Source organism: Melospiza melodia, chromosome W (assembly GCF_035770615.1).
Source record: "Melospiza melodia melodia isolate bMelMel2 chromosome W, bMelMel2.pri, whole genome shotgun sequence".
NCBI lineage: Eukaryota > Metazoa > Chordata > Aves > Passeriformes > Passerellidae > Melospiza > Melospiza melodia.
In genome coordinates, this window is record NC_086225.1 from 14,612,820 (window position 1) to 14,684,908 (window position 72,089).

The 72,089-nt window shown below is 43.9% G+C and overlaps 1 protein-coding gene across 2 annotated transcripts; it reads right to left on the minus strand.

Annotated features, from left to right (window-relative positions):
* Positions 1–2,253: 2,253 nt before the first annotated feature.
* Positions 2,254–31,951, minus strand: LOC134431517 (zinc finger protein 131-like). Of its 2 annotated transcripts, XM_063179515.1 has the most exons (7): positions 31,825–31,948; positions 27,287–27,388; positions 25,495–25,639; positions 21,482–21,839; positions 21,157–21,379; positions 5,684–5,814; positions 2,254–2,916 (listed from the first exon to the last, which is right to left on the minus strand). In XM_063179515.1, the coding sequence occupies exons 1-7, from the start codon at positions 31,946–31,948 to the stop codon at positions 2,254–2,256; spliced, it is 1,746 nt and encodes a 581-aa protein (XP_063035585.1). The 2 variants fall into 2 exon arrangements, with proteins under 2 accessions (XP_063035585.1, XP_063035587.1); XM_063179517.1 differs by having other exon boundaries at positions 21,157–21,839; positions 31,825–31,951.
* Between the last annotated feature and the right edge of the window lie 40,138 nt (positions 31,952–72,089).

The window sequence follows — 72,089 nt, forward strand, 5'->3', positions numbered from 1 at the left end:
TCATCCCATATTTGCATCTCAGAATATACAAAACTGTTGCCGTTCATTTCGGGGGAGGCTCCCTGAGGAGTCCCTGGGGGGCCCCCTAAGCTGTATGTTCACTGGTAGCAGCAGGCAGGCAAGGAGACTCCACACGGCTTCTGAGGGTGCTAATTAGATGAGGGTTTATTGGGGGTCCCACCCCTGGGAGCAGCATAGTTTCTGAGGGAGAAGGGGGGAGGGAGGAGGAGGGGGAGAGAGGGAGCCTAGGGAGAGAAGGGCTAAGAGAGAGCAAAGGGTCAAGAGAGCATTTAGTCTCCCTCTCACAGCTTAACAGGGAGATTCAAAGTGGGCACGGAATAAGACTTGGGCCAATGGGATTACAGATACATGATACTTCAGGGGAGGATCACAGGCTTGGAATAAACCGTACATTTTCGAGGGGTGAGACAGAGCATACAATTTAACTAAAATGTAACACCACACAAAACTATCATGGCATAAGATGGACTGTATGCCTCATAAGAGGAGGAGGGATTTGGCCACAGAGAGCCAGTCCATGATATGAACGCAAGCAGGTAGCTATTGGTCAATAGCTGGCTTGTAACCAGAGTCGAACTTGGAGTCTTTTGAATAGCCTATAAAAAGGGCTGTGTACACCAATAAAGCCTCTCTGATGCATGAAACCCCAATGTCGTGTCATCTCTCAGTCTCCCAACACACCATGACACAAAACATCATAAAAAAAGAATGCAAATTACATTAATTAAATTGTTTGAAATTTTAATTGAGATTCATGTTTGTTTTGCAACAGTTTCTCCAAGGCTATTTACGATGAAACACAAGAATAATTTTGAACGATACTAAATAAAAGCAAAAATCTCAAGAAATAATTTTGCATTTGGAGAAGACTGAATAGAAAAGCCTGATTTTAAGCAAGATCTACAGGAATACCAAGAGCATTAGGGAAAATCCTTGCAAAAATTCCTCCCTTTACTTAGGGCTTTGAAAACAAAGTTTTTCAGAAATAGGGAGGCACTTCTAATCTCAAGGCAATAATTGAGAATTGGAAGTCTTTATCATCCTTAAACATAGAGCCAGACAATATTTTCTGAACCAACTTAAGATTAATAGGTCATTACTGTAAAGTTATTAAAATTATATTGATTCTTGCCACTGGGATCTGGCACTGTAATTGACAGTCACTCAGTTGTTCCTAATTTATTGGATTACAAAAATAATGCAATATTTCATAGATGCTATTGTTTTGTTGTCTAATACTGATTAAATATTTGCACTCCTACTTTTCAATTAACATTTTAGCATTCATACCTATGGCTTTTACTTTTAGTACAATGTCTTTGTGTCACATGTCAGAATTTCATTAAAAGAAGTTAGGAACCTGATACCGTATAGACAAGCCTTCTCTATATGTTTAAAAATATTCCTTTTCAAAAACGACAATTTATAAAAGAAGTGTCTGCTGGTAGCTTTCTTCCAGCTCACGTTTACCACAGATTCTACTGAGCTTTTTCTAATTTAAAGTGTCCCTTTTAGAGTGTCCTGCTGCCTCCACATGGAATGTTTCCTCCCTCATCTCCTCCTAAATTTAATGAAAAAACCTTAAATCAGCAGCTGACAATTTTAAGCAAAAATATAAAGCGCAATATAACATTATCCGCATTGCCTTTTATTGAACTAGGTTGAACACTCTCTCTAGGAGCTTTGTGGAAATTTCACTCCTGTTGAAAAGGCACAGTATTTTTGTGCTCTGAGACATCCAGGAACAATGGTTTTTCCCCAGCCTGAAAGTTAGGGACTGCTGTTAGGAAACAGCAAACAAACAGTCTGCCCAGAAAATTCACAGGTACCTGATTATCCACTTACATTAGAACCCACCAGATGTTACTGATTCTTCTGCCAAAGACACCCTGCAAATCCATAACAAGAGTTTGCTTCTATAGCAAGAAGAGGCAAAGTTACTCTTACATATACCTAGGGATGATGTAAATGATACAAGCTGTTCATTATTAAAATCCTAACAAAGCTGTGGTGTTTTCTGTTCCATGGCACTACATGAATGGTAAAGTTATTTTTCACATAGGAGAGGTTTAGTTCTACATGAAGAAAACTAACTTTGGTCCACTTGTCCAGCTTCCTAAGGACAGGATATTGGAAAGGTGACCACAGACCATTGGTTCAAAAACCAATGTAAAAGCTAGCAAAAATAATTGGGTACTTAATTCCTAAAGCTGCACAGTGTGGTCATTTGTCCTAGTTATCCACCTTTTCATTCTGTGTGTCCACTAATTGTTGAGTTTTTAAGTCTTCAGCTTGTTCATGATCTTCCATATCTGCATCATCTACTTGACTGGTTTCATTTTCTTCTGCTTCTCCTTGATCAACACTTTCATATTCTACTTGTTCAAGGTCTGTTCCATCTATAAGTTCTGCCTGTACTTCTTCCACCTGTATTCGACTTACACGCCCAACGTGTAATTGCTCCACATGCACTTCAGCACCTTGTTCAGTCTGAATGTGTTCAACTTCTAAATAACTAATTTGCACCTGTTCTTGCAGTTCCTCCATCTGTGTGCCTTTCACTTGATTTTCCTGTATGAGATCCTGGTGCATCTGTTCCACAGTTACCTGTGCAGGATCCACTTGTACCTGAATTACTGGTAGGACATGGACTTGCTCCACTTGTTCTATTATAGTCATTGATGTTACTGGTTCAGCTTCCATAGCTTCCACTGGAAGAATCTCTTCTGTCACTATTTGTTCTGAAATATTGTGCATGTCTTTGAGATGCCTTCTTAGCTCACTGCCTTGCATAAACCACAAATCACATAAGGTACAGTGGTTAGGTTTGACACCTGTATGTATTACCAAATGATTTTTAAATTGATCCCAGCTGTTAAACACACTGTTACAAACCTGAAACAAAAGATACAGTGTGTTAAACAGTGCCAACAGAAATATAACAAAGTATAGTGCCTATTTCAGATCATGGCTTCACATAGCATAGCTTCTTGCTACTTGGATTAAAAAACTCCACCATGTATGTTAGAGGTAAAAGCAGAGAAATCAGCTTCAAATGAACAGAAGACCTGGTATTTATTTATTTTTAAGATACAGTGTGCTGTTTTGAGTTGTGCATACAGAGGATACCTACAAAATTAATCAGCCAGTACAGCATGTAAAAGCTTTCCTATTTTAACTTTATGTGAAATTCACATACAGATTCACACCCCAATAAATGTCTGATGCTAGAATTTTGAGTGGAAATCTATTTATGTAATATCATATGATCAAAGTGCAATTCAAACTGTCCTTTTACTGAAGTTCTAGATGCAGTACTAATAGCCTACTTTTATTTATCAGCTTTCATTTGTTCATGGCATTGTAAGATTTAGCTGGATAGTCTAAACTCTCACATTTTGCCATTTCAAAAAACAATATTTGAGTGATTTTAGCAGATAAAAATCTCTTAAAACTCCATCTTTTTAAGTTTCTTCCAGCTAAAAGTACTGCTTTGACTGCAGACATACTATTTTCATAAAGCACATGAGCACACTTCCCTTCAGCTGGCAGTGAGGTAAGTAGCTTGAAAAAAATACACAAAGACTGCAGAAATGAATGAGGTGCCAGGGTAGAAGAGAGAAGAGTGGGGTAGAATTAGGCTTGGAGTAAAGAAACGGGGTCAGGAGTTTCTGTCCATACAAGTGCTCTTGGCTTCAGAAAGAAGCAAAGAACATGCATTTCACTGTTGGAACCCCTTCACTGTTGGCAAATAATTTGGAAACAGAATGTTCCATCTCCTCAATGTACAGCAACAGCACAAAAGAATGATGGAGTATCTGACAGGGATTAACTCAAGGAACGGGTCTGTGTAATGGAGCTGAATATCTCCATTTTGCTGTTGAAATCTTAAAATCACATTTGTGATGCTAGCAACATGCTTTTTGCATATGTGTGTCACCATGACTCATGCTTTAGAAAGAAGTTGCACACACAGACTTCTTAAAATACTACCCTTATAGATAAGTACTCAAAATTAATTAGTCATACATAAAGGTAATGATTATCAGTAATGCCCAAGCACATAATTACTGTTCTTGCCATGTGGCGCCTAATTCAGTTCTCACGGCATTCACTGAAGAGCATCCAAAGTGCTCATCAAGCAAGTGCAATTTTGTTTTTTCCTTCTTGTTCAGTGAGCCAAGATTTTATTTATTGAACACCATTCAAATTCAGTTTTAAACAGAAAAATAAATCAAGAATTTATGCAAGAATTCTTGTAGTTGCTGAGGGCTGAAATAGCACTAACCCACATTCACAGTTATCTGTAAGAGAAAGCTACAAGGTGAAGTAATTAAACCAAAGGCTCACCAAGACAAAATAGTATCTTCAGTGAAGCTACTAGGTACAAATTTGCATTATATACTAGTTCTCATGTTCAAAACAAACTTATCTTTTAAGATAAAGGCATGCTCCCAAGAATTAACTTTAGTCAAGTATAACAACTAAGCAATGCCACAGCATCAGTGAAACTTGGATTAAATGAGGAATTTATTCACCTCCTGCAGTATTTGCTGCTTTCTTTGAATAACATCACTCTTTTTTTTTTCAAAATAAAGCAAATATCCAACAATTTTCTTTACTATATGACGCAATTTAACCTCAAACCACAGCAATTCTGTGAGCTGAATGAGGTGAGAGCCTTATTTGAGACTGTCACAGCAGTGGGGCAGCAAAATGGCAAATAAAAATGCTACAACCAACCTCAGCTCTCATATTTTCTAGCTTTTCAGAATCAACTTTTAAAAGCTAAGTAATAGTCTTCTGAACAGCTTTTCACATGTCAGTTGCATAGTAACCAAGTACCCTAGCTATCCATCTACAGCATTTATATTTGCTTAAAAGACATTACGGATTGTCATCATAAGTTGAAATGACTTTCTAGCCAGTCAGTATATTAGTATTAAACAGAAAAAAAATTAGGAAATTGTCACCATTGAGTCAGAGATGACACACAGTTCAATCAGAAGGCAAAGTAGCAAACACCTTGTTTATTTCATCCTCTCTTCTTTTATAGCTTAGTTCGCTATGGGTGGACCTGATTGGTCATTTAATCAATACATTTCACCTGTTTGGCTAATTAACACGACACCCCCATTTGTAAACAATCTTATGAGAAAAACACCACCTGCAGGTTGTTTTAATATTTTGCTATCAATGTTTATCTCCAGCTCCCTAAAGCTTCTCAGGCTGATTCTAGGAAAACTTAGCTATAGCTTTCTCTCTCTCTGACTACAGAGCTACCATCACAGGAAATAAAATAGTACTTTGTATTTTGGATTTTAGTGAAGCATGCTCACAAGCAGGAAAGGCCTAGGTCTGTGCATCAAGAAGCAGAAAGATTAGTAAGATGCAGATGAACACTTACCTACTCACAAGAATCTAACTGATTAACTATTATGAAGCTCCATATCAGTAATTTCATATTTTAAATGGAACTACTTAGATATAAGAATTTACCTTCATGTCATGGTTGAATGCAGCCTTTATAATTTATTTTGCTAAAAATAGTTCTTGGATACAAAAGTCCGCTCTCTATGCCTTTCCTGCTCAGTACTCTCACACTCCCTCCCTCAGCACAGGAAGGTGTCTAGCCTCAAACTCTGCTACTTCTATTACCCACCTGACATTCGTAAAGCTTCTTTCTTCCCTTTTTAGCTCCAGCTCCAGACTGACAGGCTGTCAGATGACATTTGAGTGTACTATTCCTAGCAAAATGCTCATGGCAGTTTGGACATTCAAATGGTTTTTCACCTGTTAAGACAAACACGGGGATTTGTAAGTGTATAAAACCAGCCAGTTTTTGGTCAGCTCTTCCTTTTGTGTAGGTTGATAAATATGCTGTAAAGATGTGGCCAACTGGACTATTCTACAGAAGAAAAAGACATTCTATGTAAACTTTATGTAAATAAAATTGCAAAAACCTAATGTGGAGTCATAACTCTCATTTATAAAAACAAAACAAACTGGACAAAACAAAATAAAACCCACAGACATGATAAAGTAACACAATTCCCAGTGTCATTTAAGGTATATGCAGGTTTTTATGAAAGTTAGGCTATTATTCTGATGAAATATCTTAAAGAAATAGGAGCTTTTTCTCTCTTTTCACCTGATAATAACAGTTAAAGACTCAACATTGGTATATACAAAGTGACACATTAAAGAAGGAGGTATTTAAATAATACAAAGTTTTATTTTCAAGAACAATGACAACTTATGCTTGAGAGCTGAAACTAAGCTCCAGAAAAAGAAGTTGGCACAGAATGACCATGAAGTAAAAATGCATTGGTATTAAAACAAACCAAGCCCAGAAATTTTAATTCATAGTATACTGTTATTACCATTTCAAATAGTAACAAAGAGCAGCTGCTGTCTCTGTTTACTAATTTCATCATGCAGAAATACAATGAAATTCAAGGAAATTAAAGTACAAAAAATTAGTATCAGTGTGTTTCTTCTAAGTCTGATAATTAATCTGTGGAGGTACTGATACCAACATCACTAATGAAACAAACTATTTAATGAACTCCAAAAGATGCTGAGACATTTCACTGAGTAACATAAGAATCTATTCTAGCTCAATTCAGTTTAAAAGCCTTCATTTTCAGGGATATAGTAATTATTGACAACTGAGACGGAAAGCAAATAAACCTGTATTTTGAGAAATAAAGATATTCAGCACCATCTAACTTTTCAAAGGAAATCCATAAGTCACCTATAATTCTCACTTATACACTCAAAGACCACAAAAAAAACATTAAATGGAGGGAACATTCCCCTTAATGCTTAAAAGAGGCTACACTTCTGGAAACTTTCATACAGGTAATGCAGAGTATGCTGAACTACCATCTGTCTCGCAGATCAAAAATCACAGACATTGCACGAGCAACCAAATACATTGGTGAGCCTAAAGAATGACCCAGGAGGTGATCTCCAGGAGTAAAAAACAGGACAAGGAAGGCAAGAGACTGGCATGGCTGAGTGGGGAACTGCTGGTCAAACTAAAGGGAAAGAAGGAAATGCACAGGTAGTGGGAACAAGGACAGCTATCCTGAGAAAAGTATAGAGATGGAGTTTGGTTGTGGTAGAGATGAGATGAGGAAGGCCAAGGTGAAACTTGAACTGAACCTGGCAAGGGACACAAAGAATAACAGGAAGGGCTTCTACAGGTCTGTCAGCCAGAAAAGGAAGTTCAAATAAAGTATTACCCCCTGATAAACAGGGCTGGAAAACTGGTAACAATAGACAAAGAGAAGGTTGAGGTACTCAACTATTTTGACTCAATCTTCAATGCCAACCTCTCTTCCCACACCTGTCGAATGGATGGACAGCAGGATGGGGACTGGGGGAGCGAAGTCCTTCCCATTCTAAGATCAGGCTCATGACCACCTGAGGAACCTGAATGCACATAAGTCCACGGGACCTGATAAAATGCATCCCAGAGTCCTGAGAGAATTGGCTGATGTAGTTGCCAAGCAACTCTCCACGATATTTGAAAAGCCATGGCAGTCAGGTGAAGTCTCAGGTGACTGGAAAAAGAGAAACATTGTCCCCATCTTTAAAAAGGGTAGAATTCACAGAATTCACCGAATGACTAGGTTGGAAATGACCTTCAAGATCATTGAGTCCAACCCATGCCCTAACACCTCAACTAAACAATGGCACCAAGTGCCACATCCACTCTTTTTTAAAACACATTCATGGATAGTGACTCCACCACCTCTCCGGGCAGACCATTCCAGAACTTTATCACCCTTTCTGTAAAAAAATTTTTCCTAATATCCAACCTATATTTCCCTTGACGCAGCTTGAGATTGTGTCCTCTGGTTCTGTCAGTTGCTGCCTGGTGAAAGAGACCAACCCCCACCTGACTACAACCACCTTTCAGGAAGTTGTAGAGAGTGATAAGGTCACCTCTGAGTCTCCTTTTATCCAGGCTAAACGACCCCAGCTCCCTCAGTCGTTCCTCATAGGGCTTGTGTTCCAAGCCCCTCACCAACCTCGTTGCCCTCCTCTGGATGTGCTCAAGCATCTCAACATCCTTCCTAAACAGAGGGGCCCAGAACTGGACACAGTACTCAAGGTGTGACCTCACCAGTGCCAAATATAGGGGAAGGATGACCTCCCTGGTCCTGCTGGCCACACTATTCCTGATACAGGCCAGGATGCCATTGGCCTTCTTGGCAGCCAGGACACACTGCTGGCTCTTGTTCAGCCAGCTGTCGACCAGTGCCCCCAGGTCCTTTTCCGCCTGAGCACTGTCCAGCCACACTGTCCCCAGCCTATAGTGTTGCAGGGGGTTATTGTGGCCAAAATGCAGGACTCAGCACTTGGATTTATTAAACTTCATCCTGTTAGACTCTGCCCATCCATTCAACCATTTCAAGTCTCTCTGCAGAGCCCTCCTACCCTCCAACAGATTGAGACATGATCCCAGCTTAGTGTCACTCGCAAACTTACTAATGAAAGACTCAATCCCTTCATCCATGTAATCAATGAAGATATTAAACAGAATTGGGCCCAACACAGACTCCTGAAGGACACCACTGGTGACTGGCTGCCAGCTGGATGCAGCACCGTTCACCAGCACTCTCTGGGCCTGGCCACCCAGCCAGTTCCTAACTGTGGGAACTCAGCACATCATTCCTGATGTGCAGAGTCACCGAGACAACCCTTGGGGGGGCTCGGAAGTCCTGGAACGTTGCCAGAAGTGTTTGGTGGCTAGACTTTGATCCTGCACAGGACGCAACACCTGTATGAGGATGGGAGGATCACACAGGGATAAGTGGTGAAGGGATAGATTAATTATAGAGTGAAAACACAGGTTTTAGAATCTTGGTACAGAGGGTTCTAGGAGACAAGATGGAGGAATTAGGGCGTGTCCAGTCCTTCTTCTTCTTCTTCTTGTCATCCATCTTCAATGGTGATGGTGGCTCTTACTGAATGTGCACTTGTCAATAAGGGTGAAAGGTATTGGAGAGAAAAGGTAAATATCTTACACGTAGTTTTTGGTATAAAAATAGGCGGCCGCCCCGGGGGAGGTCAGTGCGCTCATGGCTGGCTTGCTGTGCGGACCTCTGTCGGGCCGGGAGAAAATATTGTAGATAAGAACTAATAAACAACACTGAAGAATCAAAAAACCTTAAGACTCCTTCCGTCCTTTGGAGCGCGGGCTGCCTCAAGGCCATCCAGAGCCTTACCAGGCCATTAGAACAGCCAAGACGGGACACCTAACCCATTGAAGAGTGCTCCTGTCCTAGCCGTGGGCTGCCAGCTTCTCCAGGAGTATGCTGTTGGAGACAGTATCAAAGGCCTTGCTGAAGTCCAGGTACACAAAATCAACAGCCTTTCCTGCATCCACCAGGCGGGTCACTTGTTCATAAAAGGAGATCAGGTTGGTCTAACATGACCTACCCCTCCGAAACCCATGCTGACTGGGTCTGATACCCTGGCCATCCTGTAAGTTCTGTGTGATGACACAATATAAACCATTCCATAGCGTTACCTGGTATAGAGGTCAGGCTAACTGGCCTATAATTGCCAGGATCCTCCTTCCCACCCTTTTTATGAATGGGCGTCACATTGGCCAGCTTCCAGTCATCTGGAACCTCACCAGTGAGCCAGAACTGCTGGTAAATGATGGAGAGTGGCTTCGCAAGCTCATCTGCCAGCTCCCTCATCACCCTGGGATGGATCCCATCTGGCCCCAAGGATTTATGAATGTCCAAGCAGCTCAGCAGTTCTCTGGCTGCCTCCTCTTGGATAATGGGGGGACCATTCTGCTCCCTGATGTCTTCGAACAACCCAAGAGGACAGTTATCCTGTAAAGGCAAGTCTTCTCACTAAAAACTGAGTTAAAGAAGGCGTTAAGCACCTCTGCCTTCTCCTCATCTGCAGTTACAAAGTTCCCTTCTGTATCTAATAAAGAACAAAGGTAAGTATTTCTCTTCCTTTTACCATTAATATATTTATAAAAACATTTTTTTATTATCCTTTACAAAAGTCAACATTTTAAGTTGAAACTGAGGTTTAGCCTCCCTAATTTTTTTTACATACTCTAGCAACTCTCTGAAATACTACCTGAGAGACCTGACCCTCCTTCCAAAGATAATAGGGTTTTTTATTCCTGAGTTCCTCCAAAATCTCCTTGCCTACCCAGGCTGGACATTTGCCTTGTTGACTCATCTTTTGGCACACAGGGACAGTCTGTTCCTGTACCCTCAAGAGCTCCATTTTGAAGCATGCCCACCCTTCCTGAACTCCTTTGTTTTTAAGGACTACTTCCCAAGGAACTCTCTGAATAAGTCTCCTGAACAGGCCAAAGTCTGTCCTCCAAAAGTCCAATGTAAAAGTCTTAATAATGTTCCTCTTGACTTCATCAAATATTGAGAATTTTATAATTTCATGGTCACTATGCCCCTAGCAGCCTCAACCATCACATTTCCCACCAACCCATCTCTATTTGCAAATAGCAGATCTAACATAGTCCCTCCCCTGGTGGGCTCACCCACCAGCTGCAACAAAAAGTTGTCCTCCGCAAACTCCAAAAATTTCCTGGACTGCCTTTTTTCAGCTATATTGAGTTCCCAGCAAATGTCTGGCAGGTTGAAATTGCCAAGAAGAACAAGGGCTGATGATCCAGAAACATTCTCTAGCTGCTTATAGAATGAATTGTCCACCACGTCTTCCTGGTTGGGTGGATGATAACAGACTCCCAGTAGGATGTCAGCCTTATTGGCCTTCCCCCTAATTCTTACCCATAGGCATTCAACTTCATCATTATTAGTTTCAATACCTATGGCATCCACAGCCTCCCTAATATAAAGGGCCACCCCTCCACCTCTTCTCCCTTTCCTATCTCTTCTGAAGAGCTTGTAGCCATCCAGTGCATCACTCCAGCCATGCAAGTCACTCCACCACGTTTCCATGAGGGCAATTACATCATAGCTCTGCTGTTGCACCATGGCCTCCAGCTCTTCTTGTTTGTTACCCATGCTGTGTGCATTAGTATACATACACCTCAGCTGGGCTGCTGATTTCACTATCTCAGGCTTACCATCCTTGGGCCTGCTTCCAGACAGCCCAACAGCATCCCCTTCCTCCTTCAAACCTATTTTAAAGCCCTCTACACAAGTTCTGCCAGTTCACAAGCTAAAAACCTTCTACCCTTAACAGAGAGATGGAGCCCATCTGGAAAGGACCCTGGGAATCACCGCTCTGTCAGCTTTACCTCTGTGCCTGGGAAAATCATGGAACAGATCCTCCAGGAAAGTTCTGCAAAGGCACATGGAGGGCAGGGAGGTGATCAGGACAACCAGCATGGCTTCACCAAGGGCAAGTTCTGCCTGACCAACCCAGTGGCCTCCTCTGATGGAGTGACTCCATCACTGGACAAGGGAAAGGCTAGAGATGTCCTTTATGTGGACTTCTGTAAAGCATTTGAAATGGAGCCCCCACAACATCTTTCTTTGTAAATTGGAGAGAGAGATTCAATGGGTGGACTCTTAGATGGGTAACAAAGTGGTTGGATGGTTGTGGTTTGACACTGGCCAAACACCAGGTACCCACGAAAGTCATTCACTTACCTTTTCTTGGTACAGTTGGGCAGAGGAGAGGGTAAAAAATTAATGAAGGGTTCATGAGTTGAGATAAGGACTGGGAGAAAAACACTCTAAGGGCAACACAGGTTCAAATTTAAAGGTATGAAGTAAATTTATTATTAACAGTCAGAGGAGGATAATGAGATGTAAAATAAGCCTTTAAAACACTTTTTCCCCCTAGTCCTTCTCTCTTTTCCACCAATAGCGCAGGAAGACAGGGCATGGCGGTCTTGGTCAGTTTGTCATTTGAGATCTTTTTTTTGTTCACTCAGGGAGACGAGTCTTTTCTCTGCTATGCCATGGGGCCCCTCCTGTGGGCAAACTGTCTTCCCAAAACTGTTGTGGTGTGGGTCACTTGTCCATGGGGTGCAGTCTTTTAAGGCTAGGTTGCTCTAGTTTGGAAGCAAGGGTCTTTTTACTCTATCTCTGGAAGCAGGGGCCCTCTCTCTTTATTCAGGTTTCTTACTAGATAACAGCTTTCTCTGGTATCCACCCACTCCAGCGTGAGCACTTTTCTCATGAGCTGCGAGTGGATTCTGCATCTCCCATGGACGACATGCATTACAGGGAGACTGTTTCACCACAGTCCTCACTATGGCTTGTAGAGGAATTTCGGCTCCGATGCTTGGAGCACCTCCTCCCCCTCTTTCTTTTCCATTAACCTTGGTGCTGCCATGTTTCTTCCTCATATGTCCTCACTTCCTCCTCTTCTCTGACTAGAAGAAAAATTGCTGCTTGTGGGTACCATTACCAACAAGTTTCACTAATTCAAAGATTCCTGCAGGATCCTGCAGTGCCAAGAAGTTGATTTCGTCCAGGTTCTGCATCAGGGAGTCGTCCACCATGTTTTTGCCGTCGGCCACGTGACCCCGCTGACACCACATGGGCAGTGGCAGCCGCTGCAGCGCTGGCACTATTTAATGCCTTTCTTCAGGTGGGGCACCAGGAAGGAGAAGCTACCGCCCCTGTCGTTTTGCCCGCGAGAAATTGAAAGATGAATTGGAAAGGAAGGAGCCATTTGCAGCTTTTGGAAATGGCTTTTCTCAAGTGTGAGGGCAAGATATCCATGTAAGGAAGAACTTGTGAAATCCCCAGGGAAGTGGACCACTACAGATGAAGATAGCCAGTACTTGAGAGAACTAGCAGTGCTGGAAATCATCTATAGTGATCTAAAGAATGACAGTGTTTCTAAAGATCCAGAGGATGTCCCTTGAACACTGGCCATGTGGAGGAAGGTGGTTCAAGGTGCCCCAGCATCATATTCCAGCAGATTGGTATCACTGTATTATCCGCAAATGGATACACCAACTGTAGAGGTGGCGTCCTCCTGGCTCCGAAATGTAGAAGAAACTCTGGCTACTCCCTCATCCCGATGAGCCAGTACCCCAAATTTAGGGGCAGCCCAAGAGATTGCGCCTCTCCAACCCCGGTCAGAACGAAGGGAAGCCCCAAGAACAGGCCACGTAATGAACTCTGGTTCTTTCTGCGTGACCAGGGGGAGGACATGAGGAAGTGGGATGGTGAACCCACCTTTAAGCTGAAAGCCCGTGTCCATGAACTGAGAGGGAAAAGACCTGTTAAGAAGGGGCCACCCAAGAAGACAGTCAGTGTAGTTGACACAGAGAGACCAGAAGACAATCAGCCATCTCCCAGATATAAGAGAACTAAAACCATTTCCTACAGCCCTGATGAGGGCACTTCTGATCTAGCATTGTAAAGGTCAGATAGTGAATACTCTGACCAGGAACAGGAATAGAGGGTCCCTGCCTTCAGCCAGGAGGCAGAAAGAGATGACTGGGTATGCTGGACTTTGTGGATTTGATGGCCTGGCACATCTGATCCACAGAAGTATAAAGCTTTAGTAGATACTGGTGCACTGATGCCATCAAGGCACAAGAGTGCAGAACCTATCTGGATCTCTGGAATGACAGGAGGATGCCAAGAGTTGTCTGTAATAGAGGCTGAGGTGAGCTTAACAGGGGACAGATGGCAAAAGCATCCCATTGTGACTGGCCCAGAGGCCCCTTGTATCCTTGGCATCGATTACCTCAGGAGAGGGTACTTCAAGGATCCAAAAGGCTATTGATGGGCTTTTGGTATAGCTACAGTGAATACAGAGAAGATGAAACAGTTATCTACCCTGTCTGCCCTCTCAGAAGATCCCTTCACTGTAGGATTGCTGCAGGTGGAAGGCCAACAAGTACCAATTGCTACCAGGACAGTGCATCAGTGGCAATATCGCACAAACTGAGACTCTATAACTCCTATCCATGAACTAATTTGTCGACTGGAGAGCCAAGGAGTAATCAGCAGAACCTGCTCACCCTTCAACAGCCCCATATGGCCTGTGCAGAAGTCAAATGGGGAATGGAGGCTGACAGTAGACTATTGGGGTCTGAACAAAGTCACGCCACCTATAAGTGCTGTTCTACCAGACATGTTGGAACTCTAATATGAGGTGGAGTCAAAACCAGCCAAATGGTATGCCACAACTGACATTGCTAATGCATTTTTCTCAGTCCCTCTGATGTCAGAGTGCAGACCACAATTTGCTTTTACCTGGAGGGGTGTCCAATACACCTGGAACTGACTGTCCCAGGGGTAGAAACACAGTCCCATCATCTGCCATGGCCTGATCCAGATTGCCCTGGAACAGGGTGGAGCTCAAGAGCACCTACAATATATTGATGATATCATTGTGTGAGGTGATATAGCAGAAGTTTTTGAGAAAGGAAATAAAATGATCCAAATTCTTTTTAAAGCTGGTCTTGCCATAAAACAAAGTAAGGCAAAGGAACCTGCACAGGAGATGCAGTTCTTGGGAACAAAATGGCAGGATGGATGCTGCCATGTGCCTACAGAGGTGGTTGACAAAATTGCAACTGTGTCTCCACCAGCTAATAACAAGGAAACACAAGCTTTCCTGGGCTTTGTGGGGTTCTGGAGAATGCACATTCCAGGTTATAGTCAGCTTGTGGGCCCCCTCTATCAAGTGACCCAGAAGAAGAACCACTTCGAGTGGGGCCTTGACCAACAACAGGCTTTTGAGCAGATCAGACAGGAAATAGCTTGTGCAGTAGCTCTTGGGCCTGTTCGGACAGAACCAGATGAGCAAAATATACTCTCCACTGCAGCTGGGGAGCAGGGCCTCACCTGAAGCCTCTGGCAAAGAACCGCAGGAGAAACCTGAAGTTGACCACTAGGGTTTTGGAGCTGGAATTATCAAGGATCAGAAGCCCACTATACTCCAACTGAAAAAGAGATAATAGCAGCTTACGAGGGGGTTCAAGCTGCCACAGAAGTTGTTTGGACAGAAGTGTGTCTCCTCTTGGCATCACAATTGCCCATGCTACACTGGATGTTCAAAGGAAACATTCCCTCAAGACATCATGCAACCAGCGTTACATGGAGTAAGTGGGTAGCATTAATTACACAATGAGCCCGAATGGGAAAACCCAATTTCCCAGGAATCCTAGAAGAGATTTTGGATTGGCCAGAAGCCAGACATTTTGGAGCATTGCCTGAGAAGGTGACTTGTGCCCAAGAAGCACCACCATTTAATGAGTTACCAGAAAGCAAAAGAAGCTATGCTTTATTTACTGATGGATCCTGCCGAGTGATAGAAAACTATCAGAAGTGGAAAACCGCTGTGTGGAGTTGTACACAACAAGTCATTTAGGCTGCTGAAGGGGAAGGTAAATCAAGACCATTTGCAGAGGTGAAAGCCATTCAACTAGCCCGAGAGATTGCTGAGAGAGAAAAGTAGAAAAGTGGGCCATACTTTATACAGACTCCTGGATGGTGGTTAATGCCCTATGGAGATGGCTGCAGCAGTGGAAGAAAAGCAATTGGCAATGCAGGGGTAAACCCATCTGAGCTGCTGCATTATGACAGGACATTGCTGCACGAATATAAAACATAACTCTGAAAGTACATCATGTAGATGCTCAGAAGTTGTGCCACTGAGGAGCATCAAAACAACAAACGGGTAGATAAGGCCACCAAAATCAGAATAGCTCAGGTGGACCTAGATTTGGAAAGAAAGGGTGAGCTATTTATAGCCCTATGGGCCTCTGAAACATCAGGGCATCTTGGAAGGGATGCAACATAGATGAGCTCGTGATCAAGGGGTAGACCTGACCATGGAGGCTATTTCACAGGTTATCCATCAGTGTGAAACATGCTGCCGTCAAGCGAGCCACACAAGTGAAGCCGTCTTGGAGTGGAGTGCGTTGGCTGGGCTTCCAGTATGGCGAAGCCTGGCAAATTGATTACATTGGGCCATTGCCACGGACACACCAAGGCAAGAGTTATATCCTCACCATGGTAGAGGCCACAACTGGCTGGCTGGAAATGTACCCAGTAAACCATGCCACCACCCAGAACATGATTTCAGGTCTTGAAAGACACATTTTGTGGTGACATGGAACCCCAGACAGAATTTGGTCAGACAATGGGACTCATTTTCAAAATAATCTTATAAACTCCTAGGCAAAGAGACATGGAATTAAGTGGATATATAACATTCCCTATCATCCACAGGCCTCTGGGAAGACTGAAAGCTATAACGGGCCGCTAAAAACTGTGTTAAGGGTGTTAGGTAATGAGGACATGGAAGCACTGAGATGCAAACTTGGCAGAAGCCACTTGGTTGGTCAACACTAGGGGATCTGCTAACTGCCCTCGTCCTGCCCAAACTAAGCCCTTAGACACTGTGGGAGGAGACAAAGTCCCTGCACTACACACAGGGAAGTGGCTGGGGAAGTCAGTGTGGATTTCTTCCCCCATGGGAAAAGGCAAACCCATTTGTGGGATTGTCTTTGCCCAAGGACCTGGGTGTACTTGGTGGGTGATGCGGGAGGATGGGAAGACTCGGTGTGTACCTCAAGGAGATTCAACCTTTGAGTAAGAATAACCTATAGTGTAAGTTGCATGTTACAGAAGGTAAAGCAGCAGGAGGGACATGAACTGACAAAGAATGAATTTTGCAAGGAGCAAGAAGAATGCGATGATGAACAGGGATGGTGGCAGTGTCTAACCATGAACCATCAAGTGTACTATTTTTCCTGTCTTGACCCCACATCTTGATGGAATGGAGACCACCTGGAGGGATGTGAAAGGATAGGCAATAGTTGTTAATAAAATGTATGTTTGGTATAGAGATAGTTTAAGCATCCTAGTAATGAGATCATATATATTATATGGGATCTGAGGATGACGCAAATGGTATGGAATAAGGGGTAGAGATTGTATTGGGTCTGACCAAGGTAAAGTTCATAGCCCTTACAGTGCTATGCTTTGCATTGGTAGCTGGAAGGGTGCTGATAACAGACCAGTGTTTTGGCTACTGCTGAGCAGCGCTGTCCCTCTGATATTCCTTCCCCCATCAAAGGGGATGGGAGTGGGCAAGATCCTGGGAGGGGACACAACTAGGCCAGCTAACCCAAATTGGCCAAAGGGATATTCCATACCATATGACATCAGCTCAGATATATAAGCTAAATGGACATGCCCTGGCTGTGTGCACTGGCACCCAGAAATCCTGTGTGCTGGGCTGATTCCACAGTGTGGGCAGCAGGGGAGGAGGGAATTCTTCCCCTCTGCTCTGGTAAGACGCTACCTGCAGTTCTGCCTCCAGCTCTAGGGTCCCCAGCACAGAAAGGACATAGACCTGTTAGAGCAAGTTCAGAGGAGGCACCAAGATGATCAGAGGGATGGAGCATCTTTCTGTCTTGGAGTGAATTATTATGATAGTATATTTCCTGATCCTCTGCTTTGTGCCCAAAAAATGGTTGCTGTATCTTTAAGGCAAGGGACTGGATGTGTGTGGGGCTGGGGGTGGGGAGAGCCCCTGTTTCAGTGCAGGCTTTTTTAAAAGCCTTGCTGACCAGGTTTTCCATGGCTCAGGGGATATTGTGAGAGGTGTAAGCTTGGCCTGAGACCTAGGGGGGTGGGGAGTGGGGCTTGGGGCTCTCTCGCTCTCTTCTGGTTCGGGATTGAGGTGGTGGCCACAAGGAGACACAGTGAGTACATCTGACTTGAAATATTGTTGCCCTCTGTTTTTCTTCCTGGCACCACTTCCCTGTTGTTCGGGAGCCCAGAGCCAGCGCATGTGGTGCCACATGGGACTGGCACCATGCCTCACCGGACCCTGGCCTGCAGTGTGGTGGCCGTGGCTACTCCTGTGTGTTAGGCTTCAGGACTTCGTTTTGCTGCAGATTCTACACTGAGTCTGCTCGTTTTTTCCCTGTTTCTCAGCCATTTGGGGGTCCAGAGCCAACGTGTGGGGTGCTGCCAGGACTGGGGCTGCACCCACCGGGCCACTTCTCTGCACAGTAGCCCGACATTGCTACCAAGCCCTGCCCACTGCCCCAGAATGTGCCAGCTCACAGTGGGGGTACCAGAACCAACTGCTGCCCGTGAGCTTTGCAAAAGGAGCAATCTCCTGTCCTCCTCTTTGCTCGAGCTCCCACCACCACCACCTGAAGATGTTGCCAAGCTTGTGTCAGAGCGCCCCCTGAAGCCACAGAGGGCAGCCTCTCTGCCCTGCTAGGAGCAAACAGTGCCCCCTGCCGGTTGTGGTTGTAACTACACCCAAGGGAAAAATTAACAGGCAGGAAAACTTGTTATTGTTTTTGTTGTTTGTTCTGATTTATATTTATAGTTAATTTGCCAGTAAAGAAATGTTATTCCTTTCCCCATAATTTTGCCTGGAAACCCTGTAATTTTGAAGCAATAATTTGGAGGGAGGGGATCATCTTTTCCATTCCCTGAAGATTCCCACCTTCCTTGGCAGACATCTGTCTTTTAAACTGAGACACTTGGCTATGAAAAGCAGAGAGAATTGGGATTGTTCAGCCTGGAGAAGAGAGGCTCCAGCATGACCTAATTGTGACCTTCCAGGTCCTAAAGGGAGCTGACAAGAAAGATGGAGAGAGACTATTTTAAAGGGCCTGGAGTGAGAGGACAAGGGGGAATGGCTTAAAATTGAAAATAAGTAGGTTTAGATTAGATATTAGGAAAAACTCTTTGCTGTAAGGAGGGTGAGGCCCTGGCACAGGTTGCCCAGAGAAGCTGTGGCTGTCCCATCCCTGGAAGTGTTCAAGGCCAGGTTGGACAGGGCTTGGAACAACCTGGTCTAATGGAAGGCACTCATGGCAGGAAGGGCTGGAATGAGATGAGCTTCAAGGTCTCTTCCAATCCAGGCCATTCTATGATTTTATGAATATTACAGAACAAAACTCACACCACAAACCTTCACCTGCTCTGCAATCTCATCACATTTAAAGAGTTACTTGAAGCAAGGCACTGCCCAGTTAAGGACAGATTTATTCTATTTTTACCCAAATTCTTCAACAATCTTCATATTCTGCCTAAAGTATCTGAAACTGATAATTCAAAGACAGCAGTGGCAATATCCAAAGGCCAAAAAGACATTGAGTGACTTCTTGCACAGTGCAAATCAATGCAGTGACTTCAGCAGCAGCAGCAATGGAAAACAGAGAGCGTATCAGCCTGCCTCTAGCTTCAGAAGTACACTGGTGAGCTGGTAACTGAACTCCTCTGCTAAAGGTGACAACTTGCTTCTCTTCCCCTGGGGTGTCATTAAACTATGAGTTTATGAAATCTCACTTAAATAAGACTAAAGAGGGAGGGTTCTTGACCTGATCTAACAATTAATTTTTTTCCATTTACGAGAACAGGCCAGATTTCACTTGCCAATCATAAGTAACTCACAGGACAGAAATTCTGATCTAAGAGAGTCCAATATTTTGTTGGACCTTTATAATCCTGCAGCCACAGGAAGGGGATTGCCCAAAATAAATATTTTTTAACCCAAAGACACTCATAATAACACAGTGACTTCTATTTGCCCAGTATGTAAGAAATACCAGGGAATTCACCCATAACCATAAAGCTGCCATATCATTGTTTAGATTGGGTTTAGAGAGATAGAGTAAGGTTGTTGGGATTTTTTGTTTGGGTGTCTTTCTTTTTTTCTCCCCAGAAACACAAAGGCAGGCATTTATCAAATGAACTTCTTGGGATCATTTATTCATGGTATGTAGATAGAGTCCATTTATTCACTCCCATGGAAGATGTTATTTGCAGTTCAAAGTACACTACCTGTGAAACATATTTTGCATTCATGAGGAATGACAAAGATCTTGATGAATTTTTCTCAAGAAGTTTGTATAATCCACATGCAAATTACTTCAATTACAGAGTTTTCAGACATGGGCTGATTAATTTGGCTGCTTCAAGCCCATCACTGGAACAGGAAGTAATTAGATTCCATGTGTGGTACTTGCATCAATACATATTTAGAATGTACTCTGCACCTCTTGTGATATGCTAAGTTGCTTCATCCCCAAAATCCTTCTGTCACAACAGCAGTGAATATACTGTTATATTTGGCTTATTCTGTTAATCCAATCCTCCACAAACTTCTCTGAAAAGACTTTTGTTAGGTAGCTTGCATTTGGCTTGGTCATAATAGAGAAACACTCCAGGCTTCACAGGGAAGAAGGATTTGCCAAAGAGTTTTCATAAATGCAACTTTTAAGGGGCTATTTGGAGTACATTTGATGCAGTGTCATATACAGATACAAAGAAGTTCCAATTAAAAGGCTTTTGCAACAGCAAGCTGGAAAATAAATAAGACTGCTACCCTCTTAAATTCTTACTGATGATTCATGACTGATATATCAAATAAAAATGTATGAAAGATCAGGACAACATATATTTTACATTCAGAGAGCTATCTATATAATATTCAGTGCCTATTCAGATAGTACAGACTTTTCAGTGACATGAAGAAATAGCATCTTAACCTCCCATATTACACAGAAGAAACACAAGCAATTTTGGACTCAAAAGATACTGTTCAAAGAGGCAGATTTTACAGTAACAAGTCTACTATAGTCACAAGAAATGTTTTGCTGAGCTAATTAACAAAAAAAATGAAATCAGATGAGATGTCAAGAGGAAGGGGGTACTTTATGCCTAATGCATTATTAGGCATTCGCTCATATGTTCTGTTAGTAAAAGAAACTCTTTAAAATATATATTTCACTGAGAAGCTCATGGTTTAGATCATATTTCAACAGAAACATTTACTAGCAGAATTGTGAAAACAAGAGCATGTCATGGCAGCTCCTCAGTTTGGTACTTTCCAAGAAAAAAACATGCTTTAAGAAATTATTTTGAAAGTAATATTTTAGGATTTAATAGACTGAAAAGAGAAGCTTTCTGGTTTTAGGCATCTATTTTTAACCACCTCAATCCCTCAAAGTTTATATCAATGTAAAACAAACAAACAAAAAAAAAAAAAACAACAAACCAGCATTTTAGTTGCAACTGCAAGCAAAGTATTTCTAGCACTCAGGACTCATGCATTTTCTTCAGCATATTTTCTATTTCCCCAAAATACGTAAAACCTCAAAATGCTAGACCCAAAGCCACAAGAACAGGACTATATCAGTGTTCTTACCTGTGTGCTTTCGGAGGTGCTCTTTAAAATGTCCAAAGTGATCAAACTGCTTATCACAGTATTGGCATATATGTATTTTCTTGCCAGGTCTTTGCTTCTTGCTAGCACCACCTTCATCAAGGTGGTGACAGGTGAGGTGTTGTTTCAAAGCACTCTCTCGTAGGTAGCTTTTATTGCATAGATCACACTTGTAACTCTCAGCAGAGTGTGTTTTCATGTGTTCCTTAAAATGGTAAAACAATTTAAATGAACGGTTACATTTTTCACAGTGGAATAGATTCTTCACATGCGACACTTGAAGTTCCACAAGTTCAATATCTTCTACCTGTTTGCATGAGGGATCAGTTGCACCACCTTCTTCTTGAATCTGGCATTTTGTCTCTCCTTGACGATACTTACTGGTGATATCTGCCAAAAGAGCCAAAGCAGATTCATCTGATGTACCTGTTGTATGTATGTACTTTATAGGTTGCTCTGCAGAAGCTACTTCAAGTGTTTTGATGCTGTCATCTTCCACTTCAATCGTCCCTTCAGCAATCTCAACCTCAATTTCAACAGGCTCTGATTCTGCAGATGGCAGTGCTTCTGTGATAACATTAGATGTTTCAGCAATCTTCCTCTTTTTTGCTTTATTTTTACCTTGTCTTTGATTTGATTCTAAGGGTGATGAATTTTCTTTGTTCCTGCAAAACATTTACATAAACATAGTTAGGATCCATAAGCACTTACATAACAATTCCTGCCTGACGCTGAGCTTCTGCATTAAACACTAGCTAGATGTTTCTCAAAGAAGCTGAATGATGAGTGGCCACATAACCTGCACCTATTTCAGATGTTAATTTGTCCTTAATCTATACTCCTTAGAGCTGTAAAACAGCACAGTTAAAGTTGTGGAGCCTTTAACATAAGGTTATTAAAGTGTTTTAAATGGCTCAATTTAAATGATACAAAGCACCTATCAAGAAGAAAGGCCAGTTAGCCTAATGGCATAGGTTTATACAAGAAATGCAAAATGCTGTATTTTGGCCTGCCTACTCAGAAATAAGATTCAAGTTCTTCCTACACTATTCACCTTTCAAGCTCTGGAGTGCATGAAACTGCCTGCAGCACTTAGAGCTTCTTACAAAACACTACAGCTGTGACTTCACACAATGATTATTATAACACCTTGTAATTTAGGAAAACACACAGCTAACAGTTGAAGTAAAAAAGAAAAACATCACTGGGATGTGAAAAGAGTATTTTAATTTAATTTATCTGGGCTTAAGCACAGCTTCCAGCTCTGTTCTTCTTTTCCTTGCACCATAAATCCAAAACCCCCTTCCTCCAAGATGTCAGAGATAGCATCCCATCTCAAACATGGACAGAGCTGACTGGGTGTCTCAGTTTGGAGACAAATTCTAGGAGAAAAATGCTGTAAAATGAGTTTTCTCTCTAAAAAGAGAGGGCTTCAATAACTCCCATTTCTTCTGCCAATGAGAGAAATGGATACCAGGGGATGAAAGTGAAACAAACCTGGAAAACTGTTTATTAACAAAGCAAGATACCCACAAAGCACAGGAAAAAAAAGAAAATTGAACTTTACACCCCACTCCCACCTTGCTGCGTGGCTGAGAGGCAAAGATGGCGACTGCCCTTTGTCAGTGGAGGAGAAAAGAGTTCACAAAGCAGCAGGGAACCTGCTAGATTTCTGGTGTGGGTCTTCTCCTCTCAGCCGGCGAAGTTGGTGGAGTTTAATGTCCCTTCTTTGGCTGTCTCGGTCTTTCCGGGGTTCAGACCAGCCAGGGCCACCCCACAGGCTCCTCAGGCAGGAGAAAAAAAACCAAACCACAAACCCAAAAAAAACCTGCCGAAAGGATTTGCCAGTGAAAAGCCTCCAGGCCAGGGGAAGGGGAAAAACCAGAAAAAACCCCAGAAGCTTCTTGCCTAAGTTGGCGAAAATTAATCCAGCAAACAAGTCAATTAAGTAACAATCCGTATAGGCACCAACCACTTCTGAGAGAGATAGCTTGAACAGAGCGCCACGCATGAGTCCAAGGCTCCCTGCCCCACCCTCCGGGTCCATCTTAAAACTACAGAAGTTGTTTTCTGGGCATAAAGCAGATAGGGAATAAAGCATCATCATAAAATCACCCCAATACACTGGGGCAATGCTTTCAAGTCACACACTCATGATTATCCACAGCACTTACATGCTGGAGGTTTAAATACTGATTATCAGTTTTGAAAATGAGTGGCTATCTTCCCCTCAAATCAGACTGCAATCAGAGTACTTTGTACCTTTACCTTCCTTTTCATCCTGATAAATCCTTTTATGTAACCTACTCCCTATCACTTTCAGGTTTTCTAGTAATAGGGGTGATAAGGTTTTTCTCCAGTTTTGGTTTGTCAGAGTAGAAATGTGTGGCTAATGACCTAATGCAGGATACAGCTTATTAAACTGCACTTTACTATATTCAGACACAGGAAGACACAGCAGCTAAACTTAAGTTTCATCTAGGACATATTTCTGATGCCTAGAATGTGACAGTTACTTTGCACATTACTGCAAGGAGCTCCAGGAACACATACAAAAATAATAATCTGCTCAGCAAAGAGGAGACTACTGTCCTTGAGTACACTGTGTGGCTCAGGTGTGGAACTGAATGAGGATACACACATAGAATACACTGTACCTCAAGGAATAACAGCTAGTTGTTTTCTTTCAAGTCTGGATTATGTGCTGTGCAACTCTTCGATGCATTACACAAATGGTTAGTTTTATAATAACCTCTACTTTAGCTGAAGTTTCTGATGCTTGCCCCTTTTAATCAAAGCTCAGCTAGAGGCACTGTATTGCAATTTGTCCCCTTCCTACTATGAAGGAGAGAACTGAGACTGAGTGGTACTCAAGTTTGTTTTTCTAACTGAAAACGCCCACCCAAAAATCTATGAACAATGGAAATAATTCTAAGAATAGACTGGCTTGCACCATGTGTGTGTTAAGCCAAATATTTATTTCCTTGTAACATAAGAATTACAGCATTTACTAGTGATGCATAACCAACAAACATTTTACATTAGTGGGAATTAATTACAGACTAGACAGTTTAGCTTGACGGACTGATCTGAATCCTGGTTAAACAGCTCTACCAGTGTACAGGGACTCTAAGTGATACCAATTAAAACACAGTTTTTCGATTTCAAGTGTCTTAAATTTCTCAAACAGACAGAAATGATCTGCTTTTCCCTAAATGAAAAAAAAAGTTCTTTTGGTGATACCATGTTTAATCTCAATAATGTCAAAAAAGGGTATTGTTGGGGTTGGAGAGTAGAACTAGAAATGCACAATCCTATATTTTCTATCAAAAAAAAACCCAACATAGTTATTCAGCTCTGCTACCAATCAACAGAATAACTTGATTCCAAAAAATAAAAAAAACACTGATGTTGAAAAACAAGTTTCCAGGGTACCATGTCATGGAGGTTTTGTTTGTTTGGCTACTAGAGGAACTCCGTGTCAGAGCCATTCTCCTTAGCTTAGTGTGTCTATGGGTAGATAAAGAAGAAACAACAGTCTTTCCTTAGCCTGAACACAAAGACCTTTCAGCATTCTAGAAGAGAAAGCAAGGATAACTGTAATGCTGGGAGTTATTTATTGCCACTCCCCCTGCTTCATGACAGAAGAACAGTATAGCATACAGAAGAAATGAGAACGTGACAGCACTTTGTGAAAGAGAAGGAAGGGGAAGAAAAATAGCATGATGGGAATGGCACCTGCTTTTCTCAGGTTGGAGTTTGGTAATGAATTACAGTTCCTTGTACTGGATAAAAGGTGCTAGAACAATATTTGATTAAGTACTGATCCCATATAAAACCAATTATAACAACTACATTAGTTCAAGAAGTTTGAGACTAAATTTGCAGCAATAACCTTTAAAATCACTGCCTATTCTCTTGAAAGCAGAAAGCTGCATGAAATCAAAGGAGTATTTCAAACTTGTTAATGTGGTCTAATTACCTGAAAGATATCATCACTGTACAGCCAGCTGTCAATCAGGTGTGGGCAGTCAGTATAGAAGCCTGGTATTAGTTATCACAAAGTCACAGCCCTAAAATGTCTGCAACATTTACCAGCCATGTCACTTGTCATCAAGTTCTAGCCCAAAGAATGTGACATTTATTTGTTTAGCTTGTATAATTCTGACCCCTATCTTATAGTAGAAGAGTATACAATACCACATGAGTTTAGGAGGTTTCAGGATAAAGAAGAGCACTGGAAAATACTGGCAGCTCTCATACAAGGATTCTTAAGACTCTACATTTCAGTGTTGGGAAGAAAAAGGCTTATGTGTTTACCTGATTTCAAGTGCTTTGATAGCTTCTAACATCTGTAGATACTCAGCTGCTTTCCAAACATCATTTGCTTCTTCCTCACCTTGGACCATTAGTTTTGCTGTATAGGTGAACTCAATTAGGTGACGAAATGCCATGTTACTTACACCTGTTTACAAGCAAGAAAAACAGTCTCTTTTAACACTTCCTCAGTCTTTCAAACTTGCCTGCTCACAGTACTCCAATACCCAGTTTCAAGAAGATGCCACCCTTGAAAGGCTCACATTGGAATAAAAAGTCTACTATAAAAACAGGTGAATGTGGAACAACTACAGTCATTCCATGACAAAGATAAAAAGGATAAGATGGACAAAAAGCTACTTGTATAAAATAAAAAAGTTCAAATTTAAACATAAAAATATGATCTCTCTCAAGAGATCTCTGAGCAGCAAGTTATTAGAAGCTGCATTTCTCCAGGAAATTTTTTACCTACTAGGAAGGTATTGCTCCACATCTATCCTGTTCTTCCATCCCAGCAAAGGTATGTTTTTTATTTTTAATTTTTCTTCAGGAGAAGTTTTTTTTTTTTTCAGTGGCAATAGCTACCTGTACTGGTTTTGGTTGGGACAGATTTAAATTTCTTCATTGTAGCTAGCATGGGGCTATGTTTTGGATCTGTGCTCAATCATAGAATGGTTTGGGTTGGAAGGGACCTTAAAGATCATCTTGTTTCAACCCTCTGCCATGGGCAGAGATACCTTCCACTAAACCAGGTTGTTCCAAACTCCATCCAGCCTGGGCTTGAACACTTCCAGGGATGAAAAAATCCACAACTTCTCTGGGCAACCTGCGCAGGGTCTTGTTACCCTCACAGGAAAGAATTTTTTCCTAATATCTAATCTAAACCTACTGTCTGCCAGTGTGAAGCCATTCCTTCTTGTCTTTTCACTCCAGACCTTTGTAAATAGTCTCTCTCCATCTTTCCCGTAGACTCCCTTCAGGTAGTGGAAGCCCCAATTAGGTCACCCTGAAGCTTTTCTTCTCCAGGCTGAACAATCCCAATTCTCCTCGCCTTTCCTCATAGCAGAGGTTCTCCAGCCCTCTGATCATCTTGGTGGCCTCCTCTGGACTTGCTCCAAGAGGTCGATGTCCTTCCTGTGCTGAAACAGTGTTGATAACACACTGCTGTTTCAGTTACTGCTGAGCAACGCTTACACAGATCCAAGGCCTTTTCTGCTTCTCACACTGGCCTGACAGTGAGCAGACTGGGGGTGTGTGGGCAGTTGGTAGGAGACACAGCCAGGACAGGTGACTCCAACTGACCAAAGGAATATTCCAAAACATATGACATCATGCTCAGTATATAAAATGTGTGTGGGAGGCAGGTAGAGGGGCCACTGCTAGGGGATTGGCTGGGCATTGGTCAGTTGGTGGCAAGCAACTCTTTTAATTTGCATCACTTGTCTTCCTTGGGTTTCTCCCCTCTTTTTTTCTCTTTCACTTATAATTTTCACAAAATTACTATTTATTTTTAATTATTAAACTGGTTTTATCTCAATCCACAAGTTCCTTTCTCACTTTTACACTTCTGATTCTCCCCCCCATCCCACTGGTGGAAAATGAGCCAGCCTGGCTCTGTGGTGCTTAGTTGCCAGTCAGGGTTAAACCACAACATTACCTCACAACTCAAGAGCTGATATCTAGAAAACTAATCAATATGATCAAGCATGCATTTAAGCCCATACCAGTGATACTACATTCATTTTGAGCATGAGCACACAACTCTGAAGGTTTTAATTTGCATGAATCAGACTACCTTCAATCTCCACCAAGGGCTCCTGAGTGAAATCTTGGAAGAATTTGTAGAAGAACTGGCTACAGGCAGCAAGAACAGCCTTATGAGCTTTGAAATGGTGACCTACAAAGAGAGAGAAAAAATTTGGTTTAGGATAACACCTTCTTCACTCATAGTGCAGAATAAGTGCAGATGCAGAGAACAGCTGCAGAATCACCCAGTCTACAAATCTATTCCAGCAGCTCATAGTTACTTAGCATGTCTCTTTGTAACATGGGATACCACTGCAGCTAGCCTGTCCTATCTTATGCAGATCCTTGCAGACATCAGTGACCTTGTTGAAGCTCTTCAATTCAGTCAGCTAAAGGACTCATGCAAGAGTGCTTCTCTTTTCAAATATTTAAGCTGTGGGAAATTCCTGTTCAAACTTTTTCCTGTGTGTCTTGGGCTCAGTTCTCAGATTTTATCCAAGCTTGTTGTGGTTTGACACGGGCCAAATGCCAAGCACCCATGAAAGCTGTTTGCTCATCTTCTCTTGTTCTCAGTTGGGCAGAGAAGAGGGGAAAAAATTAACAAAGGGCTCATGAGCTGAGATGATGTATTGGTTTTGCATGACCTGGTTTTTGGTAGCAGGGGGGCCACAGAGGTGGCTCCAGTGGGAAGCTGCTGGAAGCTCTCACCATGTCCAGCAGAACCAATCCCTGATAGCTCTGAAGATGGACATGCTGCTGGCCAAAACTGGGCCAATGTGAGAGGTTGGTAATGCCTCTATGATGACATATTGAAGAAGAAAAAGCGAAGTCACACAGTTTTCTTCTAGTCAGAGAAGAGGAGGAGGTGAGAACATGTGAGGGAAAACAACATGGCGACACCAAGGTCAGTGGAGAAGGAGAGGGAGGAGGTGCTCCAGGTGCTGGAGCCAAGATTCCTCTGCAGGCCGTGGTGAAGACCATGGTGACGCAGGCTGTCCCCCTGCAGCCCATGGGTCCATGGGGGATGCAGAGATTCACCCGCAGCCCATGGGGGAGGTGCTCACACCAGAGTGGTGGATGCTTGGAGGAGGCCGTGATCCAGTGGAAGACCCAGTGGAGAGAGAGGGCCCTTGCTTCCAGGCTGGAGCAGCCTGTCTTTGGAGGACTGCACCCTGTGAAGAGTGACCCACGTCACAGCAGTTTTGGGAGGATTGATTGCCCGTCGGGGGGATTCACATTGCAGTAGGTGCAGTAAGACTGCTGCCCATTAGAGTGGACCCATGCTGGAGAAGTTAATGGGGAACTGTCTCCTGTGGGAGGGACCCCATGATCTCACAGGGGAAGGACTCCTCTCCCGGAGCAGCAGGAGAAAGTCTCTGTAATGAACTGACCCAAAAACCCCCATGCCCTGTCTGTCTGCACTGTCAGTAGGGGCTGGGGGGAAAAGGTGTTTTAAGGGCTTATTTTACTTCTCATTATCCTCCTCTGATTCTGTTAGCAATAAATTCACTTTGTACCTCTAAGCTGAGCCTGTTTTGCCCTTGAAGTGTTTTTCTCCTAGTCCTTATCTCAACTCATGAACCCTTCATTAATTTTTTTTCTCTCCTCTGCTCAGCTGTGGCAGCAGAGGGTGAGTGAGTGACTCTCATGGTTGCCTGGTGTTGGGCCAATGTCAATCCACTACAGATGAGGATTGGGAGAAAACATTCCAAGGGCAAAACAGATTCAAATTTAAAGGTATAAGGTAAAATTATTATTAACAGAGTCAGAGGAGGATAATGAGAAGTGAAATAAGACTTTGAAACACCTTTTTTCCCTCCCAGCCCCTCCCTCTTTCCCACCAACAGTGCAGGGAGACAGGGCGTGGGGATTTTGGTCAGTTTGTCACCCAAGACCTTTTTCTGTTCACTCGGGGAGAGGAGTCTTTCCTCTGCTATGCCGTGGGGTCCCTACCACGGGAGACAGTTCTCTGTGAACTTCTCCAGCATGGCTCCAATCTCATGAGCAGCAGTCCTGCCAAAATTGCTGCAATTTTAGTCCCTGTCACAGGCAAACAGTCTTTCTGAAACTGCTGCAGCATGGGTCACTAATTCACAGGGTTCAGTCTTCTAAGGATAAGCTGCTCTAGTTTGGAAGCAAGAGCCTTCTCTCTCTTTATCTGTGGAAGCACGGCCCACTCTATTCAGGTCTCCTACTAGATCACAGCTTTCTCCAGCATCCACCCGCTCCAGCGTGAGTACTTCTTTCATGGGCTGTGAGTGGATCTCTGCATCCCCCGTGTACTTCATGGGCTGCAGAGGAACAGATTACTTTACCAGTCCTCACCACGGCCTGCAGAGGAATCTTGGCTCTGGGGCTTGGAGCACCTCCTCCCCCTCTTTTTTTCCACTGACCTTGGTACCGCCATATTGTTTTCCCTCACATGTCCTCACTTCCTCCTCTTCTTTGACTAGAAGAAAAACTGCTGTCCGTAAGTACCATTGCCAACAAGTTCCACCAATTCAAAGATTCCTGCAGGATCCCACAGCGCCAAAAGGTCAATCTTGTTTAGGTTCTGCACGGGTGAGTTGCTCGCCATGCTTGCGGCCAGGAGGCTCTGCTGCCAGTATGTGGGCAGTGGCAGCTGCTGGCACTGGCGCTATTTAACACCTCTCTTCATGCGGGGCACTGGGAAGGAGAAGCCACTGCCACCACTCCTGCCCTTCTTCTCACGGCACAGCTAGCTACAGGGGGCCAGCTAGGAGCAGCCAGGCAGGCAAGTCTCACCACAGGCTGCACCAAGATGGCAGCGGCCACGGCACCTCACCACCCCTGGAAAAACTGCACACACACTGTTTTGATTTTCTTCACGAATATGTCATCACAGAGGCATTACCAACCTCTCTAATTGGGCCAGCAGCATGTCCATCTTCAGAGCCATCAGAGATTGGCTCTGTCGGACATGGTGGAAGCTTCTAGCAGCTTCTCACGGAAGCTACTTCTGTGGCCCTCCTCTGCTACCAAAATCTAGGCTGTGCAAAATCAACACAAAGCTCTCCTCAGATTTTGCTGCTCTTACATATGGATGTATTTAATCATCATTTCTGCCATCATAAAGATCCCTGCAAAACAAAATTGGTTTAGCTCTATTCTTCCTGTTTTCCAGACTGTGTATTCCCATCATGGTGTTGCCTTCTCCCTGGTCCAGGCATGAACATCCAGAAGGCTCCATGGGACGGAGGAAGGAGAACCAACATGTATTAGAACTACACAGCTGCACAAGAAAACAGTTTTGAGCTCAATACATGGATTTGGTAATACTAGAGCAGGAACAAACATTCAGGATAAGTTTTGTGCAAGTGCTGTCAGTGACACTATGGTGATTCCAAATAATGATTTTTTTCTTCATTTGCTTACTTTTTTCTAATCCAGGCTCTGTAGGTCCCTTTTCTTTCAAGTGAATTCTTGCTATCCTTGTAAGGATCAGGTGGTACTCCTTTAGCTAGGTCTGTCCTAGTGGACACTGCCTATCTTCACTGAAGTGCTCATCCGTTCTAAAACATGCTTGGGATAAGAAGCAATCTTGGGAGACCTATCAGACACCACCTTTTCTAATGAGATAATAAGCATTTGCATCTCCATCTTCCCTTTAAACTAATACTTATGTCTTTAGAACACATAGAAAAAGATAAGTGAGTTGTTCTACCCTATTTTAACTATAGATTAAAATAGTAGGCAGATACCCAAGAAGCAAGAAGTTGACCTTATTTCAAGCTGGTTTTTCTTTTTTTTTTTTTTCTTTTTAAATAATCAACCAATATTTGTACAACTTCAGCCCCTTGTTCGGAAGGGGCTCCCTCCTCTCCCCCTCTACTCTGCTCTCATGAAACCCCACCTGGAGCACTGCATCCAGGTCTAGAGTCCTCAGCACAAGAATAATGTGGACTTGTAATAGCGGGTCCAGAGGAGGCCACAAAGATGCTCACAGGGTTGAAACACCTCTCCTATGAAGACAGGCAGAGAGAATTGGAGCTATTCAGCCTGGAGAAGAAAGTGCTTTGAGGAGACCTTAGAGCACCTTCCAATGCCTAAAGGGGGCTTAAAAAAAGAGTGACTTTTTACATGGGCAGATAGTGATAGGACAAGTGGGAATGGTTTTAAACTAAAAGAGGGGAGATTTAGATTAGATGTCAAGAAGAAATTCTTCCTTGCAAGAGTGGTGAGGCCCTGGCACAGGTTGACCAGAGAAACTGTGGCTGTCCCATCCCTGAAGTGTTCAAGGCTAGGTTGGATGGGGCTGGAAGCAACCTGGTCTAATGGAAGGTGTCCCTGCCCATGGCAGGGGGTAAGAACCAGATGAGCTTTAAGGTCCCTTTTAGCCCAGGCCATTCTGGGATTCTATTAAAAGCAGAAACAAAATTATTAATCTCTGCTGGAGACTGTTCAGCCCAAGATTAATAACTGAAACTGCAAGCAACTAACACACCAATACAGAGCCAAGAATGTTAGCAGCCCAGTTTGACAGTTGACCCACGACAAACCCAACAGCTTGCCAGCACAGCTTTCATAATTCTGTGGGTACCAACTGGTTCTCAAGTGTATACATACCATCAACAATCAGTGTGATATCTGTAAACTGGTCCTGCTCACGTTGTTCATTGAGTCTATCCAAAATAACTTTATAGTGTTCAGGGAATTCCTGGATACATTCCATAATTTCTTCAGCTTCCATGGCAAAAGGATTAGTCTGCAAAAGATGTGGTAGGACAGTAAGAATACTGCGCCACTTAGAAAGTACTATGCACAGTCAGCTTATTATACAGACATGAACTAACTAGCACTTTTCAGAAACTAAAAAAACAATGGAAACATCAAACTGTCTTGGTAACAGGTTTACCTGATTTTAGCTGTCAGGTAGGAAACATGAGGGTTAATGAAGTATGGCTTTATTTATACACAGTTTATAAACAGTTTTTTTCACTTTCCTCCAAGAAATTCCTTTCGTTGGGGGGAGGGAGTGCCAAGACCTGCCTTCTTCAGAGGAGACAATTTCAGAATGTTTCCTCCTAACTTGTCTCAAACCACGACAGCATGAAAAAACAGTCAAAGTTCGTAAATGCATTTCTTTATTCTACAAATTCAGCAAGGACCCACCTCCCTCAAAGCAAATACTGCAGGGGTGTAACATCTCCACAGCTAACTATTCTCCATCTTGGCAACATAATGTCATAATCTTTATAGTTACTTCTTGCAATTTTATCAATCCTCTTTGTGAAAGAATGGTTCTAAAATTTTTCATATTTAAGTCACATTTTGTATCTAGTAAACACAAGATGTTTACTTCCTTTAAATAAGGATGTAATAAAACAACACTTTTCAGCTTCTGGGTACAGAGGAGTGTCCAGGGATTTAATGTGTTGTCACACCCAGGAGCAAAGAGCTTCTTATTCACCCAGGCTTCTTACATTTCTCCCCCTACAAGGTGAAATATTCTTTGCCAACTTTTAAAAGAGACATATGGGCTTGTAATCTCATGGCTATTTCTCCCTTACTTATACAACAAACATAGCTGGAGGTGGGAGTTGCAGAGATCCTCAAACTTCAAAAAGTTTAGCAGAAGTCTGTGCCTGTGGATGAGACACAGAGGGTGTGCTGCTGATGCAAAAGAATCTCTGGAGAGAGTTCAAATGGTTCAATGAAAGCATTTTACAAATTAACTCTGGGAAAAATTACTTCAGATCTGTGCAGCAGCACTCATCTTCAATTTCCACATTCACATGGCTCACACTGAGAATGCCACAGAAAAAGCAAAGATATTTCAAAGTCACATTAATGCAGAAATTTGTTTCTTGTCATAGTCTAACTCACTTTGAAGAACATATGGTTTCTGAAAGAAGATGGTCATTAGGCTTGAATGACTTTTATAGTGAAGGGTATGTCTCAAATTCCCTTATTTTTGTACTTAGTATGGACAAAAGGAAGAAAGTTAGGAGAGCTGCTAGTATCAAACCAAAAATTGAATATAGAGATGGAAAATTAGGTGTGGCTAAGAAGCAGTTTTCTTTAGACTGGTAGAAGAAACTAGATAGCAAGTGTTCCCTAACTTATGCAGATTTTTTGTATGTGACTGGAATTGAAAAGTCCTGAGCTGGTGCCACCATGCTTGATAACACCCCTGAGCAGATATGTAAATTCTACCTTGCTTCCAACACATACTGAAGAGGAATTACCTGGTTGTGATAAAAGCAAAGTTATTGTACGACATCAGGTAAAATAAATTGTGGAATTCCTATTTGCACCACAAAACACACTTTCTTGCATCTCAGAAAAACTGTCCCATGGAGAAATCATTTTGCCAAGAGACGGAAAAGAGCAGAAGCAACAGCTTATGGAAGTCTAGTTTTATCTGCTATCACTGCTTTGCCAAGCAGATGCTGAAATACATATCAGGATCTTGTGGGGGCAAAAGAGAAAGTGAGGCTGAAGGAAAAGAATGCTGCTGCCTTCACCTCATCTTTAATGATGGCTCTAAGACAGATGATCAGCATCTTTCTTCCATCCATCATTCCATAAAGTTTCATGTAGAAAGTTGTCAGCCATTTACTTCACTGTTTAATTTTCTTGCCCACTTTTGACATATTGTACATTGATAGATGACTTGCAGTTAAAAGTGTAATTCCCTAAAAGTTAAACCAAACAAAATTTCAAGCTCAAATCTCATTTTTTCCACCTATCCAGAATTTACTTCCAAATTGTTTATAGGGAGATCTTACACCCCCAAAATAACAGAGCAAGCCCCCAATTCAAGAAATTTTTAAAAGTTTCAGTCTCTCAGAACACTAAAAATCACAAATAAAAAACAACTTATGATAGATAATTTGTTCTGAATTAACACAAGACTAGTAAAAAAAGTTAATTTATCGCCCATCTAAATATAGTTGCAGCATTCATTGAATCTTCTCATTTCAAACTCAGTGGTATTGCAGAAGAAAGCCCAACAGAACAGCATATGTTCAATGAGAGCATGACTACTTTGGAGCAAGAAATGAAATGCAGTCCTCAGAGAAAAACCAAGATACCAAGGAAGGCAGACAGAAGCGATCCAAATAGACACTTAGATGCAGACTCATTTATGAGTGATGAAAACTGGATTAATTCCATTATTTACGTGGATTTTTCAGTAGACCCAGTTGACTACTGACTTAACCTTATTAACTTCTGATACTAGATGCATCTCACAATATGCACACAATTAGCAATTTTTTTCTTATAAATCTACCTCAATAAAGCCATTTTATTACTTCCACCCTCCTGCACTTCAACAGGAATTCCTCTTATTCCAGGCACAAGATATTTGTTTTCTTTGTCTATATGTATTGTATCTAAATGCACGCAGGCAAAGCAGACAACACAGAACAGCAGACTGAGCACTGGCCAAACCCCTGCCATCTCATTGTAGCCACATCAGGAAAAGAAAATGAGGGGTGTTTGGTGGGTAACAGCAGTAGTTGCTTGAAAATAACGCAGACATGAGAATTTCTTGTGCGCTTTTCTATTTATTTTTCTTCAAAGATAGCAACCACAGAGCAAGGACACAAGCCAGCTCCTCAGTTCCCTCTCAATCACATACAAGGCCTCGCTATCGCTAAGACAGAGGTGACCAAGGCACCCACGCCCTGACAAGTAGGGCAGGGCATACATTGGGGTGTCGCACTTTCAAGGGGCAGAAGCCTCACGTTGTCCATAGCAGCTGAGAGGCAGAACTGCGACCCGCCGCCAAAACCCCTTGTAGTTCCCGCTGGCTCGAGTCAGCGCGAAGCTCTCGAAAGCGAGGCCGAGGCCCAGCCCTGTCAAAGCCCCTCACAGCCCCGCGGACCGCCGCAGCCCCACTGGCGGGCGCTGACAATAGTCTGCGCGAACCCCGCCAATCGTAAGGCGGCAGCAGAGCCCGCCTCAGGCGGGGAAGCAAATGTGCGTCCGCCGAGTCTCAGAAGCGGCAGAAGGCCTAATCAGTGCTAAGTGCCTGCCGGGCACGGGCACGGGCATTCAGAGAGAGGTGTGCGCAACCACCGGCAGGCACAAGTATCCCACAAGGGCTCCCCTGAGGAAGGGACCCAACCAGTGCCGGCCCGAACCATGCGTTTAGCACACCGCCACCTCATTAGTCGTTATTACGTCATCAAAGGGCGCATTAAATCGATTCCTTTTCAATTCCCGGCTGGGTCACACTCTGGAGGCAGTTCTGCTGGGTAACTCACCGTAAGGAGCCCCTCACCCTGCCGCGCTCGCTTTGCCGTTACCGCTTCCTGCTCCCCTACACGGTGAAAAGCAGGGCAGGCGCCGGCCAATCGCTACTCGCATTCCCGGCTTGCACAGTGTGCGGAAGTGACGGTAGGGTCACCTTTCACACGACAGGGTGCGCAGGTAGTGAGGGACGTGGTTCGACTGCTCGGAGCATCCTGAGAGTTGTAGTATGGGATGTGTGCGTGTGTCAGCACCGTATGGCTGCGGGTGGGTAGCGGCCGTTGGGGGTGGGTGACGTTGCCGTGAGGCGCCGCAGCCGGCCGGGTAGAGCCTGGGAACGGCGGGGGGAGGGGGCAGGGGGGCTACTTCCCCTAGGATTGTCCCGCTTCCGTGTCGCTAGCTCTCTTCGCAGGGGAGCAGGTAGTGCTGATAATAAAATTTCAATAGCCAAACCGAATTTTATTTCTATATCTTTTATTTTAAAGAAAGCAAGCAAACAGCGCTGGGTGGCCGGGGAGTCACCGCTCCACTCACGGCACACACCACTTACAAGTTCGGTAAGGTATATATACTGTTTTTAAGCCTACAAAGCATTTTCCAGTGTGCTTGTGTTAGTCCAAATCAGCAAATATCAATAAGCTGGGATCAGCAATTTCATAATCTTTCCAGGTGGTTGTTGGCTTCTGGTCCTGCTCGTAGTCTGGAGGGAGGCCCTTCACCAGTGTCTGCTAAATAATTTTAGTCTCATACAAGTGCATCAAGCTTTTTGTTATACATAAGCATTTAGTCACTTTGTTGCAATATCCCTTAGCTTTACCACAACTTCCTCTATTTTATTCTAAGCATCAGTCATTTTTGCCACCTCATCTCTTGACTCTATTATACTTTTTTTTTTTTTTTTTTGTTCAATGCTTTATTTGGCTATTCGGTCAGAAAGTTTCAAAACTGTTCTTTGTAGTTATCCCAGGGACCGTGTCCACTTTCGACACAACAGATACAAGCATTTGCTGATTCCATTGCCAAGTGACATGAATCACAAAAACATTTTTCACAGTGCCCACGCAGGGTGGGGTAGCTGCAGGAACTAGTGGCTCCGACTGTTATTTCGCACAGTCCCAGACCTAAAGCTCTCACCCACTGCCAAACATGGACTGCGTGTACCCCTTTTCCAAACACCATTCTTTCCCCCCGAAGATACAATAAACTACCTTTAATTCGGTTGCAAAATCCATTTCCCCTTCCCCCATCGAAAAAGAGTATAATTGGGGTCCAGATGAACTGCGCCTCTGAGATGTCCCTGGACGTGGCCTGGTGAACTCCATTGGCTGAACACCGAAGGACTCCAGCGTACTACGTTTGGTAGCTATATACCTGTTCTTTTTCCTCCCTCTTTTCCCTTATTTTCTTCCTTTTTCCCCGATTCCTCCCCAACACATTTTTGCTGTGGTTATTTCAATAAAGGTGCATTTGTTTTGATTATCACTGCAAACCCCCTTGTACCGTGTCAGTTGTTTTGCACCCTGAGATCACCCCACGAACCATCACGAAACCTGTTTGTAAGGACAGATTGTGACACTACTTTATCCTCTAACCTGTTGCATATGCATAAAAGACATATGCATATGCATTAAACTGTCTTATAAATTTTATGAGCCTGTGCAGTTCTTCAGTCACGTAGTTGTAATGTGGTGTTTATAACCCAGATTCAGTTTTTCTGTCTGCTTCAGTCTCAAGGTCAGCGAGAGGCAAGGGGGTGGGCCTTCTTATCTCTCTTCAGCTTGGATGGTTGCATTCCTTTCAAGTAGCCTTGCATCTCCTTTGTTCTCTCTGCAGGCCTTTTTGTGAGCACCCAAGGTAAAAGACTAAACAAAAAAACCCCAAAATTTACTTAGTACAAATTTCTACGATAATAGATGTCTCTTAATGCTTTTCCATGTGCATTTGATAAGGAGGTCAACACCGCTATTTGTTGTAGTATTCTCCAATTCCAAATTAGCACTATAAACTCACCCCAGCTAATATCAATAAAACTACAATGGGGTGGCACAATGTATTGAAAATCCCAGTTGCAGTTGATGACCATCCAAAGATTACATCCCACCAATTATGATCTCCATCTTGTTTTATTTTTTGCAGAATTCTGCTTTTTTCTTTTGCATTATGATGGACCGTAATTAGAGTATTTTCTCTGCTTTTCTGGATCTTCTTCAAAATCTCAATTAGGTCTTGGTGTTTAATTAATTGTCTTACTAATGTAAGGTCCATTCCAATAGGAGTAGGTGATAGCCTGTGATACATTGTGTAATTGTTTCTGATCAGCTGGTGGGATTTCACTGGTGCCAAATATGAAAAATCACACCCGATAATCTTAACAAAATTACAAATACAAAAACTAGAATTATTTTTACTAGGTAAAACTACACTGTTGTTATCAATTGCTACAAAAGTACAAGCAGTCCTTACGCATATACAACTTTTACCAGTGTATACAAACACAGTTTTCTGATTAGTGACTGGATGAATCTTGAAGTGGCAAATACTTTTTTCAGTGTCAAGACACACATCTTGAGCATCAATAGTGTTGCTTTCACAGATGAATCCTAGTTGTTCCCGGGTAACACAAGATTCTAAGTTTACTGTTTGCCACTTCTTATTCATCTTTCGTGCCCACACTATGTTCCGAATTATAAATCACCATTTTCGCATGGTTTAATCCTAGTGCAATGATGGGGTGAATAACATAAACAGTGGCATTATGTAGAGTAAGTACAAAGGCAGTGGCCACATTAGAAGCAGAATCGTAGGTAAAATTTACCATAGTCCACCAAGATTGGAACTTTCTTTCAAAATTAATCACATTATCCCAAACAATATTTCAGATCTCAACTGGAAAATTACCTTCACCCTCTTTCTGTATGATCAAGGCTGCTGTTGCCTGCATCCATAATTGTGCTTGTATACAACTGAAAGCTAAAGACACGTTAACTTGAACTATACTAAGTACCTCTACTATCTACTTGTGGTCTTGGTCCCCATCCTTTTCTCATTTTAGTAGCACTTTTGAAATTTGCCACTGACTAGTTCCTAATGCCAATAAAGATGACTGCAGGGGCTGTTTTAGTTTTGTTAGATCACTTGTTGCAGTGGCCAGCTTGTTCATTAATATTTCTGAGTAAATTCTGTTTAAAACTCCCAATCCTGTCTCTAATATCCCAGTTAAATCCCTTCTTATTCTGTTTTTGAGGGGTATTTGTCTTTGTAACCACATTGTCCAGCCCTCGAAGGATGTCCTCAGGAAAGAGGAACAGGATGGTTGGATTTCTCATATGTTGATTTGTATCAGTAATTCGACATGTTTGAGAGACCACTCTGGATTAAACAACAGTTGTTGTTGACCCATATTCTTTATTATGTATGGGCCTATTTCATAGACCTTAGTTTCAAGTTTGCTTTGGGTTTGAGTTACTTGAATACTGGTGTGAGTTATATGAGGTTCTGTTGTTGTAAGAGATCTTAATCTATTTTTAATCTCATCTATTTTAAATTTGAATGAGAGCCCAATAATATTATGAGCCCAGAGGCAGGTCACCTCTACAGGCTGTATTAATGTGAAATTATACCAACAGCCTGATTTACTTGGGCCATTATAAACCTCTTGGTTTATGTATGCATGTAGGAAAAGCTGAAACACTAATTTGATTTGCTCTCTTATGGTCCCATTGATCATCTGGCATCCTACCCTGATTTCTTTTCCTTTGACCCCTTGAAGTGTTCACAGTCTCCATTCTTGCTACTCCTGCTTCCCATATACCCGATTCCCATGCATTACCACAGTTGATAGGTTTAAATCTTTTACATCAGAATGTTTTCCCATGGATCTAGTGTACCAAATAAAAGCTTGGAACCAAGGCTATTCAACATTGTTTTGGATAGAGGTACCTTCTAATTCTAAGACTTCAATTGCAATTACACACAGAACAATTCTGCAAATGAAATTACTAACTACTCCCGGCTGCAATATACTCATTTTGCCCAAGTAAGTTTTAGTCTTATGTATTTGTCCAGGTTTAGAGCAAATTTGGGGAAGAATCCCCCAAAGGAGCTCCGGTGGGAAAAGCAGATCCAATCGGCCCCTCCCCCCAACTGGTCCGGGAGGGAAAAAATACCTCCTTGGAGAAAGGTGGAAAAAACCTGTTTATTAAACAATAAAACCAAAACAATATCAAACAATGAGACCCCTTGCCACTCTAAAAGAGATGACAAACTGAGAAAACCCCGAGTTGAAGCTCAGCTCACTCAGTCTCTGATCAGTCCCTCCGGTGCTGGAATTGTTGCAGGCCAGGCCCGGCCTGGTGGGCCACAGCTGCAGCTGCCGGTGCTCTCCTGGGTGTTCAGTCCAGAGCAGTTTCAAGAGGTCCAAAGAAAAAGGAAAAAAAACAGTCCAGGGAACTTCTTTGCCTCAGCTAGCTAAAACTAACTAAAAAGCAAAAGAAGAGCTCTGTCTCGCTGTCTGTTCATCCACAGACAACACAGTCCAGGAGCAGGAATGTGGAGGAGGAGTGCAGTGTCTGAAAACAAACTGCGCGCTTCTTCTCTCCCCCCCTTCACTCTCTGGAACACTCTTAAAGGTACAAAACTTATTATTCAACATAAACAGAATGAGACGATTGGGAATTAAAGCATCATATAGTCAACCCAGGACATTGTCTCCCAGCGTCACTTTCCAAGGGGCTTCTGGGGCCTTCTTCACTCAAGAGTAGTGGATCCAGGCAGTCTGCTCCTTGATCTTAATCGTGGTGAAAATGGTGAGAAGCACCTGGAATGGCCCTTCCCACTGTGGTTCCAAAGTCTTTTCTGTTAGAAATTTAGCATATACATAATCATCAGGTTCTATGTTACATACTAGCTCCCTGCTCCGAGTTCCAGCCACATGTTTTTCAATTTTACTTAAAGCCACCATGTATGTGGCCAATGTGTTTTGCGGAGAAAAGAAGAAACCTCACAACTTTATAAAAGTTGTAAAGCCCGGTATGTTTATTTACGACGCGCGCCGGACGCAAGTCCCCCAACAAGGCATGCGTACTTCTGAAGACCTCGGGTCTTCTTTTATCCCCCTTCCAAATGCATATGCATACAGTCTCACAATAAGTTCATACATATTCATTCCGCGTGACATTTAGCACCAGTTCTTCTTTATCAAAGGAATTTCTAAGTCGGGGGCAAATCGACCTTGTGGTCTTTTCTGTTTTTCTTTCTCTGTCTCCTTGCTGTCTCGGCATGCGAGTTCTTCCTTCAGCTTTGGCCTCACAGACTTTTCACCTTTCTTAGACACTTCACCTAATTCAGAATGGATCTTTACTCTGTCTCAAATGTCACCTTTTTGATGTGTGTAGACATCCCCTTTTGTATACCATATGGTCTTCCATAAAGCATTTTAAAGGGACTCAACCTTTCTTTGGCTCTAGGTTTAGTTTGAATTTGCAGCAATGCCAGTGGAAGAGCTTGGGGCCAATTTCTTGCTTTATCAAATGGTTCATTTTTTCCACCTGGCCACTCGATTGGGGGTGGTATGGAGTTTGAAGTTCTCAATCCATGCCTAGATGCCTTCTAATTTGTTACACTACCCTGGAAACAAAAGGTGATCCTCTGTCTGAGGACATCATGGCTGGAACTCCAAAGTGTGGTATTATTTCTTGTAATAATACCCTGGTCACCTCCCGAGCCTTGGTAGTCCTGGTGGGGAATGCTTCTGGCCACCCTGAAAATGTATCTGTCAATTCCAATAAATACCGATACCCCCCTTTCCTTCAGAGTTCTGGAAAGTCAATTTGCCACTGCTGTCCCAGTCCATGGCCCTTCCCAATCTGACCAAGTTTTGGCGTGGGGGTATTTTTGGGGTTAGTCTGGAGGCCAAGATCACACTGTTGGGTCACTTGAGTAATAGTGGCATATAAATTCCTGGTAACACTTCTTTCAATCAGATAGGTGTTCAGGGCATCAACTCCCCAGTGTACTTTCTGGTGCTTCTCCCTTCTTAGTGACCACAACAAATGGGAAGGGATTACTAGCTTCTTGTTAATAGTAGCCCACCCCTCTTTGTCATTTATCCCTTCTTGATCTTGGATTAACTTTCTGTTTTTATTCTAGCTTACCTTCAAGGGTCATCTGGAATTAGGGCTCCCTCAGTGGAAATCTCACCTTTTGCTGCTTCTTTTGCCTCTCTGTCCACCAGACCATTTCCTTCCTCCAATTCCGAGATCACTTTCTGGTATGCCTTGATATGCATTCTCAGGTAGCTGGACAGCTTCTAACAGTTTCATTCTTTCTTGTGCATCCAAATTGCTCCGTGTGCATGTACAACCTCAAATGCACACTTTGAGTTTGCCAGTTCTCCGTCTTTTGTGCAGAGGTGTTTGTTGATAGCAGTCTAGACTCTGTTACCTCTCTGCAAGTGGTGACAGCATACCTAGCATGTCTCTTTCCGCTGATGACATAACTACTCCCATCAGTGAACCAGGTCTCTGCATTATCAAAGGGGGTATCCTTCAAATCCAGACGGTTGGATTAGGCGGCCTTGATAGCTTCCAGGCAATCATGAATCACTGGTTCTCCTGTATCCCAGTGAGAAAAGAAGTTGGGTTCACAAAGTTAGTGACTACAATCTCTACATCATCTTGTTCTACCATTGGTACTTCAGGAACCTTTGTGGGGAAAGCCAGTGTCCGCCTTTTACTTCCAGCACTGCAGACACTGTATGGGACCCTGTGAGAGTCTGTCCAAATTTTCCCTCATCTGCCTCATGATCATCCTTGGGAGACCATTGAAGAGAAGACCCCCCCTGTCTATATCTGGCTCTGAAGGAGAAAAGTCACACACCATGGGCCCTGAGACCTGAAAGCTCAGTGTTAAGCTATTGTTTTCACAAGTGTGTTTGCTGTATGCTAAGAAGAGGGCACCATGCTCCGTTTGCAACAATAGCAGCTTTGGAAGCTGTCCCACCTCTTGGCCTGGCTGGACTTCTCCTGAGTTTCAGGTGGTCTCCCACAGAAGACCCTCATCTGTTTTACAACCACTGTGACAGACAGACTGAGATGTAAGAAGATTCTCCATCAATGACTGAGACATGAAACTCCTAAAAGGCCCCTCTGCTCCTTCCAAGGACTGGGACTGAAACCCCCAGCCCGGGGGAGGTGTGTGGGGAAGGCAAGCTGACCAAAGCGAGATGTTTGCCTGTAGATTGTGACCACTGGACCGAGAAAACAATGGCTCTCATTTACTGCTGAGAACATAGACTACCTGTTACATCTGTTCCCTATTGTATCTGTTTCCCCCCCCCCCACAATTTTCAGTAATAAAAACCTCTGAGTTAGCTAGAGCCTTTGAGATCTCCCCAGCGTAGCAGGCGGACCCTCGGCTGGACTGCACCAAAGGACTTTGTCACTACGTTGGTAGCTATATCCCCTCTCCCTCTCTCTCTCTCTCTCTTTCTCTCTCTTTTCCTTTCCCTTAATCCCTCTATCGCATTTTTGCTGGGATTATTTTAATAAAACTGCATTTGATTTTATTATCACTGCAAACCCCCTTGTACCATGTTGGTTTTTGCACTCTGAGATCATTCCTATGAACCATCAGGTCATCTGTCCACTAGGACGGACCCTGACAGACCCTAGCAGAGTCATCTTCTGGCCTAGGGTGAACTTGTGTCCTTCATTTTGGTCTTGCCTTAGAATCCTTTGCCTAGCATTGATCTCATAACCCAGATAGGTGATTGTTGGCTTCACTGTCTGAGCCTTTTTCTGAGGTACTCTATACCCTTGTAAACCCAAAAAAAGTTCAGGAGGCTTACCGTCTAATCCACACATGCCTCTTGGGTTCAGGTAGTTATCAGGACATTGTCTGTAACTGCAGCAGGTGTCCTTCCTCTGATGGAGCTTCCCAGGACTATAGATCTCTTGCAGGTTGTTCTCTGAATATCTTGGGGCTGTTGTTAAACTTTGGGGCAATACCATCTATGTGAGCTGAGTCTTATGCCCACTCTTGGGATTCTCCCATTCGAAGGCAAAAATCTTCTGTCTGGCTTCATGGACAGGGAGGCAAAAGAAGGCATCCTTCAAATCTAAAACGTTAAACCAGGTTAGTTCAGGTGTCAAACATGTTAGCAATGTGCATGGATTTGCCACCACTGGGTGCAGATCAGGCTTTTACTGTCTGACCCTAACTGGTTGTTTTCCTTAACTTGCACAGGAGGTGCGTTCTTTGCCCTCCCTGGTATGTTAGAGGCCCATACCCCAGAAAACACTTGATCCATTAATTTCATTCTTATTTTCAATTTTGGTCTCACTAATTGTCACAATTAAGCTTAGTATGTCTACATATTTTTGATCCTTTACCTCCAAAATCATCTCCCCATCTTTAAATGTGATCTTTGCTTCCAGCTGCTCCAACAAATCCCTACCCCACAGTGCCTTTGTAGAGTTGGGCAGATACAAAAACCTCTGAATATTTTGATGGTTTGCAAAGTATGTTTTTCAGATTGGCTAGTTGCCTCCTTACCATAACATAAAGTCTTGATGGCTATAACAGATGATTAACACTGAGTATGTTGCCCCTGTGTCTACTAAAAATTCCATTTTCTTAGTCCCCATTTTTCTACTCCATCCCAACTCTTTGTCTTAATTCAAAAGTCTTGAGGTATAAAAAATAGGCTGAGCACACTCAGCTTTAATTACTTCTGCTGGGTTTCTTAAATTACTTGAAACTCTCTTTTCTAATAATTCAAACACCCTATTACTTCTTTGCTTCTCGTGACCAGTTGCTACTAAAATCCTTATAGCTTTCTGAGTAGCCTATGTTTCCTTAGAATAACACAAATGGCAAAGTGCCTGTCTTGGTCTCCTCCACCTAAACTCTGCTGTATAAAATCTCAGTCTTCTCCAGTTCTCTTCCCGCACAATCCAGTCTTCAATTAAAGCATTGTTTCCACTGACACTCACTTTGCTGCCTTGCAAAAGGCTGTCCTTGTTACAGTAAAAACTCTGATATGCCCCCAAACACAGACCCACCCCCATCTCAAATTCATGAGAGTCAACTATAGCAAGATGTCTCTATTACAGCTCTAACAGAGCAACTTTGCAAGCTCCACAAGGAGAAGGATCACAAAGGCACTGTGTTACAGCGTCTGTCCCTTGCCTCCCAAGTCTCGCAGGCAAAGCATCAGTTAATACCCAAACACAAAGTGTTGACGAGAGACTGGTTATACTCAAACACCAGGTCTCACAGGGAATACTGTTCCCTGTACCTAGAAAGTACACACACACAAACTCACCAGGAAAGGGTGTTCTGGTTTGAAAGCAAAACCAGTGAGAGTAAGAAAAGGGGGGAAAAAACCCCCACCAAAATACATGCACTAATACAAAAGAAAAACCACTGACAAAGTCAGAATACAACCTGACACCCTGCTAGATAGGGTGGTGGTAGCAGTCCAGATGAAATCGTCTTGTTGAAGTGGTGATCCCATAGAAAAGATCTGGTAGCTCTTGTCCTCTGCTCTGGAAACCAGTGGGTAAGGGCAGCTTGCTCTGTCCCAAACCCCAGATTATATCCAGGTGGAGATGCTTAGCTCCCCCCAGGCAGAGCATCTCACAATGGGCGGATATCATTCTATGAGTCATGCGGTGGGTCCTTGATTGCCCATTAAACAGAAATGGTTCCTGGAGGGAGTTATCTCTGAGTCATGTGGCAAGGTCCAACAGGAGATAAGGAAAAACAACGCACCTCCTGGTTTCAACAGCTCTTGAAGATGGCGATAGAATACATCTTTATATTGTAACCTAGGACAACTCATTAAGGAGGTTAAGATTGGAGGCAGCCTGGGCTGTTGTGACGATGCCCTCTTTGAGTTTGTGGTCTTGAGGAATGGGACCCTCGCAAAGAGCAAGGTCAGGACCCTGAACTTTGGAAGAGTCTCCTTCCAGATGTTTATGAGTTAGTGAATGAGATGCCCTGGGAAACTGTCCTTAGGGACAGAGGAGCTGACTAGAACTGGCAACTCTTTAAGGATACTTTTCCTAGACTGCAAGAGTTCTCCATCCTGGTGTGTAAGAAATCAGGCAAGGCAGGCAGGAAACCAGCATGGCTGAGCAAAGACTTGCTCCTCAAACTGAGGAGTAAGAAGGAGATAAACAGCCAGTGGAAGCAGGAACATGTGTCCTGGGAAGAGTACAGGAAAGCAGTCTGCATTTATAGGGATGGGATCAGGACAGCTAAAGCATGGATGGAATGGGACTTGGCAAGGGATATGAAAAATAAGAAAGGATTCTGTAAGTGTTAGGAATGAGAGGAGAGATGTGAGGAAACAGCAAAGCCTGGGAAAATTCCTGAGAAGCATGGAAGAACTTCAATAACACACTATCTGAGAACAGGAAAGGCATCCTGTTTCTTTGAAAGCCTGCAAACCTTGAGAAAACAAACTGTCAGGCTGATGGATTTATTACAGGCCCGCAACCGGGTTGCGTGCAAAGGACTGAACAAAGATTCTTGTACTAAGTGTATAAGTACTGTCTTAACTCTGCAATAAACAGATTCATTTTGCTCTCTTCTTGTGAGTCTTGCATTCATATGCCACAAATGTCTCCTGATTCTACAGGGCCTTCATTACTACTGATGTGATCCAGTCCGGTGGCATACCCTGACCAAATTAGGCATGTGTGTGTTCAGCTGATCTCAAAGGAGCTCCTCTCATTGCTAGCTATAGAACAGGTTAGCTTTTTGCAAATGGTCGGGCAGCATTTTTATAATGGGGCAAGGTGCAACGAAATTCCAAAAACTGCATAAAGACTGTCTGTTGCGCATCACCAGGGGACAGAGTTATAAACTCCAACCTGAAAGCCTCATCCAATTACTTATATGGGTCAAACTTCTTTGTCCCTGGTATCCATCAGATGGTTCCTGTGATCTTACTGGCAAAAGGTTGGCGAAAGTTTACACACCTGACAAATTTCTCATCACAATGTCCACCCTGGTGACATTAGTACTTGGCGCGTGGTATACTCAGCTTTGCAACAATTTAAGGAAGCGGGTCGCGTCCTTGCAGATGCTCCACCTGCATCGCTGTCAGATTCTGATATTTTTATTAATGAAACATCACCTGAGGATAACGATCCAGAGAAAAAGAATTCGTTTGATCTGGGTCCTATTGAATGTGGACAAAAACCAGATCTATATCCTCCTTTAGCCCCAGCATGTGCTATGGCAGCAGCTGCTCCTGGCACAGAAGAAATACTACAAACAGCATGCAAAAAGGCTGCAGTAAATATTTCACAAATTTGACCACCTTCTTATACCTTGCCTCATTCCTCTAGTGACTATGGTGATGAAAGAATACCACCTATAGGACCTAAACCAGAAAGGTTTATACAAAGATGCTGGAGGTGAGCGCTGGAGGAGGGTGATATTGAATTTTTTCAAGCAATGCCTGTTGTATATCATAATCAAAACCCACATTACAAACAATTGTTATATGAGATGGTAAAGGAATTGAGGAGATCGGTGAAAGAAAATGGTTTTCATTCCTCTTTTACTATGAATTTATTGGAGGCAATTGCAGAAGGACATACTATGTTATCAGTGGATTGGAAATCTCTTTTTAAGACAATTTTGACAGGAGGACAATACTCTGTCTGGTGGACGGAATTTGTAGATTTGGCTCAGACTCAGGCATTGAATAATGGTAATCAGTGACCATCCATTAATATCACTGTGTCACAACTCTCTGGCACAGACGCATTTGCTAGTGCTCAGGCTCAGTTAAGACTTTCCCCCCAAGCGTGGGATCAGTCTACTGTTATTGCCGTGAGGGCACTACAAAAGATACCTGATAAAAAAAAAGTTGGAGTCTGGTTTTGCTGCTGTGAGGCAGGGGCCTCATGAACTATATATTACCTTTATTGATTGATTACAATCTACTGTTAGATGGCAAATTGATATGCAGGAAGCAGCTTATGCTGTCTTAAAATCTCTTGCTTATGAAAATGCTAACAGTGACTGTAAAAAAGCCCTGGATCCAATTCATAATCGTGCTGATGTGGAACTTTCTCATTATATCAAAATGTGCTGATATTGGCTCAGGAAAATTCAAAGCAGAACTGATTGCTGCTGCAATAGCCCAGCAGCTGGAAGTGGCCAGAACCCAACAGGATATGATTTTGCAGTCCCACATCTCCATATCACTGCAGCAGAATTAGAGAATCTTTTCAGGGATTCACTGTCATTTCAAATTGCTCTTGCAGACTATAATGGACAATTTTTTCATGCAATGCCTCAACATACCCTGCTACAATCCTTCAAGGAACTCCACTTTCAACAATGACGACTGCAAGCGAAAACTCCAATCCTTGATGCAAAAACTATTTTCACTGAGAGATCAGCAAAGACACAAAAAGCTGTCACCCTGTGGAGAAATGATAAGGGATAGTGGGAACATTTGATAACCTTTCAACCTGGATCTACCCAGGTAGTAGAACTGGCAGCTGTGGTAGAAGCATTTCACCTTTTTGCACAGGAACTTACCAACATTGTTTGTGATTCTCTTTATGTTACAGGAATTGTCGAGAGAATTGAGCACTCATTCCTGAGGGAAGTCTCTAACAAAGATATTTTTGTGTTATTAACCACTCTGTACAACTTTTTACTTCACAGGTCTCATGAATATTACATTCTGCACCTTAGGTCACACACCACTCTGCCTGGACCTATAGTGGAAGGTAATGCAAGGGCAGATGCCCTCACCATGACAGTCACTATACCACAAAAGTTAGGGCAGGAAAAACTTTCTCATGATTTTTACCATCAAAATGCCTGAGCACTGGCAAAACAATTTGCTCTGACTTTGCCACAAGCACAGGATGTAGTGAATACTTGCTCACAACGTCAGCAGACTCTTTCTTTGCCACAAACATTAGGTACAAACCCATGAGGATTGAAACCTAATGACATTTGGCAAACAGATATAACACACATTGAGGTTTGGGACTTTTAAATATGTCCATGTTTCTATTGATACCTTTTCAGGATTCATAGTAGCAACAACACACAAGGGTGAGAAATCAAGAGATGCCACCCAACATTGGCTCCGTATCTTCAGCACAATGGAAGTGTCCCAACAGATAATGGACCCTCATATACATCTCATAAAACACAAGAATTCTTACACTCTTGGGGTATCAAACACGTCACAGATATTGCCTATTTCCCAACAGGGCAAGCTATAGTTAAAAGGGCACATTACATGTTGGAAAGCATGCTACAAAAACAAAAGAGAGGAAATCCAATAAGCATGCTCCCTCAAGAGCAGCTTGACAAAGCAATGCGTATTTTAAATTTTTTTAATCTCTCCAGTAGAGATGACTTAACTGCACATAAAAGGCTCTTGGGTCAGACTGCTGATGGAGAAGGAGTTTACCCAGAAGTTACATACAAGGATGTACATGGTGGTCAGTGGAAAGGTCCAGTTCTACTGTTAGCTTGGAGGAGAGGTTATGGATGTGTTTCGTTACCTACAGGACCATATTGGCGCCCAGCAAGATACATCAAACCCAGCCAAGGATGACAACAATGAACCTTGTTGTCTTTCTTCTGCTGTACTGTCATCAAATGGTGGAAGGGAGAATCTACTGGGCCCACATCATTCAACCTCCACTGTTTCAGCCTCTGACTTGGTGGGATCCAGACCCACCCCTCACCAACAATGAGAATGGAATGGGTAAGAGGAACTTGGCTTCCTCCCCTGGATCAGGATATTGTAGATACATATAGAACTAACACTACTTTTGTTACTGATCTACTGCCTATATGCTTAACATGGAATCAAACAAGTACCTTTTTACCTTGTGCTAACTTTTCTATGCAATTACATTTAATATATGTACACTCAGACAATGCAAGAAAATTGACTGCTATTACATTGCCAGTTATTCTGTCTACCTCCAACAAATCTGTGGATGCCTCTCCACCTCATTTCCTGAAATGTTACTATACACCCATCTCCAATATACAGCATTTGGAATAGACATCACATATAGGACAACGGCCACAACAATTCTTTCAGTATGGGAGGGTAAGTGATTGGGGACCACACGGTATCTTTAAAGAAAGTGGGACCAATGCAACAATTCTCCCATCCCAAAAGGCAAACCACAGTATTGTGTGGCATGATGGTGGAATGGCTGGATCATAAATTCAATATTATTTAGGTAATAATCAGTCCCATGTGCACAAACAGTTGTGGAAAATGTTGTTATCTGCTTTTGGCAATAGGACGTACCAAGTAAAATTAGATAAGAATGCTACAACTGCTACTTTAACACTGCAAGAACAATTACTAATAACTTGTACTTCACACTCATATGTTTTTGCTTTAGCTAATGATTTTTCGTTAGATTATAGAAATGGTTTGTATTTTTTATCTGCTGATTCTTTTGTTTTCAAATCACGTATAACCTATGGAGACATGCGTGACTGTTCTGTCCTTCTTCCATTTAAAAGAAGATCTGAAATTTGGGTACCTGTAAACTGTATTCAGGCCTGGGAAGGACAAGATGGTCTCTTACAATTGACTTGAATAGTCCAAGAGGAAATCCAAACAAGTAAAAAACTGTTTCAGTAGATAGCACTGCCAGCAGACTCCAACTCCCCACAGACTCTGACTGCAGGCTTTTCCTAGCACTCTTACTCCAGCAGGCTCCAACAGCAGCCCCTCACAGCAGGGCCAATAAAAAAACCAAAAACCTCTATACCTTCTCTGTGTGTGCCCCTTCTCTGCGCCTTCTCTGAATGTCCTCTCTTGACCAGCTAACCTACTGTTTTATAACACCCATCCTCATTGGACATAGCTGTGTCCCATTAAGGGCAAGCTGTTCCTCCTCTTTGGTAATTAGCACAGCTGTGACTCATCAGGGGTGAGGTTGCTTGCAATTCCTTCTTCAAAAAACAAGTTCACAAATTTCTGTGTTGGTTAATCTTTGCTATTGTTTCTGCCGTAATAATATTAACCACAGCCTCTGTGGCTGTCATTGCCCTAACTCATTCCATTCAAATTGCCCATACTGTGGAACAGGCTTTAACTAATATCACAAAAGAATTACAAACATTGATAAAGAAATAATGGCTAGATTAGATGCCTTGGAAATTGCTCTTATATGGGTAGGCAAGAGAGTTGAGGCCCAAAAAATTGTCTATCCCTGCACTGTGATTGGGAACAAATTCATAATTCCTTGTGTGTCACACCCTTTCCATGGAATGACACGGAACAGAATTGGGAGGCGGTTAAAAACCACCTCCAAGGGGCCTTAGATAAATCCTTACAACAAAATATACAGTCACTTCATGCTCAAGTAAAGGATCAATTCAGAACTTTGCAGGAACAAAAGGTGTTGACAGATCTGAAAAATGGTCTGTCTTGGCTAAATCTGAAAAATTGGTTCTCTGGGATAAATTTACAAGTCTGGGTTTTCATTGGACTGAGTTGTCTGGCAATTATATTCTTTTTAATCTTCTGTCTTGTCCTTTTTAACATAATCAGAGCTGTTAAAAGCATGCAAAAACAAGTCATGGTTACCTTAGCCTTATCTATGACCCAAATTAAAAGAAAGGGGGGAGATGTGAGGAAACAGCAAAGCCTGGCACTGCAGAAAATTCAGAAAATTCCTGGGAAGCATGGAAGAATTTTGATAATACATTATCTGAGAACAGGAAAGGCATCCTGTTTCTTCGAAAGCCTGCAAACCTTGAGAAAGCAAACAAACTGTCAGGCTGACTGATTTATTACAGGCCCGCAACCGGGTTGCGTGCAAAGGACTGAACAAAGATTCTCATACTAAGTGTATAAGTACTGTCTTAATGTTGCAATAAACAGATTCATTTTGCTCTCTGCTTGTGAGTCTCGCATTCATACACCACAGGAGAGCTTGGGCAAGTCCTGCCTTTGACTCAGATTTCTGACAGTAGCTCTGTTTGAGGCGGCCTGTGCCCCAGATTGCTCTCACTCGCAAGTTCTTAATAATGGCCAATTAGGTCTATTATAAAATAAATTATTTATTGAATAGACACAAAATTAACAGACGGAAGACTTTAAATAGACTACTTACTACACAGGTGTGAGAGTCTATCCGAAAATCCTTCATTTTTGCCTCACAATTGTCATGAAAGACCACCGAAAGTTTAAAAACTGTTGAGCCAGTTGGGAAAGAAAGTCTCATGCTTATTCAGTGTGTTCACAGGTGGTGTTTGCAGAACATGCCATGCTGAACTCGAAGGGGCATGCTGCCCTTTTCTGAACAATGGCTCTCCAACCTCCTGACTTGGCTGGACTGAGCTCTGGGTTGGCTCCCCCCCTCCAAGAGAAGACCCCTCTTGCCTGCCTTCAACCACCGTGACAGACAAACAGAGATGCAAATCCTCTCATCAAGGAACCAAGAACCCCCTTGGCACCCTCTTGGCACCCCCCTGGCAACCTCTTTCCAGAGACTGGGACTGAGGCCCCCAACCCCCCAGCTCGGGGAGGGGGAAAAAAACTGCCCAGAGTAAATGTACCTGTGAGCATTCGGCCATGAAAACAATGGAACAACATCCCCCCTCCTCCTGTTCCTATTCTTTTCCCCTCCATGGAAACCTAATTTTGGCCACCCTTCCCCCAACGAAGAACGGTATATTTTGGGGTGCGAATTGACCATGCTCTGAGATCTCCCCGAGACGTGCATCAGTGAGCTTCGACGGCTGGACCCCGAAGACATCATGTTTCGGTAGCTATAGCCCCTCCCTAACCTTCTTTCCTCCCTTTTCCCCGGGTCTTACCCTTCTCTTCCCCAGATTCCCTAACCAAACACATATTTTGCTGTGGTTATCATCAATAAAATTGCATTTTGTTGATTTGTTACTGCAAAACCCCTGTGCCTTGCTGGTTATTTTTTGCTCCAAAAAATCATCCGTCACCCGTTCATTTCGGGCGGACCTTGACAACAGGATAAAACAAAAAGGACTACTAGTAGATAAAAATACAGTGCACAATAAAGGTACCTATATTACAGCTAGCAAAGAAATAGTATAGATTAGGATTCAGTGTAACTTACCACCAAATTCATGATGGAGTACACATAGAATTCTTTCACTCAATTCTCAGGAATGTATCCATGGAATTTGCATCCAAATTCCAGGGAAAAGTCCTACACGTTTTCAGGGTGTGTGTAGGAATCTTCTGCCTCTGTGAAAGTTTGTGTACCTTTTATAGCTTGTAGTGTCTCTCAGTCAAGAATTCCAGCTTATCTCTCCACATCTTGTTCTCAAGCCCAGTTGTTTGTTGGGAATTCTACCCCTGGTACCAGAGATGGGGGGGAGAATGTCCAGAGCTATCGCACCGGCTGATGGACAGAGCAGATAAGCTCTTTCGTGGTAGGGGGGAAGTCCTGCCGCGATAAGCACATAGGCCAGAAAAGAAAGGCCAAGGAGAGTGTACACCACCACTACCACCCCCAATAAACAAGAAAGGAGAACTGGTATTAATAGATATGGAGAAGGCTGAGGTCCTCAATGACTTCTTTGCCTCAGTCTTCACTGGCAGTCAGGCTCACATCCCTGAACCACTAGGGGGTGGTTGGCGGAACAAAATCTCTCACACACTAAGCAAAGAGCAGGTGAGACCACTTGATGAAACTGAATAGCCACAAGTCTATGGGACCCAATGAGATGCATCCCAGGGTCCTGAGGTAACTGGCTGATGTTGTTGCCAAGCCATTCTCCATCATATTTGAAAAGTCATGGCAGTCAAGTAAAGTCCCCAGTGACTGGAAAAAGGGAAAAATCACTCCTGTTGTTAAAAAGGGGAGAAAGGAAGATTTGGGGATCTATAGACTGGTGAGCCTCATTTCTGTGTCTGGGAAGATAATGGAACAGATCCTCCTGGAAGCAATGTTAAGGAACATACAAGACAAGGAGGTGATCTGAGACAGCCAGTATGGCTTCACTAAGGGCAAGTCATGCCTGACCAATCTGGTGGCCTTCTATGATGGAGTGACTGCGATGGCTGACAAGGGTACACCAACTGACGTCATCTACCTATAATTCTGTAAGGTGATTGACATGGTCTTACATGACATCTGTTGTAATAGATCAGCCAGGACTCCATTTTCTCATGCAGAAAAGCCAAATCTTTATTGTATAGCACATATTTTATAGGATTATCAGAAGGCACTGTGTCAGATCTAATTCGTTAACAATACAATCACACTTAGTTCATTGGTCGGTACATGGTATTTTGCATAGCTGTCAAACTTCTTTATTTTTAGTTAGTTTACATACCTTTTCTACTGATTCTCAGGGAACATATCTTTTGCTAATACAGGTGCAGCCTGTTTTTCACAGAGGAATAGTTTGTTATTAACTGACTTTCATTCCCGAGATTGTTTCACATGGGAACTTGAAAGCTATTGCTAGCTGCTTATCTTGTTTTGCTGAGAAAAGAAGAAACCTCACAACTTTATAAAAGTTGTAAAGCCCGGTATGCTTTTATTACGACGCGCGCCGGACGCAAGCCTCCCCAAAAGGCATGCGTACCCCTGAAGACCTCGGGTCTTCTTTTATCCCCCTTCCAAATGCATATGCATACAGTTTCACAATAGGTTCATACATATTCATTCCGCGTGACATTTATCGCCAGTTCTTCTTTATCAAAGGAATTCCTAGGTCGGGGGCAAATTGACCTTGTGGTCATTTCTGTTTTTCTTTCTCTGTCGTCTTGCTGCCTCCGGCATCTGACTTTTCCTTCAACTTTGGCCTCACAGACTTTTCACCTCTCCTAGACACTTCACCTAATTCAGAATGGATCTCTACTCTGTCTCATCCCCCCCTTTCCTAGGAAATAAGTAAATTCTTTTACTTAATGAAAACCCTCACGACAATGTGTCTTTTAATGCTTCACCATGTACGTTTGACAAAGAGGTTAGTACAGGTATTCATTGTAGCATTCTCCAGTTCCAAATTAACAATATAATAGATAATCCTAAGCTTATCCCAACTAATATTAGTAAAACTACAATGGGGTGGCACAACTTATTAAAGATTCCATTTGCAGTTGGTGACCACCCAAAGATCACATCCCACCAGTGATGATCCATATTTTGTTTTATTCTTTGTAGAACCCTGGTTATCTCCTTTGTATCATGTTGGACAGTAATTAAGGTTTTCTTTCCACTTTCTTGGATTTCCTTCAAGATCTACAATAGGTCTTGGTGCTTAATTAATTGTTTTACTAATGTAAGGTTCATCCCAATAGGGGTAGGTGGTAGTCTGTGATACATCGTGTAATTAGCTTTAATCAGCTGGTGGGATGTCACTGGGGCCAAGTATGAAAAATCACACCCTATAATCTTAACAAAATTACAAATACAGAAATTAGAATGATTTCTACTAGACAGAATAACATCATTGCTATCAATTTTTACAGCAGCACAAGCAGTTCTCAGACACACACACCCTTTTCCAGTATATACGAGCACAGTTTTCTGGTCAGTGACTGGATGAATTTCAAAGTGACAAATACTCTGTTCAGTGTCCAAACACACATCCTGAGCATTAATAGTATTGCTTTCACAAATGAATCCCATCTGTTCTCTAGTAATGCAGGATTCTAAGTTTACTGTCTGCCACTTTCCATTCATCTTTCGTGCCCACACTCTATGTTCTGAAGGATAGAGTATTGTTTTTTCATGGTTTAATCCTAGGGCAATGATGGGATGGATAACATAAACAGTGGCATTATGTATGGAAGCACAAAGGCAGTTGCCACATTAGAAACAGGATCATAGGTGAAATTCACCATAGTCCACCAGGATTGAAACTTCCTTTCAAAATCAATTGCATTATCCCACACAATCTTCCGAATTTCAGCTGGAAAATTACCTTCACTCCCTTCCGTATGATCAGAGCTGCTGTTGCCTGCACGCATAACTGTGCTTGTATACAACTGAAAGCTAACGACACATTATCTTGAACTGTACTAAGTGCTTCTACTATTAACTTGTGGTCTTGGTCCCTGGCCGTTTCCCACTTTGACAGTACTTTTGTTTTAATCTCAGTTCATTGTCTCCTGGCGTCACTCCTCAAGGGGTTTCTGGGCCTTCTTCAACCGAGAGTGATGAATCCAGGCGTTCTGCTCCTTGATTTTGATTGCAGTGAAGGTGGTGAGAAGCACTTGGAACGGTCCCTCCCACTGTGGTTCCAAGGTCTTTTCTGTAAGAGACTTAACATATACATAATCTCCAGGTTGTATGTTATGTACTGGCCCATCTAACTCCCGGCTCCGAGTTCCAGCCACATGTTTCTCAATTTCTCTGAGCTGTTTGTTTAAGGCCACCATGTAGGTGGCTAGTGTTACCTCTCCAATGTGGGTGGACATTCCCTTTTGTATTCCATATGGTCTTCCATAAAGTATTTCAAAAGGGCTCAACTTTTCTTTAGCCCGAGGTTTCGTTCGAATTCGCAATAGTGCTAGTGGAAGAGCTTGGGGCCAGGGTAGATTAGCTTCCTGCCCCAGTCTTATGATTTGCTGTTTAATCAAATGATTCATTTTCTCCACCTGGCTGCTTGATTGGGGGCGGTATGGGGTGTGAAGTTCCCAATCTATGCCCAGGTGGCTACTAATATGTTGCACTATTTTGGAAATGAAATGGGATCCTCTATCTGAGGATATTGTGGCTGGAACTCCAAAGTGTGGTATTATTTCTTGTAATAATACCCTGGTCACCTCTCATGCCTTGACAGTTCTGGTGGGGAATGCTTCTGGCCACCTTGAAAATGTATCTGTCAATACCAGCAAATACCAATACTCCCCTTTCCTTGGGAGTTCTGAAAAGTCAATTTGCCACTGTTGTCCAGGCCCATGGCCTCTCCCAATCTGACCGAGTTTCGGTCTGGGGGTATTTTTGGGGTTAGTCTGGAGGCAAGGATCACACTGTTGGGTCACCTGAGTAATAGTGGGATATAAATTCCTAGCAACAATTCTTTCAATCAGGTATGTGTATAGGGCATTTATTCCCCAGTGCATTTTCTGGTGTTCTTCCCTTACTAGTGACCACAATAAATGGGAAGGGATTACCAGTTTCTTTTCAATGGTAGCCCACCCTTCTTGGTTATACGTCCCTTTTTGATCTTCAGTTAATTTCCTATCTCTCTTGTTATATTCTGGCTTACCTTCAAGGGAGATTTGTCCATCTGGAATAAGGACTCCTTCAGTAGCTACCTCACCTTTTGCTACTTTTTTTGCCTCTCTATCTGCCAGCTCATTTCCTTCTTCTAATTCTGAGCTCACTTTTTGGTGTGCCTTAATGTGCATAATTGCTACCTTTTCAGGCAGCTGAACTGCTTCCAGCAGCTGGATAATCTCTTGTGCATGTTTGATATTCTTTCCCTTCGAGGTCAGCAGTCCCCTCTCCTTCCAGATGGCCCCGTGTGCATTTACAACTCCAAATGCATACCTCGAGTCTGTGTAGATGTTTATTCTCCTCCCTTTTGCCCTTTCCAGGGCACGGGACAGCGCATTGGACTTCTAATTCAAAGCTTGTGGGTTCGAGTCCCACCATAGTCGCCACAATTATCTCAGCCTTCTGCGCAGAGGTCCCTGTTGGTAAGGATCCAGACTCGATTACCTGTCTGCAGGTGGTCACTGCATACCCAGCATGTCGCTTCCCATTGGCAACATAGCTGCTCCCATCAGTGAACCAGGTCTCTGCATCGTCCAGAGGAGTGTCCTTTAGGTCTGGACGGCTGGAGTAGGTAGCTTCAATGGTCTCCAGGCAATCATGGTGTACTGCTTCTCCTTGATTTCCACTGAGAAAGGAAGCTGGGTTGGCAATATTAGTCACCACTATCTCTACATCATCTTGCTCTACCATGATGGCCTGGTATTTCAGGAACCTCTGTGGTGAAAGCCAGTGGCCACCCTTTACTTCCAGTACTGCGGACACTGTGTGGGACACTAGCACAGTCATTTTTTGTCCCAGGGTAAACTTGCGTGCCTCTTGAATATTCAGCACGATTGCTGTTACAGCTCTGAGGCAACCTGGCCATCCTTTGGCTGTTGCATCTAGTTGCTTGGAGAAGTAAGCAACTGCCCTCTTGTATGGACCCAAGTCCTGAGCCAATATTCCCAGGGCAATTCCCTGTCTTTCATGGGAAAATAAGAAAGAGTGATTTACTTATATCTGGAAGTCCCAAAGCTGGAGCTGACATGAGTGCACTCTTTCGCTGGTGAAAGGCCCGTGTGGCTTCCTTTGTCCTCTGGAGATCTCTGTTTCCATTGGCAATAAGAGCATAGAGGGGTCTGACGAGCAGTCCATAATTATAAACCCACAGCCGGCACCATCCTGCCATGCCTGAGAAGGTTTGGAATTACTTTATTGTCTGGGCTTTTGGGGTTTGGCATATGGCCTCCTTGTGAGCCTGCCCTAAAGTTGGTTGCCCAGCACTCACCTCGTACCCCCAGTAGATTACTTTCTGTTTCACTACCGGTGCCTTTTTCTTTGATACTCTGTATCCTTGGAGTCCTAGGAAATTCAAAAGGCTTAGCGTCCAGGCCACACATGCTTCCCTCGTCCAAGTGGCCACTAGAAGGTCATCCACATACTGCAAAAGCCTCCCTCCTTCCTGTGGAGCTTCCCAGGACTCCAGATTCTTTGCAAGTTGCTCCCCGAAGAAAGTAGGGGAATTTTTCCAGCCTTGGGGTAGTCTGGTCCATGTGAGCTGGGTTTTGCGCCCACTTTTAGGGCTTTCCCATTCGAATGCAAAAATTTTCTGGCTGGCTTCATGGATGGGGAGGCAAAAGAAGGCATCCTTTAGATCTAAAACAGTAAACCAGGTTAGCTCAGGTGTTAGGCAAGTTAATAAAGTGTATGGATTGACTACCACTGGATACAGATCTTCTGTAATTTTATTGACATCCCTCAAATCCTGTAATATCCGGTATGACCCATCAGACTTCCGAACAGGTAAAATGGGAGTATTGAAATCAGATTGGCATTCTTTCAGTAATCCTAACCGCAGAAAATTTTTGATTATTGGGCTGATTCCTTCCCTGTCTTCTTTCTTTAGGGGGTACTGCTTGATTCTCACTGGTTGCGTTCCCTCCTTGAGCTTGATTACTATGGGGGAGGCATTTTTCGCCCTCCCTGGCACATCAGAGGCCCACACCCCGTGAAATACCTGACCTAGTATTTCTTCATCAATTTCTTCCTTAATGCCAATAGCTGTCAGGGTTAAAGTTAATACCTCTATGTACTTTTGATCATTCACCTCCAGAGTAATTTCCCCATTTTTGAATGTAATGGTTGCTTGTAATTGTTCCAATAAATCTGTGCCTAAAAGTGCCTTTGGTGAATTAGGCATGTACAAGAATTTATGAATACCCCATTCTTTTCCCAATTTATACCTCAAAGGTTTACAAAGATATGCCCTTTCACACTGGCCAGTTGCCCCCTGCATTACAACATAATCATTTTCCACAGGTACTAAAGCTTTATTTAAAACTTAATATGTAGGTCCCATGTCAACCAAAAATTCCACCCTTTTCCCTTCTTCCCCCAGTCTCATTGTTATAACCAGTGTATCCGCTGGGGCAGAATCCCCCGGTCCTCCTCAGTTGTTTTGTACGTGTGCAGCCATCTGTTGGTCACTCCTTCTTCGTTCTGGGCATTGGCCTCTCCAGTGACCAATTCTTTTGCAGATTGCACACTGGTTCCTGCCCAGCCGAGATGGTCCTTGTCTTGGTGGTCCCTGGTTGTATTTCCGCTGCCTTTCCTCCTGTACCACTGCCACCAACCTTTTCATTCCTTGTTCATTTCCTTCCTCCCGGTTACAAAATACTCTCCAGGCTTCCTCTAATAAGGCTTCAAGATTCCTCCCATCTGGTCCCCGAATTTTCTGAAGTTTACGCCTGATATCTTATTACAGCGACCTGAGTGGGCGCGGCTGGTGATAGAGAGACGGTGAATCTTGTATCTTGATCAGAAGGCTTATTTATTAAGATATGATATATAATACATTATGACTATACTAAATAGAACATAGAGAGAGGTTTGCAGAGCTGCTAGCTAAGCTAAGAATAGATAGAAAAGAATCCCAAACAAAGTTGTGTCCAGGGACTCAGTCCCCTGGCTTGCACTGGTGATTGGCCCTTAATTATAAACATAGAAAATGAGCCAATCAAGGTGAATCCTATTGCATTCCACAGCAGCTGATAATAATTGTTTACCTTCTCTTCGGGGGCCTCTGGCCTCCTGAAGACGCAGAAATCCGAAAGAAAGGATTTCTGTGGAGAAATGTCTGCGACATCTCACCTTTCTAAATTGTATAAAATAAAAGAAAAATGCTGATGTGGAATGAACAGGAAATTTCTTCACCTATAGAATATACAATAACTAACAAATCACTAAAACAATGCTATAATATAAGAAAAATGCAAAATGCAATGTAAAGAGAATTTGAGTCCATGCAGATGAATTTCAGGAACAGTCCAAGAGCCGAAGGTGTTTCCCTTGGAATATCTGAGAGTCCTTTTGGTCCTGAAACAGACTTCTGCAAAAGAGTTCCATCAATAGTTATCAAAAACCATTGACAGTCTTAATACAATTTGAAATGATTTGAAACAACTTGAACAATTTTGGAATGTCCTTTCTGGCCCTTCAATGCTTCAGCGCTTCAGAGCTGCTGCCCAGTATTTTCAATCGTTTTTATTTAATTTTTTTTTTTTTTTTTTTTTTTTTTTTTTTTTTTTTGAATCGAAAAGCAAAAGAACAGCATCCAGGCAGAGCAGTGCCAGAGAAGGCAAAGCCCTGGGGGCCCTGGTCCATGCTGGACCAGGAACCCCAAAACTGGCCCACAACAGGGGGACCCGGACTGGTAGGACAAACCACAATTCCCAAAAACATCAAGAGGCCAAGTGATGGCCCTGGCCCAGGAACCTCCTCAGCCCAACGGCCCAGGCCAAACCCATAAGGAAGGCTCTGCATATCCACAGGCCTGAACCCTGCTGCCAGCACAATGGCAGCACGGGTAGTGAGATGCTTCCTTTCCCCTAAACCACTGAGGCATGCCAGCAGCAGGGAAATAGAAGCCTTCCCCAGCAATCCCATCTGGGGTCTGGAGATGTTTGTTTTCCACAGCAAACCAGTTATGGTCTCCTCCAACTGTGCCCTCTCCCTCTGCAATGCATCGGGTTTGTCTCTCATCTGCCCCATGGCTTCACCCCCACCCCCTCCGGGCTGGGGATCAGAGGCAGAACTCTCTGGATGCACCTGCCCCCCCATGCCACTAGGGCACAAGAGAGGCGGCGGCCTCCATGGGACAATCCCCGAAAAACCACCCCCCAAACCGCCGAGAATGCTGATCTTAAAAACAGGCAGCTGGACTGCCACAACAGTGAGCTGGCGGGCAGCCCCCGCTCCACGGAAGGAGAGACTCCCCGCCGGGGCGACTGCTGGGACGTCCGGTGGAAGCAGCGGGGAGGGAGCCGGAACTGAGGAGGGAACCGGGCTGAGAGTGGGATCAGCCGCGGGCTGCTCCGAGGGTCCCGCAGGTTCAACGCGGTTTTCTGCCGCTGACTCTGGGGTCCGCTGCGGAGGCGGCGGGGACGCACGGGAACACGCTGTTGCTGCGTCCCTTGGCTCTGAAAGCGGCGGCAGGCACGGCACGGGCAGCAATGGAGCTGGGAGAGACGGCGGAGCGTCGCTGTTGCTTAGCAACAGGTCAATCGCCGAAGGTGCTGTCTGTTCTGCCTTCTCCGACACAGGCTCTGGCGGGGGCAGGATCTCCTGGAGTGACAGCTCTAGCAGGGGCGTGGAGGAAGCCTCAGAGACCGGTGCCGCCCCCATGTCTGAAGGCGGAGTCTGAGAGGCCGGCGCTGGCTTGAGCGGCTACTCCCATCCCCCCGGAGAGAGAGAAGGGGGGGAAGGAGAACACTCCATCTGAGCATGCTCCGGAGCAAGAGTAAAAAAAACTTCTTTGAGCCGCGAAGTTTGAGCCCCCCCCGCCGCGAAGCAGGGGGGGGGGGAAAACCCAAAGCCATCACCCACCGGGTCTTCTGCCAAGGGTGGTGGAAACGGAGCTTGGCCATAACAGTTAGAAATCCATTGAAAACAAGCTGCTTTGAGTTTCAGAACTGGGAAAAGCTTTATAAATGCTGGGTAGATGGAAGGCAACACGCGTCCCTTACTGAAGACGCGCTGGATAATCGAGTCCATGCACTCCCAGACAAAAGCATCTAAAGCATATAAGACATCAGCAAAGAACCCAAAAAGCTTTGCCCATCGAAAGAATTCATAGATATCTGTTTCTGACAAAAAGAAACCGTCTTCCCTGCACCAATATTTCCAGAGGGCTATCAATTTCTCCTCTGAAGGGGAGAATTGAATCTCTTCTGGCAAGGCATGGGTCTGCCATACGAACAGCCACAAGCTACGAAGGGCTGGTTCATCAGGGATAGAAAAGTGAACAGTACCTTTTGAAAGAGTCCAGCTTTCTCTGGCCAGCTCTGCAGGTGTGCTGTTCTTGTCTACCATGTTTCCTGATGATTTTCCAGAAGAAAGTTCTGTTGTGGTCAGCCTTGGCTGTGAACTCTGTCCATATCAGGATCTTCCGTTCTTCAGCTCCTGGCTTGAATCCACTTCTGTGGTCACTTCAAAGCAACCCTCAAATGCTACACATACAGGATTTTTACCCAGTGCAGCAATTTTTGCTCCTCTGGTCTTATCAGATTAATCTTTGCTCTTACACGAGGGGTCACCAGATATTACAGCGACCTGAGTGGGCGCGGCTGGTGATAGAGAGACGGTGAATCTTGTATCTTGATCAGAAGGCTTATTTATTAAGATATGATATATAATACATTATGACTATACTAAATAGAACATAGAGAGAGGTTTGCAGAGCTGCTAGCTAAGCTAAGAATAGATAGAAAAGAATCCCAAACAAAGTTGTGTCCAGGGACTCAGTCCCCTGGCTTGCACTGGTGATTGGCCCTTAATTATAAACATAGGAAATGAGCCAATCAAGGTGAATCCTATTGCATTCCACAGCAGCTGATAATAATTGTTTATCTTCTCTTCGGGGGCCTCTGGCCTCCCGAAGACGCAGAAATCCGAAAGAAAGGATTTCTGTGGAGAAATGTCTGCGACAATATCTCCAGCAGACTGCCCCAAAAATGAATTAACTAGTTGATTTGTCCCTATCTCAGACTCTGGATCTAATGATGTATGATGATGCACAGTATCCCTTAAACGCTCTAGAAATTCAGATGGAGTCTCAGAAGGCCCCTGCTTAAGGGAATATAAGGCAGACTAGTTTATGGTTTTTGGAATAGCTCTTTCTACCCCTGTTGCTATCCACTCTTGATACTCTGCTAATTTCTTTACCTCTGCTGACACATAAGGATCCCATTCTGAGTCTTGGTGGGGGAAATGTTCTTTTACATCCAGCTGTGTGGCCTTACAGTAATCCTCTGCCAAATTCCCTGCTGTCTTTAAGATCAGCTGTTTCTCTTTTTCTGTGAAAGCATCTAGTAGTAGGTGGATGTCAGCCCAGTCTGGATTCTGTTGTTTGATAACATATCGTAGGCGTTTAGCAGTGAGTATCGGGTCAACATGATAATTCCTCGCAATCCTTTCCCATGCTTCTAAATCAAGGGTGGTAAATGGCACTTTAATCATTAATTTGGCCCCTTCTGGTCCCACTGCCTGTCGCAGAGGGGCCTGTAGCACTACTTGCCTCCTGGTTCTAGATGCAACTGGACTCCCACGGGTGGGGTGGGTTCTAGTAGATGTGCCTTCCCCACCTGAGTCCTCCTCCTTTTTGGGGAAGTTCCCTTCATCCTCATCCTCAGTTTCAGCCTCAACCTCCCTAACCTCCCTCCGTCGGGGAGGAGCTTTCACCCACTCAAATGTGTCCCGTTCTTGCTCCTCAGAACGATAGACCTTATCTGATCTCATACACCGTTGTCCTATACTGCATGCTGAACAACAGCATTTGATTTGCCCTCTCTTTGCCTTGTTATCTTTTTCAAGGGCCAAGACCTGTGGGTCTGAGGGTGATTTAATCCCACAGTCCTTTTGTCACTCTTGGTGATTTCTTAAAACAAAAAACCTATCAGCATACGAAACCTCATCCCATTTACCTTCCCGTCTTAAAAACAACATTAACTGCAGTAAAGTATTATAGTCTAGGGTTCCAGTGGGTGGCCACCTTGCTCCGTCCTCTAACCTGTATAACGGCCACCAGCGTGTGCAATACTGGATTAGATCCTTTTTATTCTCAGAGCCCCCCCGGCTAGTGACTTCCTTCCAGTGGGCCCAGATGCACCCTAAGGGGCTGGCCCGTGGAACTTCCTTTCTCTGGTTAGTTCCCATTATTTCCTTCTTGCCCTATCTTGCTTCCACCCAAACTTCTTTTCACAGGACTTCACAGTAGCTTCCCAGTCCTCTTCCCACACACTCCAAGTGGCAGGTATCAGATGTGATTTCCCACACACAAGTTTTAAGATCTTAGACTCTGAATCAACTTGACAAGAAACCTCTAATCTACACTTGGGGCACGTGCCCTGTCGCTTATTAGAACAGCAGTACCAGTGTTTCTCACAAACTATGCACTGTAATAATACCCACGCAGCGTGCCAGCCTCTTGATGCACCAAAGGCTACCCGAAATTTCCCGCAAAGGCAAGCTATTCCATTTATTACAGGGAGCTCTACATCCTCTACGGCAAACTGTTCCCAGTCCAGACTTACTAGAGTGCCAGCTGAAGTCCCGTAGAGCCCCTCTAAATGAACTCGTTTGTCTCCTCTATCTATCCAATAATTCACCGGATTCACAAACTCCCAAGGGTCGAGTCCAAACCACTGAGGCAGAGGAACCCCTCGGGTTTGTCTAGCCACGGTGAAAGCATGCACAACCTACACCACAATTTACCACCTTTACTCAATAAACGTCCTCACCCACGCTTTTCCGCTGTTTACTCTATTTTCTCTGTCGGACGCTCCCCACCCCCACAGCCTACCCCGGCCGGTGTTTACTCAGCCTCTCCAGCGGCGGGTAGGAACCACCCCCCCCGCACAGTAGAGCACTATGGATCTACTCTCTTTTATACACCATACACTTTATACACTTGCACGATTACAAACACAGCGCGCTGATCACACAATGCAACATACAGCAACACAGTGTCCGGACACCACTCACACACACAAACAAAGAAAACACACGCGGGTTCAGCTCTGCCCCATCAGAACAATGAACCCCAATACACCCATACATGGGTTCACCCAGCTCACCCCCAGAGCCACTAGCGGTTCCGCTCTATCAGAATGATGAACCCCGTCTCTAATACAGTTGCTCTATCAGCTGAACCCAGACGTCTCTGGATGGTTTACTCCCTTGCTCTCCTTTCCTCCCCCCGGGAGCCCCTCAGTACATACCGTATCTTCCTCCACAGGCCAGCAGGTCCTTGTCTGTCCCAGCAGGAGACAAGTCGAGAGAGGTGGAGCCTCCTCCAGGAAAATCCTGGGGCGCGCCTAGGAGTCCGTCGGTTCCCCTCCTGCCCCTGCGAGGACAGAGACGGAGACGGAAAGTATCTCTCTCCTGGCTGGCTCGCCAAGAATGTTTTGCTGAGAAAAGGAGAAACCTCACAACTTTATAAAAGTTGGAAAGCCCAGTATGCTTTTATTACGATGCGCGCTGGACGCAAGCCTCCCCAAACGGCATGCGTACCCCTGAAGACCTCAGGTCTCCTTTTATCCCCCTTCCAAATGCATATGCATACAGTTTCACAATAGGTTCATACATATTCATTCCGCGTGACATTTATTGCCAGTTCTTCTTTATCAAAGGAATTCCTAGGTCAGGGGCAAAATTGACCTTGTGGTCATTTCTGTTTTTCTTTCTCTGTCGTCTTGTTGTCTCTGGAATGCAGCTTTTCCTTCATCTTTGGCCTCAGACTTTTCACCTCTCCTAGACACTTCACCTAATTCAGAATGGATCTCTACTCTGTCTCAATCTGTACTTAGAAGAAGCAACAGGCCCAAGCTCTGACTCCACAAGGCTCCCTTTTATAATCTCTTTACCTGTCTGTAACAGACCTCCTTATTTCTAAATTAAAAAGACATTAATTTTAAGGGTGGGCTATCCAGTGAATAAGGAATTGGTTGACTGGATGTAGCCAGAGTTCTGGTCAATGGCTCTATATCCAGGTGGAGGCTGGTGATGAGTGGTGTCCCTCAGGCCTCTGTCTTGGGACCAGCACTCTTTAATATCCTTAGGTCCTGGGTTGATAAGGAAGTGAGTTTTTTGGGAGGTTGTGTTCAAACCAATCAGTGCTCAGATTTGAATATTGGCACCTGGTGTGGCCACTGAAGACATGGATATGCCTCTGAGAACACAGGGGGTTAAAAGGAGAGAACTCCCAGAGGAACTCTCAGTTCCAGTAGGTTGGAGGTTGATCTCCCCTGCCCAGCCACAGGCTGGGTGGGGGAGGGGAAACCATGTGGCCAGGGCTGAGGTAGGCCAGAGCCTTGGACAGAGAAGGGGGGTGAAGGCCCCTGCAGGATGGAAGGGTGGAGGAACACTGAGAGGCATCAGGCAGCCCCCCCCCCCCCCTTTCGGTAAAGAGAGAGAGAGGGAGAGAGAACCTGTGCCTGTGTATTACCGCGCCTGAGTGGGTCGCTGCTGGTGAGAGAGAGACGGTGAATCTTGTTTCTTGATCAGAAGACTGATTATTGAGATATCATATATAATACATTATGACTATACTAAATAGAATATAGAGAGAGGTTTGCAGAGCTGCTAGGCTAGGCTAGGAATAGATAGAAAAGAATCTATAACAAAGTTGTGGCCCAAGGACTCAGTCCCCGGCCTTGCACTTTGTGATTGGCCCTTAATTATAAACAAGAAGCATGAGCCAATCAAGAAACCCCTGTTACATTCCACAGCATCTGATAATAATTGTTTACCTTGTCTTCAGAGGCCTTTGCCCTCCAGAAGACGCAGAAATCCGAAAGAAAGGATTTCTGTGAAGAACTGTCTGCGACATCTTACCTTTTTAAATTGTATAAAATAAAAAAAAAATGCTGATGTGGAATGAACAGGAAATTTCTTCACCTGTAGAATATACAATAACTAACAAATCACTAAAACAATTCTACAGTCTAAGAAAAATGCAAAAAACCAATGCAAAGAAAATTCAAGTTCATGCAGCTGAGTTTCAGGAACAGTCCAAGAGCCGAAGTTGTTCCCTTGGAATATCTGAGAGTCCTTTTGGTCCTGAAAACAAACTTCTGCAAAAGAGTTCCATCAATAGTTATCAAAAAACCATTGAAAGTCATAACACAGTTTTTAAACAATTTCTGGAATGTCCTTTTCTGGCCCTTCAATGCTTCATAGCTGCTGCTCGCTATTTTCAATCTTTTTTATTTAATTTTAATTTTTTTTTTTTTAAATCGAAAAGCAAAAGAGCAACAGCTGAGCAGACCAGTGCCAGAGAAGGAAAAGACCCTGGGGGCCCTGGCCCATGCTTGACCAGGAACCCCAAAGCTGGCTCACAAAGGGGGACCAGGACCGGTAGGAGAAACCAGAGTCCCCAAAAACATAAGGAGGCCACGCAGTGGGCTCGGCCCAGGAACTTCCTGAGCCCAACGGCCCAGGCCAAACCGGGTAGTGAGATGCTTCCTTTCCCCAATACCACTGAGTCATGCCAGCAGTGAGGAAATAGAAGCCTTCCCCAGCAATCCCATCTGGGGTCCGGAAATGTTTGTTTCCCACAGCAAACCAGCTATGGTCTTCTCCAGCTGTGCCTCCTGCCTCTGCAATGCAAATGCATCAGGTGTGTCTCCCATCTGCCTCACGGCACCACCCCCACAAGGCTGGGGACCAAAGGCAGAACTTACAGCAAAACCCACCTGCCCCTCGCCACTAGGGCACAAGAGGGGCGGCAAAGATGGCAGCCCCCATGGGACAGCAATCGACCAAACACTCCCCAACCTGCCGAGAATGCTGATCTTGAACACAGGCAGGCAGGCTGCCCCCAGAGTCAGCTGGCGGGCAGCCCCCGCTCCACAGAAGGAGACACCCCCCGCCGGGGCAGCTGCTAGAGCAGCCAGTCCGGGATGGTCCGGGCTTGAACAAGCTGCCGGTTCCAAGGCAGTCTCTGACGCCGACATGGAGGGCAGAGGCTCCGACAACGGCAGAGCCGCTGGGACGGCCAGTGGAAGCAGCGGGGAGGAAGCCGGAACTGGGAAGAGAATCACGCTGATTGTAAGATCAGCCGCGGGCTGCTCCGAGGGTCCCGTGGGTTCAACGCCATTTTCAACATCGTCCTGAACAGGGACTGTCTCGGCTTGAGGCGGTGAGGAGGCCGATGGGAGCGGCAGAGGGGCCGGGAGAAGCGGTGGCGGAGCATCGCTGTTGCTTGGCAACTCAACAGGGACCAGAAGTGCTGTCTCTTCTGCCTTCTCCGATGCTGAGCCGGAAGCTGGAGACGCATCCTCATCGTTGCCTAGCAACAGCTCAGAGACCGGAAGTGCTGTCTCTTCTGCAGTGTCAGAGGCAGGCTCTGACAGGGGCGGGGAGACCGGTGAAGCCACGGGTGGGACTGCCTGGAGAGGCGGAGACGGGATCTCCTGGAGAGGCAGCTCTGGCAGGGGCATGGAGGAAGCCTCAGAGACCGGTGCCGCCCCCATGTGTGAAGGAGGCGGAGTCTGAGAGGCCAGGTGTGGCTTGAGTGGCGCCGCCTCCTCCCATCCCTCCGGAGAGAGAGAAGGGGGGGAGGAGAGCGGCTCATCTGCGCAGGCTCCGGAGAAAGAGTAAAACAAACTTCTTCGCGCTGCGCAGTTTCGCCCCCCCCCCGCCGTGAAGCGGGGGGGGGAAAAGCCCAAAGTCATCACCCACCGGGTCTTCTGCCAGGGCCAGTGGAAACGGGGCCTGTCCATAACAGTTAGAAATCCATGGAAAAAGAGCTGCTCTGTGTTTCAGAACTGGGAAAAGCTTTATAAATGCTGGGTAGATAGAAGGAAGGACATGTCCCTGGCTCCAGACGAACTGGATAATCGAGTCCAGGCATTCCCAGACAAAATCATCCAAAGTGTACAGGACATCGGTAAAGAACCCAAAAAGCTTTGCCCATCTAAGAACCCATAGAGATCTGTTTCTGACAAAAAAAACCCCCATCTTCTCTACACCAGTGTTTCCAGAGGGCAATAAGCTTCTCCTCTGAAGGGGAGAATTGAATCTCTTCTGGCAAGGCATGTGTCTGCCATACGAACAGCCACAGACTACGAAGGGCTGAATCCTCAGGGATAGAAAAATGAACAGTACCTTCTGAAAGAGTCCACCTTGCTCTGGCCAGCTCCACAGGTCTGCTGCTCTTTTCCATCATCTTTCCTGAAGGTTTTCCAGAAGAAGGTTCTGTTGTGGTCAGCCTTGGCTGTGAACTCTGTCCAAATCAGGATCTTCAGTTCTTCAGCTCCTGGCCTGAATCCACTTCTGTGGTCGCTTCAAAGCAACCATCAAATGCTACACATACAGGATTTTACCCAGTGCAGCAATTTTGCTCCTCTGGTCTTATCAAATTAATTTTTGCTCTGACACGTCGGGTCACCAGATATTACTGCCCCTGAGTGGGTCGCTGCTGGTGAGAGAGAGACGGTGAATCTTGTTTCTTGATCAGAAGGCTGATTTATTGAGATATCATATATAATACATTATGACTATACTAAATAGAATATAGAGAGAGGTTTGCAGAGCTGCTAGGCTAGGCTAGGAGTAGATAGAAAAGAATCTATAACAAAGTTGTGGCCCAAGGACTCAGTCCCCGGCCTTGCACTTTGTGATTGGCCCTTAATTATAAACAAGAAGCATGAGCCAATCAAGAAACCCCTGTTACATTCCACAGCATCTGATAATAATTGTTTACCTTGTCTTCGGAGGCCTTTGCCCTCCAGAAGATGGAGAAATCCGAAAGAAAGGATTTCTGTGAAGAAATGTCTGCGACACCTGTGCTACCTTAAAATTTGATATCATGTGCTGGCAGCACAGCCGGCCAAGAAGGAGAAGGGGGGAGTTCTGGGCAGGCAGAGCCCGAGATTTCAACCCTTTCCTGGGACAATGAAAACTTTACGAAACCCAAGTCCTCCTTAATTTGAACAAGAAGAGATACAGACATGAAATATAAGGAAATGGGTGAGTGTGGTGAAGGTCTGAGCAAGTGAAAGATGTCAGAAGAAGACGGGGAAGAATCCTAGGTTAGAGGAGATGATGGAGTGGCCTTCGGGTGGACTTTTCTTGTATAGCCATGGACATAACCTGGTTTTTTTTCCTGTAACACAGAGACTGCATTTGGGGGGAGGCAATGTCTTGGAGCCAAGAGAATGCAGTGATGTTATGTGAAGGAGTGGCATGAACAGAGACGATGGGTGAGGAAGATGTGGTGGTGCCCTCTGTCTTCAGTGGAGAAAAAGATCTCTGTTCTCGAAACCCCTTGGCCCCAGGGGGTGAATTTGGGGAGGACTGGTGTCCCGAAAGTGAGAGACTGTTGCTTTTTTGGAACTGGACAAAGCATCCTTAAAAGGGGAACCCTAGAAGCAGCTCTGGTCCATGCACAGTTGTGAGAGCACTGGACATGGAAGGAAGAGGTCACAAGGGCAAATGTTCTTCAGGCAGTGCCACGTGTGACATGGAAACACAAGAGTTTTCAACTGTGTTTCCTCGGGAAGCCTATGGTACAAGAGGGACTCCTCTCTCCTTGATGAACTGAGAGTTGATTATCTGAGGGGTGGTGATAAACTAAGAGCTGATCATCTAAAGGGGTTGTAACTGGATTGAGAATATAAGGTTTTATCTCATGGTGCTGTGGTGGAAATTGAGGGGGGAGGAGAAGGAATGTTTTGGAAAGTTTTCATTCTGAGTTATGTGTGTGTTCCTTTTTACATATAGTTGTAGGTCAATAAAGGTTTTTCCTTTATTCCTAAGCTTGAGCCTGCTTTGCTCTATTTCTGGGCACATCTCACAGCAGCCACTGGGGAGAATATATTTTCATGGGGGCACTGGCATTGCACCAGCGTCAAACCATGACACCTTATCAATGACATGGATAGTGAGATCGAGTGCACCCTCAGCAAGTTTGCAAGTGGCACTAAACTGAGCAGTGCAGTTGACACAACAGGATAGGATGCCATCAAGGACACCTGGACAAAGCTGAGAAGTGGGCCCATGAGAACTTCATGAAGTTCAACAAGTGCAAGTTCAAGGTGCTGCACCTGAGTTGGGGCAGTCACAGACATGAGTAGAGACTGGGAGATTAATTCATTGAGAGCAGGCCTATGGAGAAGGACTTGAAAGGTGGATGAAAAGCTGGGCATGAGCCAGTAGTTTGCTTGCAGCCCAGAATACTAACTGCATCCTGGGCTACATCAAAAGAAGCATGGCCAGCTGATTGAGTGAGGTGATTCTCCACCTCTACTCTGCCCTAGTGAGACCCCACCTGGAGTACTGCGTCCAGGTCTGGAATCCTCAGCACAAAAAAGATGTGGACCTGTTAGAGTGGGTCCAGAGGAAGGCCACAAGGATGACTGAAGGGCTGGAACACCTCTCCTATGAAGACAGGCTGAAAGAGTTGGGGTTGTTCACCCTGAATAGAAGGCTCCAGGAAGACCTCATTGCAGCCTTCCAGTACTTAAAGGCAGCTTATAAAAAAGGAGGACAGTGACTTTTTACACAGGCAGATAGTGGTAGGACAAGGGCAAATGGGTTCAATAAATTCTTTACTGTGAGGGTGATGAGGCATTGGAACAGGTTGCCCAGTGAAGTTGTGGATGCCCTGTCCCTGGAAGCGTTCAAGGCCAAGTTGCATAAGACCCTGAGCAACCAGAGGTAGTGGGTGGCATGCCTGCCTATGGTGGAGGGGTTGGAACTAGATGATCTTTAAGGTCCCTTCCAACTCAAGACATTTCATGATTCAATGATCATAGAATTTATTCCAAATACATAGATATTTTTTATCCAGAGGCATACTTCTCTGGCCTCTATGTTTTTTGTGAATGGCACTATCATTATATCCTTACTGCCTTTCTACATATTTTGTAGTTATCCTGTTTTGCTATTCTGTTTCTGGAAGCTTCTCAAATATCTGGCACATAGACATTTTATCTAAAAATTAAGATTCAACCACTTTGGGAATAATTGTGTATCCTTTAATATTAAACCATTAAAATATAATAATTTTATTTTCTGTGTTTGGGAATGTCAAACAATATATACTATTGTTGGAAAAGAAATGAAATTTAGCAAAATATTTAATTATAGCGAGTTGTGTGTGAACTGGTTTGTTAAAAAGCAGTTTTGTAGCCATTGAAAAGTGTGTTGAGTTTTGTGTGTAACCTAGCAGGTAGTCTTAGGGATTTAATAATAATTAAACTAGTGCAGGAAAGTAAGAATGCTAACCTGTCTAGAGGCAGCATACAATCCTCTTAGAATAAGATAAGCAGAGGATTAATGATCTTGTTTGTGAACCAAGGAATGTATCACAAGGGGTCTGTGACCAGACAAGGGGAACGG

Excerpts from the sequence above, each read along its gene's own strand:
- LOC134431517 (XM_063179517.1), bottom strand. The coding sequence starts at position 31,948 with ATGGAAGCTGAAGAAATTATGGAATGTATCCAGGAATTCCCTGAACAC. Across the intron at positions 27,389-31,824 it reads TATCACACTGATTGTTGATG|GTCACCATTTCAAAGCTCAT; the intron begins GTATGTATACAC and ends CTCTCTTTGTAG. Across the intron at positions 21,840-25,494 it reads ATCAAAGCACTTGAAATCAG|GAACAAAGAAAATTCATCAC; the intron begins GTAAACACATAA and ends AATGTTTTGCAG.